This window comes from Coenobita brevimanus, chromosome 21 (genome assembly GCF_032717465.1).
Source record: "Coenobita brevimanus isolate Jiangsu-jjx chromosome 21, ASM3271746v2, whole genome shotgun sequence".
In the NCBI taxonomy this organism is placed as follows: Eukaryota; Metazoa; Arthropoda; class Malacostraca; order Decapoda; family Coenobitidae; genus Coenobita; species Coenobita brevimanus.
The window spans coordinates 485,966-552,516 of NC_136974.1; the positions used below are offsets into that span (position 1 = coordinate 485,966).

Consider the following 66,551-nt stretch of genomic DNA (forward strand, 5'->3'; position numbering starts at 1 on the left):
TCCATGTTGCCCATCAGCCAAAATGATACAGATCTTTGCCACTGGCAGCTAGTACAAAAACATTATACTGTACACTGAATATGTACCTAAAATACAAAGCTTATATAAAACTACATACAGTATAGTTACATGTGAACAACAAATACAAAACAAAATGAACACAACTGAGTCATCCCTCTAACACAGATGCTAAGTTGCTCCAATTAAAATACACTGCATCACCATCAGACGGACTGATTAATTACAGCAGGGTATATCAGCATCATGGTACAGTACTGAAATATGCAATTACTATAATCATGTATAAAAACCAATTCATACCACTGCAGCTGACATTTTTAACTACTACTGATCTACACTGCGTACTAATTTTTATATACTACATACACGCGCGCGCGCGCGTGCACACACACACACACACACACACACACACACACACACACACACACAAAGCTGTGCATCTTGTACATGCTCAATTTAACCTTTTCTGATTCATTATGAAACTGCCAACTTCACAGTAAATGCATTCACTTTCCTTCTTACAGCAATACACTAACCAAGACAACCAGTGGCACACTTAAATGCTCAGTCCATGCAGTTCCAATATCTACAGTATCTATATTCACCTCATCTGCACCCACAACCTTCTGCAACAGCAATGAAGTTAACTTTGTTGTGTGTAAGGTAGAGAGTGTAATTTCCAGTGTCATTTTATAAAAAATTATTCCAAATCTGTAAATAAACATAATTTCAGAGAACTCAAAACTTATTAGGGTAAATGCAACAGGCCAATAAAACCAATGCAACAAGCAAAGTTTTAGATCAATACATAATGTGCACTTGTATCAAACACTACGCTGAACCAGGATATGTGACTCGATCTCACAAACACTTCTGTACAGTATATAGCCAATGGGTAAATATCAACTCTGCCAGTTCCAAACCTGCCTATACAGTCCAATGTCACTCATCAGAGAGCTTAAAAAAGCAGCAGTACCCTTTCCTCTAGTAGTCTGTTGAGGTAACTGTGGTATGGGAGGTTTTGGGTGTATGTAAAGTATTCAGTACAGTAGTTGAGGAGTGCAGTAGGAACAAAAATATACAGTACAGAAAAATAACAGTACTGAGTGGCATAGTTTGCACGTCAACTGGGAAGGACGATTCAGAAGTATTGTGAAGATCACACATTGTAGTCAGCTAAAAATCTTAATTCTGCTGTTTATCCCTCAGTGCTGACAGTAAGCTTAAACACAGGCTGTGTCAAGAAAAATACTGATTATTTCTTAACTAAACTACACAAATGTCCTTTAATGCTACAAATTTATAGGTATCATGTAAAGCAGTAGCTGCATTATTATTTGTCATCCTTCCAAGTTAAGGTTGCATTTTCACTCCTCTCATATCTATACATCATCAAAACAAATTAAAAATGATTATGAATATGGGAAGCTGAATGATAAGAATGAGATGGATGTTTATATAATGAGAGAGATGGTTGGTTGTTTCTTCCACAAACCTGCAAAGAGCTATAGGAAAGTAAACCTCTTGTGCTACGAATAACAGCTTAGAAAATTAAACTGCTTAGCATCCATAGCAATATATTCTGTGTGTAATATATATATATATATATATATATATATATATATATATACATACATATATATACATACATGTATATACATGTGTATATATATATATATATATATATATATATACAGCTACCGCAAACTGACTTAGGACTTCCCCCCACAAGGTATTAAAAAACACAGAAATCATAGTATATCACAATGTTTGTTCACATTCATTAATATGAAATCATGTTTCCCTTGTTTTTCAGGACCAGTTGGATGTGTTCTGGCATGGAATCACTTAGATCTCTAAAAGTAATCTAAGGACATTTCTTTGCACCAAACATCTGTCAGTTCAGTCTTGAGGTTGTCCAGATTGGGTGTCTTCTTCTCTGCCATGACTTTCTTCATCTTTGCCCAGGAGTTTTCTATCAGATTTAGATCTGGACTGTTGCCAGGCCAGTTGAGGGCCTCAATCCGTTTATCCTGAAGCCATTTTGTCACCTTTCTTGACTTGTGACATGGAGCTGAATTGTGCATGAAAAAGTTGCACCCATGAATAGCACAAAGTTTAACAAATGATCATTCAGAACTTGAATGTACCGGCCACTATTCATCATCAAGTTCTTAGGAAGAAAGTAGAGGCCTCCCCTTCCCATTTCACCTGAGAAACTCCCCCATACCATTACTGACTGTGGATGCTTAACAGTAAGCAGGATCATATTGACTACGGGAGGCAGGGCGATGAACCTTGGCAGAATGCACCTGGAACACTTGAAATGTGCTTTCATCGGAAAACATAACTTTCCTCCACTCATCCAATGTTCAGTGTGCATACTTCTTGGCAAACTGAATGCACTGCTTCTTCATGTGGTCATTGAGAAGCAGTTTCTTGGCTGTGGTGTGGCTTGCCAAACCCAGCTCCTCCTGCAAGCGGTGTTGGATAGTTCGAATTGAGACGTCTTGTAACAGATGGGGACGCATTTTCTTCAATTCTGCCGCTATCAGTCGAGGATTCTTGATTACTTCCCCCTCCAAAAGAGTATCTGTACCTATGGAAGTCGTCCTCTTCTTTCCACCACCATGCTTGTGCTCTGGTACGGCATCGGGTGGCAGGCTGCGTGCTGCAGCAAGATTCTTCATGACGGTCGACTTTGTGCGTCCAGTGCGTTCATAAATCGTGTCGATAGGGACATTATCTTGCCTCCGTGCAATGATACAGACTCTCTCATCCCATGAGCAGTACTTTCCAGGCATGACAACTCGACTCCAAGAAAGTAACAGGGCAAACAGTAATGCACACGAAAAAAAAGGGAGGTGCAAGTTCAGAGCAACGGGAACATATACTCCCACTCTCGCTTCTGGGCAAGCACTGACATGCTGAGTGTGTTTCACCACCTCCAACACCAGGGGAGTTGCCAGTTACTTCTTGCCCAAAAAATTCACTTGGTAGAGGTGGAAACACAAAGCAAAGACTAACACTCTCCCATAGCAATTCTGTGTGTAGGTAGGTAAGTCAATTTGCGGTGGGTGTATATATATATATATGTATATGTGTGGACATTGATACTCCTCACCCTGCCCTAGGGTGGGAAAGGAGGTCCAGATGATGATTATGTGTGTGTGTGTATATATATATATATATATATATATATATATATATATATATATATATATATATATATTATACATATATATAATATACATATTTTTTATATATATATATATTATATATATTTAGACATATATATATTAGATATCTGTATTATATATATATTATATATATATATAGATATATATATATTATATATATATATAGATATATATATTATATATATATAGATATATATATATATTATATATATATAGATATATATATATTATATATATAGATAGATATATATATATAGATATATATATACTAATTATATATACTCAAGTGTCTACTATTCACATATATATATATATAACCCGCATTCAGAAATACGCGGGAGGGTGTACTTAATGAGACGGGCACAGTCTTCCAGGCCAAATATCGCTTCAACCCCTGAGCATCCTCACTTCTCCGTTGCTCTGTAAACATAGCATCATGGAAAAGTTGTACTACATATTTTCCTCCATAATTTTGTTTACATTTATTATTTATTTATTTATTATTATTATTTTTTTGGTTATTTGGGTCACACATGAGCTACAAACATGGAGAAGGAAAAAGGGAAGTTAACTGAGGGAGAAGAGAGCTAGGACGAACAGGGGTAATGAAAGATGGGTAAAAAGGCAATCTGAATTATGCGCAGGGATGTGTTCCACAATACAATGTTTTCATACTATTTACCCCTTTAATCCAGTGACTTTATTGTACTATACCCCTGCTACAAGATGGCAGTATGCATCATTTTTTTTTTTTTTTTTAACTGGGAAATTAGAATACTTTAGCCTTATTTATCCCAATCATCATAACAGATTCTCCTCAAGTTGAATAACCTCATCTGGCAGCAGCAAAAATAAAATAAAAGTAAGGTTCCCAGCAAAAAAAAATAAATAAATAAATAACCTGGAAAAACAGCTTTATAGGAAAGCACTACATTAACATGAATTACGTTATAATTTAGTACTTATGAATTGCTTTATAATTTAATACCAACATAAATTAGGGGTAGTTAATAGGGGTTATTGTAATGTAAAAAGTGGAAGAAAAAATAGTTGGGAAATAAAAGGAGTCAACAATCATTTCTCCATGTTCTAATGCTCAATATTACGACAAATCCGCCTGTACCTGTGGCTATGAATTGTGTTTAGCCTGAGAGGTCATTGTGGTTGTACATATTCTGGTCATACAGTTCTGCTTTCACTAGACGACCTCCAAAATATCGACCATTTAGTGCTTCTTGAGCAGCCATGCTCTCTGCAAAGAAAAAGATTGCAATGTCAGTATTTTACTGAAATATTAAATGCATATTTGGCAAAACTGATAAATAATCCTGAACTCCCCCCTCCCCCCTAATGATGGGTGAAATCCTGAAAAATAAGTGGAAAATTCACACCCACTACCTCAATGTAGTGCTGCTCTCGGGTGTCTGCCCTGTCCTTTCCTCCATCCTTCTTTCCTTCCATCTTCTTCTATCTTTCCTTCATTTTTTTCTCATTCTTCTGCCTACGGGTGACTTTTCACTCCCTCTTCTGTCTTTCATTCCTTCATTCTTTCCTCTTCCTTCTGCCTATGGGTAACTCTACATTGAGTGACAAGCCAAATGGTTTCCTGTACACGAGGAAACTATTTACTATGCTGGGTGGTAACCATATAACCAAATTTTGGCACCTGGTGGTTTAGTGGGTAATTTTTGTGCTCCAATTGGATTGAGCCGGTGAAGGCTTATATCCAAGGAATGGTTGGGGTTTACTGCTCACGTAATGCCACTCAGGGATGAGTGAGGTTGGTCACTCTCATCTTAAATGTCAGGACCAACTGCCTAGCCCTGAGCTCCTACGCTCCTCATGGGGCAACGTAGGATTGGATGATGGATGGAAAATTCACAAAAAGAACTATCAACAAAATGGACCAGACACTCATCAGTGGCAGCACACAAAACAAGGAAAGCAAATATAAGAGAGAGAGACAACAAGTGACATTATGCCCATGGAAATGGAGCATACATTTATTCACTCACCATTCTTGGAATCACGACTTTAACTCACAGGAATGACCAAGCATGACATATTTTCTGGCTATCATACTTTACAGATGCACTTCACATTACCTACCTGAGAGTCAATCCACTGGTTACTTAGAAAAAGGGATGCCAAGCCCTTATGTTCTCCTCTTTACATGGTTCATCCAACCAAGTGAGTCCCCTGTTGGCTCCTCAGCCTCAGTAACCTCCACATTTTGTTTTCTAACGTATTCATTTACCATGTCAATTCAACTTCTTGGCCTATCATGGTTCCTCCCACTTTCAAACTCAAGCACATACACCCTTTCCACCACCCCATTTACATCCATTCTCTCCATGTGACCATACCATCTAAGCAAACACTCTCCAGTCCAGTGGACAGACTTTCTTATTCCACATCTTTCACATATCATCTCTTATCTTATCCAATCTATGTGATCCACATACTGTATGAAATTCAATAACCCCTTTTCCATTGCTCTTACAACTGAATTTTCATCCCCACATTAAACCATGGTCTCACACCCATGCATTAATGTGGCCACTAAAGCATCTTCAAGCAACCCTCTTTTCCACTAAATTTGCACATTACCTTCCTGCTCTATTACTAAATCTAGGTACCCAAACTACCTCACCAATATAACTTTCTCCATCCACCAGCACATCACAGCAAGAGTCACCTGCCCTCAGAACAGTTGCTTTCGAGGAAAGATACTGACAGGCACAAAACTCAGTAGCTTTCCAAATAGCTTTTGTTTACTACTCGCCAGCAACACAGCATCATCTGCATAAACCATACTTAGGATAATCCGGTTTTGAACATGTGTACAAATTAAATGGTATAAATTACTGACCACAACTGACTAACAGGATGGGTTCAATTATGTCATGAGGGGGTGATAACAGGTGCAGTGAGACTCTCAATTTTCAAACTATGGAAAAAGGTGCAGCATATATTAAAAGTAGCATACAAAGCATGTATGCTGACTACTTGGTTTTGATTGCAGAAAATGAAAGGGAGGTGGAGGAAAGATTCAGGAAATGAGAGAGAGAGAGACTGGGACAAAAGGGTTTGGGGGGGGGGGGGAAAGAGTGATGATATCTGAAGCAGGTGCCAGTACAGTCAAACCTCGCTATAACGGACTAATTGGGCCCAAGCCATTCCAAAAAAAGCCAAATTCCAATAAAAGCAACATCCGGACTTCCCCCTGCTAACCTGGACTTTTTCCACTACATCAGACATTAGTCCGGATCAAACCAACAGTTTTTAAACTGTTTTCACTACCACTGCAGAACTCTACTGTATTATATGTTCACTACAATAATCAAATGGTATAATAGATATAATTCTACTGTCCTGTACACTGATAAACATGTCTTTTATTTACCTTATTGTGGTGAACATAGCTGAAGTGATCAGGCAGTCTGGACTGCTTCTGGCTTTACTGGACTATTTCCGATATATAAGATTTTAGTCCGGTAGCTCCTTGATTCCAATAAAAGCGAATTCTGGCCTATTGAAGTGCGTTATATTGAGGTTTTACTGTACTGTCAAAGCAGAAAGAGCGTGGCCATGTGCAGTTTGCCACAACTATGTGGAAAGTAATTCCATCTTGTGCTGCCTTTTCTATATGTGGGTGCATAAGAGATGTAAAACAGCAGAATTTGAGTTATACTGCAAAATAATGCTAGTTTTGTATGTGCAGTGTGTTGGAGAGCATGTAGAAATTGCCAGATGTGAAAGGACTGATCTTGTTGGAGAGTCTAGAGTGTGTGGAGGAGTTTTCTTATTTGGGGACATGTTGTGGGGCTGGAGTCTAGCTCTGTGGCTAGGGTAAGGAGTGGTTGGGGGAAGTTCGGGGAACAGTTGCCTCTCCTAACACTGAGAGGGCTCTCCCTGCGTGCCAAGAGATCTTTGCATGCAGCATGTGTTACGAGTGTAATGCTTTATGGCAGTGAGACTGAGCAGTAACGGTGGAGTATATTTGTAAGATCAAATGTACACACACGACAATGATTACATGGATGTATAGTGCATCCTTGAATGCAAGACCTGGAGGGGCTAAAACTGAAACTGAAGAGCTGAAAGGAAGGATGGGACTGGAATGTACTGGTATTGTGATGAGGATGGTTTGGTCATGCTGAAAAAATGGATGACAATTGCGTGCAGAGGGTGAGAAGTGTGAACGCTGGGGATAGGGTTCCGAAAGGCTGACCAAAAAAGACCTGAGATGGGGTCATAGGATGTGACTGCAAGGATAAGGGATTGGACGGGGAGGCTGCTAGAGATTGAGCAACGTGGAGAGCTGTCATTAGGTGACCTGGGTGACACGTGCAAGCATGTTGGAACATTTATAAACTATATGAAAACACACAAATATATAGAATGTTCTTCATTTTTAAACAAGCTAGAAAATATCAGCCTTCAACAGATATTTACTTACCAGACGGGGACGCAAACTCAACAAAGATCTTAACAAGAACCTCGGCATCATCCTCATCACTCTGCTTCTCTTGGTATATAATGACATGCCGCACTGTGCCAAACCGACCACACTCCTCCGTGATCTCCTCCTGTAGTAGCTCATCAACCTCCTCAGCTCCCACCATATTGCGCAGAATGACCACTGTGCTCTGAAAGGAATATAATGACATTTACCTATCTTAATTTTTTCAGTAAAACTGCAAATAGGAAGGAAAAACCTTATTCATGTAAATAAAACATACCAAATGGCACAAGGACAAAATGCCCATCTCATTTTCTCTAACAATGAGAAAAATGCAGGAAATTCAAGTCTACAAGACACCAAGCCAAAAAATTTACACAATATAACCCCAAAGGCACTTAACTGGAAAAATGGTTCTATACAACATTGCTGCACTCAGATGAAGTGGTGATAACTCACAGAAGACTAGTGTACGAACAAGAAACCCAAATTTGTCATGTTTAATAGTTATCAGTCACATAGCAGAGGAGAGAGAGAAAAAGCAAGATGAATTGCACAAAACAGAAGGGCAGTCAGATATGAAGCAAAATCCTGAGGTTTAAAGCTGTAGATATCTGGGAGTTCATCCATCCATCCATCATCCAATCGTATGTTGCCCCACGAGAAGCACAGAAGCCCAGAGCTAGGCAAGTTGGTCCTGGTATTTAAGATGAGAGTGACCAGCCTCACTCATCCCTGAGTGGCATTACGTGAGCAATAAACCCCAACCATCCCTTGGATATAAACCTTCACCGGCTCAATCCGATTGAAGCGCCATAATTACCCACTAAACCACCAGGGACCAAAATTTGGTTATATGGTTACCACTCAGCATAGTACATGGTTTCCTGGTGTACAGGAAACCATTTGGCTTGTCACTCAGTGTAGAGTCACCCACAGGCAGAAGGAAGAGGAAAGAATGAAGGAAAGAAAGAAGAAGAGGATGGAAGGAAAGAAGGATGGAGGAGAGGAAAGGGCAGACACCTAAGACTAGCACAATATCAAGTGAGTGGATGGTGAGCGCCCCCACCTACCATTATTTTGTGCTGTAAATATGGCACAGAGGGAGTGTACGAAGACAGATCACCTCAGGAGAGAACATTAACCAAAAACACGGCAATGCTTTCCTGTTTTCTTAAGAGCAGGATAGTCAGTTTGGCAATGAAACAACAATGTATGACTGCGCACCATCTCACACAATCAGACTGGAGTGAAACCCAAGAGTGAATGATACCAAAACCTCTTAAGTTACAGGTCATAGAAATTATTTTATTCAAAACAAATAAAAGCATGACAGCTGGGATAGCAGGGAAACTGATGAGAACTTAGAAAATAAAGAAAGGGTTATATGGATGTGATATGGCACTGACGAATGGCTGAATGAAGTTAATGAAACAGTACACACACATTATCAAAATGAACATATAGGTGGGGCACCAAAAAGGTGTGAGACTGACAACACTACTGGAAGAGGAAAACTGCATGTGGTTTGGAAGAACAGTATGGAACAGTAAACTGGGATGAATGGGGGGAAGAGGAAGTGACTATGAAGAAAGTAGCCTGCAAATGATTCATTATGGTCATGCCATCACAGGGCCCACTGACAGGAGCAAGCCATTGAAGACAGTAGTGAAATATTACTAGCCATACATCTGAAACCACCAATGGATAGTTTGCAAAATCCACATTTTTTTCTGCTATACTGCCAGAAAAAAGCTTCCCTTCTGCGTGATAAACTACTGAAACCTTTAGTGGAATATCTGAAATAATGAAATCACCACCCTGAAATCTTTTTCCTGCTCAAGGATGGGGTTATGAAATGTGTAAATAAATAAACAAATAAATAAATCTGCACTGCTTTTTCAGTTTTAATTAGCTGACTGGCAAGAATGACAAGAAAAACTAATGACAGTGGAGTTAGCTGCAAACTGAAATTTTTTTTGGTGCAACATTAGAAATTTTGAAAAGTCAGTACCAGTAGTTAATGTACAGCTAGCTAACCTAATACACAGCAATGCATCTTGTGAGGGCAAGACCAAGGTAGCTACTTAAAAATTTATATCTTTCAAGAACAGTCTTTAAGAAAAATGCAAAGGCCTGAATTTCTGATGGGCTGAAATCCAAGAATGTTTATAGGTCATCAATTCACTTGAGGAATACTGGGAAAGGAAAACAAGAGCCACAAGAAAGTTTTGAGACAATCAAAGTTATAACCAACCATGTAAGTTTTACATTTTTGGTCTCAACAGTATTCAAATGTGGGATACCGAGATAAACTGAAAATGGCCATGATAATCTCTCATACATCCCCATTATAACAGAAGGCTTACCTACTCATTTCACTTAAGATATGATGAAGCCTAACATTTAAAGGATCCTCTACACAAGCAGCACAGTACACTGATTCTTCAAAGTACCTCTGATTTCCTCATAAGTTTCTGCATGACGAGGTGCCGTGCAGACTGGCCCTTTATGGACATAGTTTCTTGCTGTTGTAAGGTCTGAGGCTCGTTGTCCTCCATTAGCTTCTTTGCTAACTCCTCTTGGTGGGTGGGTTTTCTTTCATCACCTGATGTTGCCACTGCAGCTGCTGCCGCTGCCGCCGCCGCTGCTGCTGCCATTGGCGTGCTACTTACTGAAGAACCTCCGGCTGAACTGGTACTAGGAACTGGTAGAGCAGTGATGACTTTAGGTGGAGGTATAGCTGCCCCAGGGGTAGGTAAACTGGTTACAACACCCACTGGAGGCACAGTGCTCCCTCCCCCACCAAGTACACCCACTCCCGGTGTACCCACAGATGAAGAGAGTCCCCCAACAGTACCCACAGGAGGAACAGCACCTACTACACCCACAGGAGGCAATTGAGACACTGAGCCTGGAGAAGAGCTCAGACCCTGAACTAGCCCCATGGCATTAGTAGCAAGGGCATCCATTGCTTGAATCTTTGCAGTTGCTGCTGCTGCTGCCACAGCTGCTGCTGTGGGCATTTGCGTTGGTGCTGAGAGAGGGCCCTGCAATGAGAAGATCTGCATCCCAAAGAATACAGTCAGCAAATTAATTACAGGCACAATGATAATGTAACTAAAAAATTACAAATGCAATAGAAAAGGATAAGATTCACCTTTCATATTTAACATCATTAACTTGCAACACAACCTAAAGCTATGTAAGGGTGCTGTACTAAAAAATATAAAATAGTAAAGCAATATGTTTGGACTACTGTCTTTTGTAAACCAACCTCAATCTTGATTTCTGTCTTCCTATCTCAGATGCTAGTATCAAATTTTTTCCTATAATTTCCTTAGCTTACACAGTATACCCAAAACCACAATAAACTTCTAAAGAACATGTATAAGTGAATAATGTGCTTACATAGAATGATCCAGGGGGTGTAATTGCTTTGCCGACTCTAAGGTACTGTCCACCAAGATCAAAGAGGTTCATGGAAGCAATAGCTTCCTGTGCTGATTGGGAATTCTCATACTCTATGAAACCATAGCCTTTGTGCTTCCCTGGGGTTGATCCTGGAGTCAGCATACATTGCTGTTGAAAAGAACATAATGTGAAACTGGCAAGCCAAAAATATAGATCTAAAATAAATTGGTATATTTAAGTACCATAAAATGACTGCATGAAAATTTCTGTTAATGTGAAAGAAAGTAAAACACATGGGGTACCAAGCAAAATACCAAGAAATAATATTGAGAATGAAGTAAATGACTCAAAGTGTGACATGTATACAACGTCTGGTGTTGGCACTGAGAGACATGGTAAATAAAGAGTGGGGCAGTTAATGAATGAATGAATGAATGAAATGTTTCTCATTTTATTTATTTCTCTTTCTTATGAGAGAGAGAGAGAGAGAGAGAGAGATTTAGCATGACTCCAAGCAAAATATAAACAAGTTATTCAGATGTAGCTGTTGTTGTCTTCTGAAAGCCACCACCTTACTGTGAACCACATTTGAGCAAGAATTATGAAGTCAGGTCTTTTTGCCATTATTCAGCAAGCAAGAAGAAAAAGTACTACAAGATTCCATGCCCGAGGGAATAACCCCCATAATACACACAGCATACACAGATGACCTTCAGCAATGGGGAAAATAATCACTTCTGGGAAAATGGGAATATTAATTGTCTAAGGACGTCCCATTTCACTAAGCCACAGCCACTTCACAAGAGGGTCAACACACCCCTACTGGGGCAACAGGACAGGTAAACAGGATATGGCTGTGCTGTGACTGGAGGATATCAATGCAGGGGAAAAGAAAGAAAGAAAGAAAAAAAAAAAGGAAGTACAAAAATTACGTCAAATATGTAAGACCTTTCTCAATGGAAGTCAGCGATACATAGGTAGGGTACTATAAAACGTTGTTCTAAATCATTTGGAACAGAAAAGAGATAGACGTGATCACCATGTGGATCAGTACATGATGATGAAAACCAAAGGTGGTGCTGAACAATGAGGTCTGCTAAAACAGAGATGGCCTCACTACAGTCTGGCTATGTTAACTGTCCCTGTGAGGTGCAGCTTCTGTGGGATATTTGGTGTGGCTTCATAGAAGATGCTGTATGCCTTACAGCTTTAGATTACTGTGGAGGCGATGTGTCTGAGTAATACAGTACTGGGGGATGAGAGAGGCATGTTTTAAGACATTTCTAGAAAAAGTTCATTTTTGGTTACTTTGCCATGGGGCTGCATAAATTATAACAGCAAGGTTGAGATGGATCTACTGCTGAAGCAATGTATGCCTTTCATGTGATCCTTGACTGGAATGACTTTGATCCTAGGTAAAAGTGATCTACAATTGTGGTCTCTGCACATCCTGTTAATATTCTTATGGCTATGTTTCTACCACGACAACGTCCACCCACCTTAATCTTCCCGAAAGCCTCAAAAACACTCTTGATGTCACTCTCAGACAGATCCTGATGCACAGAGGCAATGTAGATACGATTGTAGTAGTTGGCTTCCTCTGTAATTTCATCTATTACTGTCTGGGCCTGTGGAATGGAAAGGAACAAGTAAGCACAGAGTTAAGTACAACAGGCTATTCAGCCTTGGTTATGGGACGACACATTTCATGAGGTTCAATGTGCAGAAGCAGGAGGGACTGTGCCTTGAGGTTTCAGATATACATCAGGTGCTGGTATAATATTATGTCTGAGGAAGCCTGATCAACTTGTAGCCTGTGGGTTTCAAAATTGCTTAGATGTTATACGGTACTGCTACTGACTGGACAAGTATTTGAGCTGAATGGAAATATCAGAGCTGAATGTGGCTGGTGTGAGGACTACACAGAATTGGGCAACTCAAGTGCATCTGAACAGAGAAACCAGGTGCTCTTCTACAGCTTTAAATGGACAGGCCAAAATAAAAAGCAAATTTTGTGAGCATGGATAATTTGGGGGATACGGAGAGTAAGATGTGGTAGTCTTCCATTATTCTGGAAGAACATACTTGATAGAACTGGTATAAACAAAACAGTTGTGTAATACATTAATAAAATGCTCAAGTTATATATATGGACATAAGCTTATGAAAGCAATGATTATAAAAGCACAGACTAAACACAAGTTACTGTACATATAAGGACATTAGTATAAGCACATGAAAGCACGAGATAAGAATGCATTGTTTAACAAAAGTTTTGTACAAATAATTCACCAAGCATAATTGAAATTCTGAGCTGGTCAGGTATTCAAATCGAAACTAAGTTTACTATGAAAAAGAACAAGAAAAAAATGTACTCGTTCCAGTAGTGATATTTTATGACTGATATGCCTGATATGAAGATTATTCACTCTATCTCTAACTATCTATTGCCAGACGCCTCAATCCCGTTTGGGGTGGCCACAAACAAATCGCCTCCAAGTCGCCCTGTCCCCCGCCATTTCACTGCCCTGCTCCCAACTCACACCCCCCTCTCTCATATACCTCTCCACCCCATCCCGCCATCTCATCCTCGGCCTCCCCCTCCCTCTTCCCCCCTCCACCTCACTCACATACACTCTCTTCGTCAGTCTTTCACCCTCCATCCTCTCCACATGGCCAAACCACCTCAGTGTGTTCCTCATAACGCTTCCTATCACATCCACATCCACACCACAACGCTCCTTTATATCCTCATTCGTCAGCCTGTCTCTCCACGTGACTCCACAGGCTCCTCTTAAATAACTCATTTCCACTGCTCTCACTCTTGACTTGCGTCCTTCCAACAATGTCCAAGCTTCACTTCCGTACGTTAGAGTTGGTATCACATACTGTCATGTAGTAACTTTTTCACTTCCATGCTCACTTCCCTGTTTCTTATCACTGCTTTCAAGGAACCAGCAACCTTTCTTCCCTGCTGTACCCTTTCAAGCACTTCACCCTCCAAACCTCCATCCTTACTCATCACACTACCCAAATACTTAAACGTACTCACATTTTCCAATTCCTCACCATCCAACCTCGCTGTACATTCACTAACTTCACCTCTCTCAAAGACCATCACTTTACTCTTCCCTACATTCACCTTTAGGTTAGTCACATGAAGTGAAAATAAAGCTAACAAGCCAATTTACTAACAAACATTTAAAGCACCTAATACTGTACTTCCTGATCAGCCATAACATCAGTAACAGACAAGAACACTGAAGATTTTGATTCTATAAAAATTTTACTTGAAACAAGTGATTTGCAGTCTAGCCCCATGTAAAGACTTAAGATCAGCTGCTTAAAGACCCAAAGAAACAATGTTAATAACAAAGTGAAGAAGACAGTAATTCAAAATCTAAACTATAAATAATGCCTCTGGTAAAGAGTAAAACAGGAACTGTGACGAGAGAACCATTATTCATTCATCATCTAATCTAGTATTGCCCCATGAGAAGCATAAATAAGAGAACCTGCAAAACTAAATATCTCTGGCTAACATCAAATGCTCCAACAATAATTCCCCAGATCCTGATTATGCACTAACAGGATCAACTTCAGTCTTCGTTAGCTCAATTCATGCTAACACAATTCCCACAATTCGGTCACCAACAATTCAAAGATTTTTAACACTACCAACACCTGGTTGTTACAATTCAATACGAATGACTCTACGCACTGAGGAAACGACTAAACTATTTGTTTGTTCATTCATTTATATAGACTCAAACATGCTTGCACAGGAAGGCCTTCATCGCCCAATGAAGCTGGTCAATCTCTGGCAGTCTTTCTATTTAGACACTTATCCCTGAGGTCACACTGTATGACTTCATTTCAGGTTGTCTTCGGTCTGCCTCTCACAGTTCTACCCTCAACATTCACATCTCTAACCCTCTGCACCCAGCTGTAATCCTCCATCATTTCCATATGCCCAAACCATCTCCTCCTATCCCTTCTCAGCACAAGCTATACTGTAAAGTACTTAAGCTTCATAAAGAACCGAATTTTCTAATACTATATATTGGATACGTTTATGTGAAGCTACAGAATGTGGTGCAAGTTTTTTGGTGTATCAGATAGAGCCAGGATTCCGGGAGCTTGAATGATGAGTGAATGGAAGCATGGCCAATTGGACTGGGCAAACTTGGGCTGTCTGGGCATTGCTACTCCTCATCCTGCCCTAGGGTGGGAAAGGAGGTCCGGATGATGAGGATGAGGATGATGTTTTTCTTTAATCCAAAATGGAGTTTTACAGCTAAAATTAAACAGTAATGCTCTACTAACAGTATATTCCTGTACTGTACAGTATTTCTTTTGCCATATGTTTTGTAACAAATTTTCATGTCAAATCTATTGGTATTCTACAGAATTTATCTATAAGGTACTTCCGTAACCAATGTTTTGTGGCCATTTTTCCCAAAACATTTTCTTTTTAATCATGAAATACATGGAGGAAGGGAATTAATATATACTGATTAGAGTATACAATATACAATGGATAATGTTTTTGTTATAGGCTATACAACTGTTAGCATTAACACTGAAATCTTTCAAAACTGTGCTGTGTTTAAAAGGAAAATAAAAAGTTGGGTAATGGGCTGAAGGGTGCTATGACTGAGACTGTACATACCACAATAATTAAATGGCTCAAATTTACACTGAAACCAAAAGACAAGGCAGGCACAAGGATCAGATGAAAGCAAAGAGAGACAAACTGAAGTCTCTCTCTCTCTCTTTGTGTGTGTGTGTGTGTGTGTGTGTGTGTGTGTGTGTGTGTGTGTGTGTGTGTGTGTGTTTATAACCAGATACTTGTCTTATACAATGCCAATAAACCCTGAAATCAAGAGTGGTCATGGAAGATCATAAGAATCTCCCACCCAAACCAAGCTGACAACTCTAAATCAAAGGTCTAACAGATAGGCATAGTCCAGTCTAGTCCTTCACCATGCAGCCTACAAACTGTTTAGTATATCATAGTAAAGTGTAGTAATACCAGTTCAAAGAAAAGATGCTAAGCATTGCACACATCATTTACAACGCATACAAATGACTTTAATATGAATATACTGCAGTAAAACTTTTGCTAATTTCAACCACAAGTATGACCATCACACTGATAAAACATATACTATACTACTGGAAGGGTAAGAAATTTTACTGTGTGATTTCCTCTTATGTTCAGCTGTTACTCTGAACATCTTCTGTATGACAAAGCTATTAATACAGCAATGAGGCACACGCCATGTACTTGAAAAGTTCAACACAAAATGTATATTTCACAAGCAACAGAGCAATTATGCTCTCATCACCACTTTGATTAGGTTAAAAAAAAAAAAAAAATCAATATCCACTCTTTGATGGTTAAGCTATACCCTTCAACATGAAACTTCAATCAAATATGAACATTTAATCAGCTTATAACTTTTTACTTATAGCATATCCTTGATAATATATCTCAAAATCTTTCTACAAAGCAACTATTTCTTGATCCTTTTTATTATCAAATATCCAATTCCTGATTCACAAGGCTTCCAGGAGTCACACTGAACGGTACTTTGTGTACGAATGAGAGCCTGACAATGCTTGTAAACAAGGCGTTGGTAATACTTGCAGTGTGGTCGGGACGAGTCATGGAATGGTGCTTCAGAAGTGCGACATCACAGGCACTCAGGCCCTGTGCTGTCGACCATTTCTGTCAAATGGCAAGCAAGCGATCTGTCAATCCTTCTGCCCTCTAATGGCCTTCCCCCATACCCCAGTGTGCAAGCGTTGTGCCAAGGTAAAAGGAAAACAGCTTGAAGGTTTACAAGTGCAATACGAGTCATACTTGAGCTTACTCGTAACTGGTATCTTGCAAAGAAAAAACCACATATTAAAGGCCACAAAGTGCTTTGGTGGTAAAAAGGCATCTATATGACAGCATAAAACACACACTACAAATGACGCAAGAGAACTTCCCAATATATATTTTTTTTATTTATTTATTTATTTTTTAAAGTGGCTGTTCTCTAAGGTACCAGCTCGACATGTCACAGTATTCCACGTGAAAACAGAGGATCACTGGGACTAAGCAATATAATTTCGTGCTTTGCTTTGCATCAGAAAAAGAATAAAGAAAGCATAAGAATGGCATCCTTTCGACTATAGCATGACCATCCTGAGTAACACAGGCAAACTAAAATTTCACTTATTGTGTCAAGTACTTTCAAAGTTCAGTCACAGTACCATTATCAACTTCAAGCTGGGTAAGTCCTGCATCGGCTACCGATAATACGATCTCTAATATGACATGAACTTTCCCCAATTATGAAAACAATGTATAACTGTGTAGCCAAGCCTAGTTCGTTCTCATGTTTCAGGCTTCCCAGTGGTTCTCTGAGTCTTGGCTTACATATCAGGGTCATATGCTGTGTTTGGGAGTCACCATGGGTAATCTAGGGACCACTTATCACAGGGATATATGTATCATAACTTCAATGGGTGGGGCTGGTGATTTGTTTTCTGGAGTCTACATGCAGGAAATAAATATTATAAAAGGGCATTTTTATAACAAATACTGTACATGACTGAATCAAAAAATCAATTAACTTCTTCAAAGAGCAAGTGGTACAATATCTTCAACTCAAAAGACATTTATGCAAAATTTAGCAATGGAATAGAAGCATCCTAAAAACTTATTGTAGTTCATGATCACTGTAAATTATAAATAGGAACAGACTGTGTACTAGCATATGCAAAAGGGCAGTGCAAAGATAAACACAAAAGGCTGCTAAACACTTGAAATGGTACATAGACAATGTATTCCATTTACACAACCTCAGAGGTACTGTTACATATATTAACACAGTTATTGGACTCAGCACTCAAAACTAGAATCCTAACATGAACACAACACTGTACTAGATCAAATACGTATGTCACATGGGATGGCTACACAACAAGAACTGGGGAAAACTAAAGGACTGAGCGAAAACCTACCATCGAACACGAACACTCATAAACTGTATCCTTAACCTACGCACAAGACATTTCCTACGCCATGGCAATATCCAACCTTGGTATCCAATCTTAAACTTCCCATATCAAATAACTGTTATAACATTCATCATAACACTTATCTATACAAAAGCACGTCTCAATGCCAAATTCAACGCCACCCCTTACAGGATTAAGGTATCTGGCAACAGAGATAGATACAATAAAAAAAATAAATCTGTGATGATGGAACGGCAAGGCATCTATACTAACCATAAACACAAGCTCTGAGAAGAAAAGCTGTTGAAATTACTGTACCTAATTCATATGAACAAACAATGGATATAGCCTAAGCAAAGAAAAACAGTCCAAACTGCCCTGCACACTGTAAAAGATATTTAAAACACAAGGTAAATTTTAAAATTAAATGAAGAAGCTACTATACAAGGTGGTAAATAACACCCAGACAATGTAAACTAAAAGGGAGGGGGAAAAAGAAAAAAGGGGGATAGTGATGTCCAACATATCATTTCTAAATCACAGTTCAACATGTACCAGAAATGATATTTTCTTTACTGGGAAATACATCCTAGTCGATTTGTCCATCATGGCCAAAATGGATACAGATGCAGCCTGGAAAGTGTTCATTCCTCTATTATTAAAGATCATTATCACCCTCCTAATTCAATTTCCTACATTTACATGGCATGGGTAGGTCCACAGCTAGACAATCTGATCTCAAAGGAATGTGAATTTGAAGAAAACGGATATTTTCACTTCAAGCCACCTTCCCCTGTGGGGGAAAAAAAAAAAAAAAAAAGTGATGGGGTTATCACATCCCTACACTTAACCTAATAGAAATTTCCAGTTTCCCTTCTTGCCTCTAAACCTTCTCAAATGGCATTTAAGCCTTAGATACCAGTACTCAGATTGCCTTATCAACTAGAAAGCACTTGAGAGCACATACCTCTGCCAATGCCAATAAAATTTGGAATTTACTGTTGTAATTCCACTATCCTACCCAACGAATACCTTTACAGTCTCTCATAGTCAATTCTGTGGTCTCAGTCTGGCCGGCTACCCAATCTCACAGACCACAGGCTTCTGCCAAAGCCAATAAAATTTGTTATTTGATTCGTGCATCCAGGTCCGGATCCATCTCAAAATCTAATAAACTCTTCCTTGACCCACTGCCCACCTATCCACACGATTTCGGTGTCCAAAAAATTTCCCTGTCCGATAACAACTTTTTGAGATACTTTGTACACAGGCTTCATTAGCAGGATAATAATAATAATAATAATAACAGCAAGTACTACCTTCCCTGTACAGGACTGTACTGAATATATCTTATAATGAAGCTTCGTGACGAGCATCATCCACTCACTTGATACAGTGCTGCCTACTTCTTTCTTAGCCTTTATCATTCTTTTTCTGTGCCTTCCCTCCTCTCTTCCTATTTCTCCCATCTTTCCTGTCACTTCTTATTGCTTTTCTTTCCTTTACAGGTGGCTTTACATTGAGTGACAAGCCAAACGGTTTCCTGTAACCCATGAAACCATTTACAACGCTGGGTGGTAACCATATAACCAAACCATACGTGCTCCTTACATGTCAACAAGTGGGTTGGTGGACGGTTGGTGCCCCTCCCCGTAAAACAAATAACTCAAAGTCAAATGGCCACCCCTTATGGGATTATGGCATCTGGCAACAAACAGATAGATAGATGAAGCTGCAGAACGAGATGAAATTTTTTTGGCCTATGAGATGGAGCCAGGATTTCGAGGGCTTGAATGATGAGTGAATGGATGCTTGGCCCAATGAACTGGGCAAACTCTGGCTGTCTGGATGTTGCTACTCCTCACCCTGCCCCAGGGTGGGAAAGGTCTGGATGATGATGATGATATCCTCATGATATATTTAGAGAATAGTGTCAATACTCTCCACTTACTTCTGAGAGCTGTGCAGACTGCAAAACATTACTTTCAACTAGATACAGAAGAAGCCCGATATAACGGACTAATTCAGCCAACCCCCATCCTGTTATCTCGAATTTTCTGCTAAATCGAGTTCCATAATCAAGGCTCAATATAAGGGAAATTTTTCCAGTATAGGTAGTTGGAGATACTTGCTGCTAAATCCTTGAAGGCAACTGTCAAGCCAAGTTCCAGACAATGTGTACATGCACAGAGCAGATGTTGATAGGTTTGGGATTACATGAAGACTAAGGTCAGGTGAACAGCGTGACTCAGGCAACACAGCTGAACATGTTGCACCACCATATAGGAATGATCACACGTGCTGGTGAGGGAAGTGTTTCCGGTATTGGCTCTTGGACATGCTCGCTTTACTAGACTTTTTCCAGTATGTTGATGGTTTTGGGGATGGAATTTCCTTAACAGAATCATACTGGTGATAATGGAAAATTTCCCTGAATCAGGGCAAATAAATAACAGAAAAAAATGCTTCTGCTTTTTAGGGCTTTCCGTTATATCAAGTTCTGTTACATCGGGCTTCTACTGTAATTACATTACTGAGGGGGGATTCAAGGTTCATTTACTTCAGTCCTATGAAAACTACATCATGCCAACCTAGGGAAAACAATAAATTTTTCTATCTATCTATCTTCATGACTTAATCCCATAACGAGTGGCCACAAACAAATCGCTTCCATGTCGTCCTGTCCCCTGCCATTTCACTGCCCTTCCTCCAACTTACATCCCCCTCTCTTATATACCTCTCAACTCCATCCTTCCATCTCAACCTAGAAGACTAAAAATTCTGAACAAATATCATACGTTCACAAGTTAATGAGGAAATTATTTTTAATGAAAACTAATCCAAACCATAAGTTAACAGGGATACATGGTATTGCCAGAGACCTTGGTGACAAAAAAAATAAATAAATAAATAAAAAATTAAATTAATTCTGAATGAGAAGAGACAATACAGAGAAAAATCACCAAGGAAATCTTATAAATGTTTAAAAATACACAAAACATACCCACACACTCAAACATAAACAAAGTACCAACCTGAGGCATGTTGGAGGGTCGTCCAACCTTGATATTACGGCCACCAATCATAACACCATTCATCTGTTCCAGGGCCAGCTGTGCTGCCTCTGGCATCTCATATTCTACAAAAGCAAACCTGCAAAAAAATGATACTGTACATAATGAGCTATTCCAGTAAATTAATGTAACCTCTCCAAATGTGATTATGAACCATGCACCTGCATCAAGCCTCACTGAAATACTGTCAGCTAGTTTGAAATTATGACTCATATACTGCAGATTCATTTCTGTTACATGAAACTACATTATGGATTTCTACAAACCGATTTCCATTTTCCTCACATAACGTAGTAAAATACACAGTGAAGCTGCAATCTCCAATGCATGAAACTAACAGAAAACTAAAATATGATCTACACTGTGATAAATAATATACAGTTCAGCAATGGTACTCCTCAGATATATGTTCATCATCAGTCATTATAATCATCACCCAGGTCTCTCTTCCCACCTCAGGACAAGGTGGGGTAGGACCCTGGAGAAAAAAAAAAAAAAAAAAAATTGAAAGGAGAAACTAACCAAAAGCCTACCCAACTGAATGGGCCACACACTCATGCACTCACCAACCAAACCCCCAGAATACTGACTCCACCTCACACATGTAAACATCCTCACTTACCCACTTATCGTCTACCAGCTAGAGCCAATCTGTCAACTAGTACTTCACTAGGAAAGAACAGTGGTATCAAAGCCTTGTCATACACTCCTCTAAGCAAAATTCTTCCAATCAACTTGATTCACTGTCAGTTCCCTAGCCTCAATACTCTCCACACCTCACTGTCTCACACACTTGTTTACAACATTATTTATCCACCTTCTTTGCTTCCAATGCCTCCTACTACCTTCGAACTCACTCACATTTATACTTTTCACTACTACTCACATCTACTCTCTCCAGATATCCATATCATCTACGCACACACTCTTTGTCTCTGGTGTCCACGGAATTCCTTACTCCACATCTTTCACAGATAGCTAACTTTTATTTATTCTGTCCATTCTCCATACTCCACACACATTCCTCAACAATCCCATTTCTACTGCTGTTACTCTGAACTTCTTACATCCATGTCACACCAGTTTCACACCCATCCGTCAATGCAGGCACTAAAACTTCTTGCAAGCCTCCCACAGCCATCACACTCAGACCTCTGCTTCTTATCAAGATCTTCAAGGAATCAGCCACATTACTTCCCTGTACCAATCTACCGGTACTTCCCACTCCCTTTGCATATTTACCTCTTTCATCAGTCACTTCACCTCGGTATTTAATAATTCTTACCCATTCAAGTTTCTTTCCATCGACCCTAACATCATACTGGATGTCGCCTTCTCTCTTTACAACCATCACTTTGCACTTATCTACGATTACTTTCAAGCATGATACACACAGACATCCCTACAACTCTGTACCAATCTACCAAGCCTATGTCCACTATTTGCAAGCACCACTACATCATCTTATATAGTACATTTGAGATACCTGAACCTTCACCAATCACTACCAACACCATCCCTCTCTTCATAACGAGCTTTAACCCAAGCCTATGTCCACTATTTGCAAGCACCACTGCATCATCTTATACATTAGATTTGACATACTTCAACCTTCACCAATCACTACCAACACCATCCCTCTCTTCATAACTTTAGCTTCAACTTCTCTCATACATAAACACTCAGTTTACACTTTATTACAATAAGGAACTGCTCACCTGACCTATCAAGATGATGAATCATTTGTTCGTTAATTTATAAAGGCTCCAACATGCCTGCATGCATCAGCTCTGGTCTCCTAATGCTGCTCGATAACTGGCTGCCTCCCTTTTCAGTCCCATAACCCTGAAGTCATACTCTATGACTTTGTTCCAGGTCTTATTTTGGTCTGCCTCCTGCAACCCTACCCTTGATGTTCACACTCCTCACCTTCTGCACCCAACTGTCACCCTCCATCCTCTCAACATACCCAAACCATTCCAATCTACCCCTCCTCATAAATACACCAATACATTCAAGTCCCATCCTTCCTCTCAACTATTCAATCACAATCCAAATTTAAATAAGAACTTAGTGCTGACACATTATGAACTAACTTGTCTGCTGAGCTTATACAAACACTTTCACAGACAGACGACTATGTGGAAGTACAGCGGTTAACAACTAAGCGGTGGTTAGTGTGTGCTCTCTTCCACTGAGTTACTGTAATTATCGCTATGTTGCAAGCTACCTGCTACTTGTCTGACATATCCTCATAATTCAGCCTTGTTGATCCCCTTGCTTACTCTCTTATTCACACTCTCTACTCTCTTCTATCTCTATACCTCAATACTTTTGCTCTCATTCTCTAGATGTTTTCTTTACTTCCAATGCTACTCTCACCATCTCAGTCCATAAAACCTTTCAAAGTCATACCCCTTGTGTTTCTGGGTGACAGGATCCCAAGACATGTTGATGGACTTGATGGGGCCAAAGGGAACAAAGGCTTGTCTGATGGTATCTTCCTTAAGCTCAAAGCTGATACTGCCCACATACACTCGACACATCAGTACTAGAGCCTGGTGACGCTGAAGGGACTTGGCTTGCTGTAGGGGAAGAAAAAAATCATGACTAAGAAAAAGAAATGGCCTGAATGACGAAAGAAATGACTGGAAATAAGAGGACCTGCAGGTTGAAAATTATGCTGGAAAAGTTGGAAAATGTATGAAGGGGATACTGGGGAAGAAAGGCAATATGGTAAGCATCAATCAGTAACAGTACAGTACTATGGTAAGGAAAGTACATCAGGCAATGGAGATACACAATAACTAAACATTAGTCAAATTCAGAATAGGAACTTCATGATGCTCTCACATACTGAACATGCACTACAGTATTATGGGAAAAAAAAAAAAATCTTAGTGGAACACACTCATAATACACAAAAATTTTCCAATCTTAGTAAAACTGCTACAAGTGTTCATATGCCTGACCTGTTGTTGGTGTGCCAGTGTCTGCTTCATGAGTACAAGTCGTATGGACTGCTCCATAGCATACTTCTTCGCTCGGGCCACCATGTCCTTTTGATCCGAGGAGAGACGTGGCAATGACTGGCCCAGGAGATGAACCAGGTCATCCTTCTTCCCACCTGGACCTACAGTAGTACAATAATGCAGAAAGCATGTCAAAATCACAAGTCATCTAGTGTACAGGTATGCTCATATACTGGGCCCCATTTGCCTCCTAGCAAGAAATTCTCTCGCTGAGGGGACACATCAATTACCACCAACAATGTCTACTGTATGCATCATCATTTTCCACTTCACATAACCCTTTTCATGCTTTATGGACTGCCTTTCTTTTTTTCTCCCCCACTCCCTGACAACACTGTTTATTAAAAAGATCATGAAGCGCCAAAATGTATGCACTCTCCACATCGGCAAACCAAGCCATCCCCACAACAAAAGATATACATCCAGACGGGAATAATAATCCAAAAAGCAATGCAGACATAAAAAAATATGGTACAAGTGAAGAAATGGATGAATGGATGATCAAATTTGCAGTAAGGCAGAGGCATCTGAAAGGACTTACAACATTTATGGCATTACTTTTACTTACTTATTTAATTTTTACATCATCACACTTTCATTGCCCCTATCAGGAGCAGCAACCCAAGACTAGACCATTCAGTCCAGGCATTCAAGGCAAAAATGACCAATTTTTTACCCCTCATTGGCAGTACATGACCAATAAACCCCAAATATACCTCAGAGTTAAACCCTTTATGGGGCTTCCTGGGTTACAGGAAACCATCTGACTTGTCACTTTGTGTCAAATGGAGGTAGCATTACATCGAGTGGATGGTTGGTGTCCCTACAGACCAAAAATTGGCATTATGACTGGAAAAACATATGCCAATGTGAACAGGGAGGGAATATGGAAAAGATTTTGTGTATGGTCTATACAGAAACAAGCTGAATACTGTAAAGGTTTTCTGTAAAAGTAACACGCCATAAGGACACATTCCAATTCAAGTATCTCTGAATGAAAGTTGAGAAGGGTAATTGTTACTTCACTTTGATGCACCTTTTTCAACTGACAATGCCCATATTAATAATTTATCTTAACAAGAGTGAAGTGTGGTAATCTGATTTTCATAGGCCAGATGCAGATTTCAATCCTCAGCTGTCTGTATAAATGGCTATCTAACACAAACAACAATATTTTTCACCTCCATGGTGCACATGCATTGCAAAACTGATATTCTTATTCTGAGAATTTTTACGGCTCTACTTAACATTCACCAGTAACTGTAAATATATACATCACTCAACTCTTCCAACTAAAGACCGTGCCCTAATTCATGTGTAGTGACAAGCTAAAGACACCCTGTTTTTATCCATCAGAACCTGTGCCTGATGACAAGTTCCCAAGCAGGGAAGAAATAGCCACCCCACCATTCCAAGAGACAAAGCTGGCATAGCTCCTAGTCTAGCCAAACATACCATCAAAGTGTGCCACAATTATGCAACATATGGTCTGTACATTACAGTTCTGAATGACAATATCTTCTCAGATCTAGTCACAAAAAGTGAACTATATGTATAAACATTTCAATGTTATGGCATGTTACTGACTAGCCAGCCATCCCTCGCCATTACTGCCATTTTGTACACACGTCTTTGGACTGTGATGGGGAGTGTTGAATGAATGCATGGCCACCATGTAATAGCTAACCCTCAGCCTTGGGGACAATATTATGATGATCTGGCCTGTTACCTGGACATGAGTAGTGATGACAATACAGTATTATGGTTTCAGCATATTTTTAACTTAATACTGTAATTTATCTATGGTGGTTTCTACTAGCAATGTGTGAGGTTTTAGGTGGTCATGAGCTGAATTCAGTTGGCTTTGAACTTGAGACAGGTTCAAGTACCCTCCAAAGGCCAAGCTTAAGGCCTCTTGCAATGTAACTCCACTGAATCAAAGTTATCTATCTATTGCCAGACGCCGTAATCCCGTAAGGGATGGCCATTTGACTCTGAGTTATTTGCTTTACGGGGAGGGGCACTAACCCTCCACCAACCCACTTATTGACATGTAGGGAGCACGTATGATTTGGTTATGTGGTTACCACCAAGCATTGTAAACCGTTTCTTGGCTTACAGGAAACCATTTGGCTTGTCACTCAATGTAAAGCCACCTGTAAAGGAAAGAAAAACAATAAGAAGTGACATGAAAGGTGGGAGAAATAGGAAGAGAGCAGGGCAGGCACAGAAAAAGAATGATAAAGGCTAAGGCAGAAGTAGGCAGCGCTACATCAAGTGAGTGGATGACGGTCGCCACCATCTACCACTAATGAGTGTGTGTGTGTGTGTGTGTGTGCGTGTTTTTCATGTATGTCCATGTATGTGTGTAAGCATGCCTGTGTGTGTGTTTTACGCTATTTCATGTTTGTGACTGCCAAGGTTGGGAGCTGAAGAGGGACACCTTCACACGTGTGATGTCACTATAACCGTATACAACACCCATCCTATCCCCCAAAAGAAGATGGTGGACTCCACAAGGGGAACTTCAGTCTGCAGACAACTGTGTTTACGCCTAGGTGAGTCTGGAGCACGGTAGGAGGTCCAGTTTGGACTTTCATAATTTACCATACAGTACATGTTATTCAACCCCAGTCCATCTGACTGAACAGACTCATCAACTGCAGGTAAGCAACTGCACCTGGAAGGTTGTCTCATTGGTTCCACACACTGCTGATGTGTCTGGATCTTAGTGTGGCATGTTCTGTGCAGTGCTCCATTGTGTGGGCCAATTCTACAAGCCTGGCAAGTGTCATCTGTTATTCTACCCAACTCCAATCTAAGGTGGGCTGAGGAAGGCTGGGTGATGTCCTGCTCCTTGCCTAGCTTGGTGAACTTGGATCATCCCTACTTAACAATGCCTCTGATGCGTTGATGTAAGGTGGGGGGTTGGGGGTTAGCATGGTGCTATGATCAAGGTGTACTGCCTTACATGACAAATGAGTATGCAGGTGTTTCTTCACTGCTAGTGTTAGAATGTCTGGAGGTGGGATATTGTTGTTAAAGGTTTTATGGTGATTGCTTTGTGCTTGTTTGTGTTGTATGTCTGTCATGTGATGATGTATGTTGTGTAGTGGCACAGGCAGTTGCACAGAATTTTGTGCCCCTCATACTGAGGTAGTCTCTGACAGGGAGGACAATAGTTTCAGAGTGTAAGTGGACTGTGGGACTGGTTTTGGTGCAGCCAATGGTGATGTGTAGGGCATTGTTTTAATAATTTGCTAGGTGTTGTGGTAAGTAACAGACAGGGTATGAGCCCATGCTAAGAGAAAAGGGACATCACATATCTAACGTATTGTTTGCAGAGTAAGGAGTGTTTCTTTTTGTTGCCAAAAGTCTGGCCCCATAGTTTCCCAGAGTACACTGGGTCTGTGGGTACAATGCCTCTTGATGTCTTGTATTCACCTTCAAGGACCATGTGCAAGACATAATGTTGGTACAGTATATAGTAAATTTTGGCTTAATTTCAATAAATACATGAAAATATTCAGTGAAGTTGCTCACAGAACTTAGCTGATTATTATACAATTATTAACACTCACAATGACTATATGAGAAAATTACTACACCTTGCTTGAATAACAAATCTCAGCTAACTATGCAGGAAAGGCTAAACGTGTTCTAAACGCCTGGTAAACATCCGTACAAAGTAAGTGCGTTTCCTTATTCACTGTGGTGCATTGTACCATTTTACACAGCTAAAGATGGCCCCACTTAGAAAACATATAATGACCGGTGACACAGTATCCCGCCATGGAGGAGTTCTGACGTTCAGTAGTCCCAGTTGTCCTAATATAAGAATCCCTCAACTGCTCTGTGTATTATCTAATTGTACGAGGTATTCAATTTTTAGGGCACTGGCTATTACTAGCCCAGTGACATTCTAGAGTGGGTTGAGGAATGGGGTATACCCAAGGGAGTAAAATGTGGGTGGTGCATGGTAGTACCTGTATTAGGTTTTATGAATGAGCAACTAATGATGCCACCATGTAAGGGTTTCCCTATTGAGCACCTTCAGAACCGGGGATTTCTTTGCACATTTTTTTTTTTTTCTGCACATCCACACAATTTTAATAAACTCAAAGGACATCCTGTAGCAAAGAGACTCTCACTGCCAATATTCTGCTCCCTTCTGGGAGCCCCTGGACAGGGGATGGTCATAACACTACCACCTCCAGGCTACTTGATCCTCCCATACTTTATTCATTCCTTCAGACACTCCTCTTCCTCTTCCTTCTCTCTCATCAAGATCTGCTCCACTCTCTTCTTGCATAACACATAGGGTCAGCTTCCACTAACATTAACCTTGATCTCACAAAGATCTTCTTTGGCACCCTCTCTACTGGTATAAACATTCGTTGTTTATATCCATACAATCTCTGTGTACTCCTTTTAACCCATTAAGTAATGCCACATCTCAATTATACTACCCTTTCTTCCATTCCATGATACAGTACACCAACCCCTTGGTTATAGTGATTTTCATTATCACTGCAATATGAAAATCTGCACTCCTGCCATTATAGCACATTTTTCGGCTCAAAAATATAATTATCATTCACCTGAGCTGGTTTCTACCAACAATGATGATGCCATTGTCTGTGGTTTCTGATGACTTTGAGGGATTCAAATATGAGGCCCTACTTGCAAAGTTAATCCCAGGTGGTGGAGACCACTTACTTTCCACCCCTAGCCTCAAAACTCCTCACCTCAAGCCCAGCTCAAGTCTATGGTACATGTCACTTCCTTACTATGCTCTTTTCATTAATTCCTATTTACTTAACCATGCCACCATGTGCTTCTGATACTTACCATAAAGGTACGTATGTATTCAGTGAGAGTAAATTGTTGTATAAGGCAAAATCTGGGCTTGCACTTGGGATGCCTGATACTAATTAGAACAGATCCCTTTGGTTCTGTGTATTTGTTATCACATGCCATGTTTGGTATCAATTATGTGTGACAGCCAAGGGATCAGTGTACTCATAAATTCTCAATAACTTTGAGCATCATTCACCCTGCTGCCCTAAGTGAGGCTGTTTCTGCTGCTTTGTCAATCACTGCCCAGGTCTCCCTCCCAATACTGTTTAGCCAAGTTCTCCACTTACTCTTCTAGCTAGAAGTGATCCCTGATTAAATCCTAATTTTGTCATATACTTTTTTCCCCCTTTAATAACAAAAGAGGAAGGAAAGACAACAACAAAAAATCCATACACCAGATTACTGGCATCCTCCACTCATAAAATATCTGTAACAGTTGGACTTGAACAGCTGTAGAGTGATGTTCGGGGGGAAACAACTCCGGGGAAGTGAGTTCCAGTGATGCAGTTTTTTTTTTTTTTTTTTTTTAACAGAACGGAGGAAGGAAAAACAAATGGGTAAAAAAAAAAAATAATAATCCATACACCAGATTACTGGTGTCCTCTGTTCATAAAATATCTGTAACAGTTAGACTTGAACAGTTGTGGGTTGAAATTTGGAGGAAAACAACTCTGGGGAAGCGAGTTCCAGAGAGATGCAGTTCCGGGAATAAAAGAATTTTGATAGGCAGAAGCTCCGAGATATGGTCGTGTGACATTCCAGTCATGAGTGCTACCAGATGCCCATGTAGCATGAGGGAAGGCATGGAGAGGTGGCACAATGGACGTAACTTCGTCTAAGCATCTGCCATAAAAGTATCTGTAAAATAACGAACGGGAGGCAACATTCCTTCTTACTTGTCGGGGAGGTAGTTTATTTATAACGGCAGGGTTATTTATAACTCCAACAGCTTTATTCTGAATTTTGTCTACTTGTTTTAGTGCAACCTCTCCACATCCATTCCACAAGGATGAGCAATATTCATGCTGAAAGCAGGCATGACTCTTACAAATTACAGCTAACTGTTCATCAATGAGGAAGCTACAAACTCTGTCCAACAATCCAAGTTTCTTTGAGACGGTTTTAGCAAGTGATCTCACATGTATATTATAAAGGTAAAGGTGGGGGTAAATGTCACTGGGCACTTGGCTGTGGTGCTACCTTCAGCAACATAAGCTTTGACCCTAGGGCAAATAATTTACGCAGTGACCTGAGAAACAAGGACACTGCTTTACCCAGGTTACCTCATTTCTCTCCCCTAGGTGTGACCCTAGGTACTCATTTTACCAACCAACCCAAAATGGTAGATGGACACTAAAGTATAGTGAAGCTACGGTATCAATCGCTTTTTCTTATTTTGTGCTAAGCAACAAATTTCTTCGTTAACTGTTGCAGGTATTACAAAACATCACAATTACCTATCTATCTACAGCAATATGATTTTAATCCCATAAGGGATGGCCACAAACAAACTGCCTCCAAGTCACCCTGTCCCCTGTCATTTTGTTGCCCTCTCCTCAACTTCCCCCCCCCCCCCCCTTATACCTCTCAATGCCATCCCTCCATCTTATCCTTGGTCTTTCCCTCCCCCACCCCCTCACAATATTTACATATAAATAGCAGTGTTAATAGGGGAATGCAGAATATAAACTTCAAAGGTAGCAATGGAACTTTGACATCTAATTCTTCTGCAAATTATTATGGACTTCAACTGGGGGGGGGGGGGGGAAAGCATGTAATGAGGACTTTCTGTACTTCTAGTAAGACAAACAAGTGAGGTGTCTGCTAACCCCTCCATGCATTTAGTTGCTTTTAGCATTAATCTTCATAATGTATTAATAATACGGCTTGGGGGAGGTGGTGGCTGAATTGGTAGAGAGATGGCCTGTAGTCCTAATGGACACAGGTTCAAATCCTGGCTGGGGTAGGGAACTGTTTATTGATCTATCTATCTATCTATTGCCAGATGCCATAATCCCATAAGGGGTGGCCTTTTGACTTTGAGTTATTTGTTTTACAGGGAGGGGCACTAACCCTCCACCAACCCACTTGCTGACACGTAGGGAACACGTATGGTTTGGTTAAATGGTTTGAATTTCATAAAAAAGCAAACTTTACTGATCTACCAGAAGACCCGCCGACATGTCATAAATAAACCCCCGCTCATACCAGTACACCAGTCCTGCATGAGACAGCCCTAGCATGTATTCAATATGGACGGTGAATATTTGCGCCGAAGTGGTGACATGTGGAGGTGTACGAGGACTACTGGGCCCCAAGAAGGGCTACTGGGACTTGGGGATAGACCCTGAAGCCTTTGCCCAGAGTTGACTTACCAGATATGGCCAGTGTGGGTATAATTCCAAGGGCTAGTTGGGGTTTACTGACCACACTATGCTGCTCAGAGAAGAGCAACTGGGCACATCCCATCAATTATTAGATAAGGTAAAACTGGTTAGATATGGTAATACTGGTTTAACTCTTCCCTTCAATGACTGCACAGTGCAATACTGGTTTAACTCTTCCCTTCAATGACTGGCTAGGGTGATACTGGTTTAGTTAATGGATGGATTAAGATATGTTCGGTGTATATCTTAAATCTATCTCTATCTATCTATTGCCAGACGCCTCAATCCTGTTTGGGGTGGCCACAAACAAATCGCCTCCAAGTCGCCCTGTCCTCCGCCATTTCACTGCCCTGCTCCCAACTCACACCCCCCTCTCTCATATACCTCTCCATCCCATCCCTCCATCTCATCCTCGGCCTCCCCCTCCCTCTTCCCCCCTCCACCTCACTCACATACACTCTCTTCGTCAGTCTTTCACCCTCCATCCTCTCCACATGGCCAAACCACCTCAGTGTGTTCCTCATAATGCTTCCTATCTTAAATGCAAGTTAATATAGGATGCAAAAACTAAGGTTGGATGGAGGAGAGTTTAATGGATGGATTACAGTATGTTCTGTGTATATCATAAATGTCAGCTCACAAAGGATGCAAAAACTGAGGTTGGAAGGAGGAGATGAACAATCACATTAGAGTAAGTTCACATAAGCCAAAGTGAATTTTCTCCACAAGATACCATTTCCAATGAACATAGGTTTAGCCTACATGCAATTTTTCGATGTCCCAAAAATAATTTAAACCGCAGTGTGCCAGTGCCGTTTTAAAACAGTCTGACATAATTCCGCAGCCAGTGCCAGTGTCATTTTAAAACGGTTTAAAATAAAAAATTCACTGTGACTGCATTTTTCAAGAGTTGCAGGTAAAAATTAGCAGGCATGTATGGTAACTAGTCCTCCACCATCCTCCAGGCTGTCAAGGCCATACACTCACTCACTCCCCCCCTCACGCTCACTCTGCCTGTGTGTCACCCAGTGTTGTACATAGTGAAGGCATTTCATAAATATTTTCAAGTTAAGAGTAAGTTGTAAATATTTTCTTGTAAGTGTAAGGACTATATAGTGAAGTCAAGTATTTTGACTTTTTCATATGGTACTACGGTAAACCCTCAATATAAAGAATCCCGGTATTACGAATTTCGGATATAACAAACAGCCAAAGTAAACCCTCGATTTAACGAACCCCGGTATTGCGAATTTCAGATACAACGAACGGCCAAATCGCAACCGAACTTCCCCCGGGTTTTGTGAACAAAGGTCGCTAAACGAGGGGGAAGTTCAGGAATCAGCCCACATGACAACAGCATCTCTTCCTGGCACAGTAAGTGTACTGTAACAGTACTACATTATACTGTATTCTTATTATAGGTATTGTATTTATATGTACAACTTCATACAGTATTATATTTACAGGTACAATTTCATAAACCATTGAATTCACCAGGTAAAACTTCAGAGTTAATTTAAGTCATGTTTGAGCACATAGGACCAAACGACTCCCCTCATCTAAAGGACTGAGTCTGGTAATCCCTCGGAAATACTAACCCCTTGTATATAGGGAACTTTCTGATATAGTGACCTACCCCTCCCCCCAATTAGTTCGTTTTATCGAGGGTTTACTGTAAATTCTAAAATCACTAATTTATAATGTAAATGAAATTTAGGGGTTGCTTGCTGAAGCTAAGTGAACTGGGATCAATTTTTCATTCCTGATATTTTCAAATTTTTCTGAGCTGTGATTTACAACAATAGACAAGATTAACTGAATTTTCCTCTGCTGTCCATTCGATATATAATAAGAAGCTATGTGTCACTAATGTTTATCCCCCTACCAAAGTATGCTAGCTGCTTTCATTTGTAAAATATAATTATTTTAGACTAATGGGACAGTTTGACTCGGCCCCCTGGGGCAATTTGACCTGGCAATCTGGGGCAACTTATATGCTGTAACTAAATCACGTACTAGCTGGACAGTTGTAGACACTACATTGCAGATTTCAAGGATAATCTCCCAGGCACAGATTGGGTACATGGCTTCCTGAACAGATATAAAGTCCAACTGTCCTCCAGGACGTGCCAAAATATTTCGAGGAAGCGGGCTGTCTGATGAGGTCGTAGTGGCTTACTTAAAAAAGCTTGAAGACTGCCTTAGGGGAGTACCTCCTGCATATCATTAATTATGACAAAACCAACATCACGGATGATCTTACGGGAAAGCTTCAGGTATTCCAGTGTGGTATAAAACATGCAGAGCGGATCATCCATCATGTTCTCCATCACTGCCACTAGAAAGCACCATAGTCCACATATTGCTTACAAGGCTGAACGCTTGCAGAAGTCATGGATTGAAGCAGGACCAATCAATGTATATAACCAAACCTTGTCTGGCTGGTTCAAGTTGAAATGAAGTAGGGGAAGCGGAAAGGTGGGTCTCCTGAAGACACGCAACCAAAGGACAATACTGTATTGGACACTAAGGCATCGAAGGTTGAAGCAATGAGAATGAAAGCTTTCAGTGTTTCACACAAGGAAAGCCCACCAAATCCAATTGCCCCACATCAGATGCTGAGGATTATTTTTATTTTTAAATACACTATGTCTTTTCTGTGATTTTCTATGTTGAAATCTATTTTCACATATGAAGTTGGATCGTTTGTGTTTCATTACCCATACAGTAAAACATTTTAAGTGTCACTACAAACCTTCGTACAATGAAAAATAGCCAGAAGTGAGTCGAACAGCCCCGTCTTATGGTATATACAGTACTGTATATATATATATATATATATATACTGTAAACCCAACACACAAATAAAATGAGGACTTACTGTACCAAAAAGGCAAGTAAAAAGGGGATACTCACCGAGAATAAGGGCGCCACTCTGGTCGACCTCTCGACATGGCGTTCTGGGGCGGACAGGCAGAAGGGGTCCCTCTGTTGAGACAGAAAGAGTTAGTAAAATGTTGAAGGGAAACGCACAACTCACACACGTAGCCAAAAGTTTGGGTTAAAGTACAGACCGAGAGAGTAGGGCAGGTAGGACTGAATTATGGGACTGCTGTTCCTATTGTAGTACCTGGAACTGAGGACAAGGGAAAAGGCAAGAGGCAAATCTAGTGTCAGTGTCGATTCTGTTTTGTACTTTCATCAGACTAAAGGACTGCATTATGCAGCCAACTGCAACACTCACTCCAATGCAATTTGTGACAAATGGTACGTGCTTGCTGTGAAAATTGGAAGTAATGCAATATTGTACATAAGAAACAGGCAAGAAACATGCTTTACCATGAACAAAATGGAAATTTATGTCAAGAAACTGTTTACATCCATTTAAAATATTCAGCATGTTGGATATCAAGTCAATAAGCATATGTTTAGGCACTTGAGTGACGAGTTTTATGTTTGTGGGGGGGGGGGGATGTGGTTAGGGTGGTGTAGAAGAGATGCAAAAGTGTGGGTCAGGTGTGGATGAGGGTTTGGTTCAGAACTGGTGGAATGTATGAAAAAAGGTAAGAGCAACCACAACAAACATCCAGTCCCATACAGGAAGTAGTAGTAAATCACTCTGTACTTACTTCACTTCCTCCTAAATTTTCATTAATCTTGTAATCGCCAATAATTTATTATTACAGTATAAACATAGGTAGCTGAATGGTTCAACTTCTCCAGTCCAGCTATTCAACCAGTGGTATGTGTACATACTTTTGAACCACGACGCATAAAAAGCTGTAAAAACGAGTTTCACAAACCTAACGTTCTATTTAAAAAAAAATAAAAAATAAAAAAGTCACACTAATCAAAAGGCACCCAGCTGGATGAATGACGAGTCTCCTGTTGCCTATCTGTTACGGTACAATGTTTGGGGGACATACCGTACATATAAAATCTGCAGATACAAGTACAATCCTGATCTTGTTTGTTCATCGGGCATCAATTCACCCTTATAATAAAGTGATTTAGTTCTATATAAGATTAAGCCTCAACCGTCAGTTCAATATGCACTCACTCAGGCCAGGCATACATAAGATGGCTACGTATGCCAGATTGTGCGCTGGTGGGCAGGAAAAGGATTATATTGAGCACAATAGAGAAAGGAAAGACAGAGAATAACAAGAAATACATGTAATAATAAAAACAACATTAGGAACATCAGTAAACATTCTTCTACAGGAGTAATGAAGCAACTCCACACCTATTCCAATATTCCAGCAAACTAGGGTGTCTTTTGGTACAGTTGTTACAGTAGCTTCAAAATTTTTATTTCATTTTAGAATGCAAGAACAGCAGTAGTCACTTATAAATTTTTTCGTCTGGCAATGGCTTTACTGAACACAAGTTCTGAACTGAAGTGGGAAAAAATACTTATCTTTAAAAAAAAAGCCAAAAGACAAACCCTAGCATAAAGCTGGCCTACTTGTGCATCACAGCTTTAGAACCATTACCACTGCTCTTGGGGGAAGGCTACATTGCGACAAAAAGCAGAGCCCCCAGTTAACAGTCGGTCGAACCAGCCGGTGGTCTCTACCTCCTTGCTGCTGTGGCCTTACTGTCCCACCTTACACCATGAAACGACAAAGAAAAAAAACAGGCATATCACATATTCACAAAAAAAAAGAGAACGTGGAGGAAGGGTTAACGAGGCTGGCAGTCTGGCACCCCTGGGTGGTTGTTTGTGGGAAAGTATGACTGAAGCATGAATCATGGACTAATGGATACATGAAGTAAGTGATGACTGAGTCAGGTTTGGAACAAGGTGTTGACGATCTGATTCACTGAATGATTTGACTATAGCAAGCGACCAAGTACAGTACAGGAAACCTAACTAACTGACAGACGCACACAGTTTATTAAAATCACTACAAGAAAACTATTGTCAGTGGTATACTCTGGGGTCAGACGAGGGGGATATCTAAAATTTTAACCATCTCACTTACAAAACTGGAACAAAATTACATAAGACTTACCCTGTTCATATACACCACGAGCTTAATGCGATAATCTCCTTGCAACTGAATACATGAACTCATAAAAATGTTTATAGCTATCCTGATACTTAATAACTGTCAATGGGTTCAAGATTAATATTTTGTCCATGAAAGCATTGACAAATAAGAATGAATGATCCGACCGGAAACAGAGTTAATCCAAAAATGGAAGAAAGAACTACTGCGTGTTGCTGTATTCAACAGATTGTAATGTCATCATCATCACCTAATCCCGTGTTGCCCTATGAGGAGCGTAGGAGCCCGGGGCTAGGCAAGCTGGTCCTGACATTTAAGATGAGAGTGTAATGTACAATCCGAAAACAACAATTAGGAACCATTTCACATCAATCTGTTTTGCTAATATAATTTTACACTCCCCCACCACCATCACAGTATACCAATGACTATATCAGAAGGAAAAGATGGAGTAAGCAAAAGGTTGAAGGTTACTGAAAAATGAATAAACGGCAAAGTTATGCATCTGACTAATGAATGAATATAAGCAGAGAGAAACAGAATGAATAATTTCTAACATATTTTAAGGATGTCTCATCTGAAATGCTTTGCTCATGTGGCAACCACCATTTTCATTTGTAAATTAAAATAAAATAAATAACTGAAGAACAATAAACATCCAGACGGAAATACACAGTCATGATGTTTTGATTCGTATAAAAAAAAATCAGTTCAAACTAAGATCATCACAAGAAAAGAAGACAAGAGATGATAATGGACAGAGGTAATGGATGAATCTGGAACATGGTATCAAATGTTTATGTTCACCCCTACAGTCCAATGGCATACTTTTATTCTTGCTACGTCCATGCATTATATTCAAGCTATGAAAGACTTTCCATACTGAAGAACTAATGAAGGTTACAACTAACTTCTCCAGTTCATAAAGTCCATCATTTGCTGAACATAACTGTCTGGTAAGGGTTTACATCTACGGGGCAATTGGGAATTACTGCTCACATGCTGCCACTCAGTGGGAAGAAACTGGTGACTCTCCCCTTAAATGACCAGTCTTCAGCAACTGGGCAGCTCACAAGACAATAAAAGGCTGGATGATGTGGATACTGTATGTACTGTAACCAGCAAGAATAAAACGAAGATTACATCCTCTGGGTGAAGGGGCCAGAGACAGACAACATCCGATGAATGAAGTGGGTGAGGTGAGATATGATGACAATGAGAGGGGACACCTTGGCCTCTCTGTGCGGATGATGTGTCTTGTCAAGGAACACACTTGGGTGGGGGTTGCCAGGAGCAGTAGAGTGGTAGTAGGTCTGCGATCTGTTGCCTGCAAAGAGGAGAAGATAAAAACCCTCTTCACATTCCCTTGACTCAGCAGGTGGCCAAACACGCAAGAGACACTTAGGTCGAAGTGATGACTAGAGATCGTACCCCAAGGTTCGCAAAGATTAGTCCACTGAACCTAGGTATTTCTTTTTCATTTTATTTTTGCCATTTCCTGGTAATTTTATTCAGCTCAGGACAGGCTCTTCAAACTGGAGAGGTTTGGTAAAGCCTAATAAACCCCTCGAAATACAAGAGACCTTTCCTTAGTCGAACAAAATCATCTGGAAGCAGCAAGAACGAAGTAAAAAGACCATCACCCAGATTCAAAGAGTAAATTTCAAATATCTATGGCATATTTCAGCTGTGGAGTTTCACAGGATTTTATAAAAGTTTAAAGCAATACTCAAAAGGGAGGTACGGAAATGCCAAGATTCTTATCACTAACTACGTCGAGGTGTCATATTTTGTACGCTTTTTCCCTAATCCTGTCTGACACTCTGTGGGTGACATCGCGCGCCACTGAACCCAAGCACCGCTACCTGCAAAGATAACAAAACAAACAGGAGGCAAAAGATTACCACCACAAAGCAAAACACAGGGCAAACAATATATAACTTTGCTTTGTGAGGTACTGTACATCAGCTCAAACTTTTTTTTTTTTTTTTTTCAAACTTATCAGTTTATTTCTCTCAAATTATTAACTGTACAATAATCAACATCAGAAAAAGTCTTATATGGAATATGATCATGACTAAAACTGTCCTAACCGACGAACATAGTGGATAAAAATAATTATGACGAATAACATATGGATATATTTTTGTTTTGGTGGACAGGTGGGCGGCAATGGATGGACGGCACCGGTCAAAAGGATGGAACGATTCTTACAGAGTCAGGCCAACCTGTGAAAACGACAAGAAGAGAGAAGAAGACACAACATTAGTTACGGCAACCGTGTGAGGGTGGCCACTACATTACAGCACAAGGCCCTCTTAATCAAACCTAAATTCACTTCACACTAGCCACCAATTCCTCCTCAATCTGGATTACTCAGTTTTTTCCTTTTTCATTAATCTTAATTGCTCTGGACAACAATGAACAAAACAGGTTCGCATTTTGTACAATAGCTGAAAACTGTGCATGAATATGGTCAGAACCTCATCATGCTTAATATAAAACAGTAATTGTGTGGTCATACACCCCTATCTACAACAGTATTTATAAAACCAAAACCTTTGCAATGACATGCACTTTAACACAATTCTTTCTATATGACAAACATCAATCAAATGATGTTTCTTGTAAATTAAAAAATATGCTAAGCCTGGAATATCAACATTACTAATGATTCAAGCCATCATAACCCATACAACAGCAGGTATAGAATAGTGTATATAAACTGTACAGTGAAATTCCATTGTTATAAAGTGAGTGTGTGCCATTCCTTTCTTTACAAATTATATATATACTGTATATATATATATAAAACCTTAAAGATTCCCCATCTTTTTATATTAAGAGCAAACACAAGGTACAGTTTTATAATGGCAAGAACTCCTACCACTGGACATAAATAATACCGGCAATGAAAATTTCTCATACCTACTGATGAATCATTGCAGTAGCAACTAAAGTGACCCTCCAGTATGCAATTGCATTCTAAATATTCAGTACAGTCAGGTCTCGCAATACATTTGTTCACTATAAAACAAGAGAACAATGAACTAAAAGGTAAACCCAGTTTTGCAATACTGATGGTGAAATTCATAACTGTGGTGGTCACATATGACAATCCTGTGCATAAATGGTACCATATCTCCTGCACAAGCTGACAGTCAGATGTTGGAGCCAAGGTGGCCACCCAGTGTTTACATTCACTTTGATCATCCCCCTATCATTCCACTATGTGCACACAAGGCCACTGAAACACCACTGCTATCACCAAACAACAATCCAAGTGTGTAACAAATAGTGCAGTGTGCAATATTAAGTGACAACGTTTTGTGTGTGATATACTGAAACGTGTGTGAAATAATGAAACTTGTGACTTGGAAATCATGTCTGGCAAAGATACAACCTCTAGTGGATAGCATGGTACTGCTAAGGGCAGTTACGTGGTCATAGGGCTCCCTCCCTATCCCCACTGAACCCACATTATATTGACCATGCAATTGGATAAATCACTATGCAATGGGTTATCACTTGACGTATTACCGGGTACCACCGTATAACGAGACATGGTTGTACTGTACCTGAAAAATTCCTGAGCAGCTACTAAGAATAACATTAGTTTTAGAAAAGCTGCTGGATATTTAAATTCTTGTTGGTCACTTTTATTTTACATTTAATGCTTATTTCAAAAACATGGATTTACGGTACGTGGACAACAAATTTCAACCTGCTTAAGGTTTCACTCTGTCAAGGCAGGTAACAGTTAATATCTGTTTTGAGTGTACACAAAGCAACAAATTATATGCACACACAAGGCACTCCACTGTTTCCAGGAAGAATATTTTAAAATCGGAACAACACCAAAGAAAAAAATTATTGGACACAAAATACGGTAATAAAATGTTATCCAAAAATGAAGGCTTGAAACATTACCCTACTAACTGTAATTCCAATACCATTCTCAATCCTACCCACTGATTACAGACACAATTCTAACTAAATTGGGCAGAGTACAAATTTAGGCCTAATCCCTAACAAAATAGCAGCTAATACATCATTAGTTCTTAGTATGAAACTAGACAATCATTAACTCAAATAACTGCTAATACAATAGCAAATGGTTTCTCGACACTTCCCTGCTGTCTGTGGCGATGGAAGGTATTGTGAAATATTTCTGTCATTACAATATGAAGTACAGTACACAAGAGAATATATTAAAAAATACTCTCTGATGTTAAAGCAGGACACGATGTTGGCAGGGAATTGTCAGCAAATTTCTGTTTGTGACAGTACATTAAAAAACCACTAGGCAGAGAAATAACTACCTGTACAAACTTTCTTGTATTCGCCACTAAATACATATTCACGACCATTTATTGCATACACTGTACCTAACATTTTATTTAGATCAAATTCCATATAAAGAAAATTAATGTTGTAAAATGACTAAGGCACCAGTACACTAAAGAATAATAAAAATTGAATTTCATTACAACCCATATTACATTAATGTGTGTGTGTGTGTGTGTGTGTGTGTATGAAGATATAAATAGTATACTGTATATACTGTACCTGTATACATATATATATATATATATATATATATATATATATATATATATATATATATATATATATTAAATATATATATACATACACAGTAAAACCTCGATATAACAGACTTCATTAGACCGGAATTAGCTTTTATCGGACTCGAGGAGCTACCGGACTAAATTCCTATATATCGGAAAAAGTCTGATAAAGCCAGAAGCAGTCCAGACTGCCTGACCACTTCAAGAGTGTTCACCACAATAAGGTAAATAAAAGACATGTTTATCAGTGTACAGTGCAGCATTATTATATAAATTATATCATCTGATTAATGTGGTGAAGTTATAACACAGTTCAGTACTGCAATGGTATTCAAAACAGTTTAAAAACTGTTCAAGTAATCTGGACTAATGTCTGATATATTGGAAAAGTCCGGGTTAGCAAGGGGAAGTCTGGATGTCGCTTTTATCGGAATTTCACGTTTTTTGGACTGGCTTGGGCCCCGATTAGTCCGAATAGTGAGGTCTTGCTGTATGTGTGTGTGTATACATATATATAATATATATATATATATATATATATATATATATATATATATATATACATATATAATAAATATATACATATATATATATATATATATATATATATATAATAAATAAATATATATATATAAATATATATATAATAAATATATATATATATATATATATATATATATATATATATATATATATATATATATAATAAATAAATAAATATATATATATATATATATATATGTGGCACCCAGGACCAGACAGGCATTACCCACAAGACCCTTGTTTTGAGTAATTAATCATTAAAGTTAGGGTTTAATTACATACATCATTTCGATAGTTAAGGCATTATATTATGTATCAATGGAAATGTCTCGTCAAGACGTGCTGCCATGTTTTTTAAGGTGTTTTTGTGTGTGTGTTTTTTTTTACACTCCCAAAATAAACCTATACATAAAACTTTCCTGCATGAAAGTAATGTTACTTTGTAATATATATATAATGGTATTAGTAACATGTTAGAGTTTTATTATCCTAGGCCCAATAGTTTTTTTTTTTTTTTTTTTTTTTTTTAAAGACCTGACAAAAACATACGAAGGACATTATGCCAGTAGTTCTTAAATATTGTCTGGACGTTGTCCCACCCCACAGCATCAAAACATCGTGCAGAACACTTGCAAGGCTCACCCACTGCCTGGGCATTCATGTGTTTACTTGTTGTGTGGCTTAAGTAAGCTTCACCACTATCTCTCTTCCTCTTCATTTCCCTCTTCTTCCAAGCCTCTGGCCGCCTTGCTCTCTTCCTGGTTAACTTCCTGGCCTCACCATCACTTACTGAATCACTATCACCCATGACTGTCTATTTAATCCACGAAAAAAGGGCGAAATAGAGGAGGATAATCCACGCAGATCCCAGCCATACATCACCAAGTGTAGCACTGAGTGAAGAGGCAGTCAGCTGTTCATGGGAAGTGCCACGTGATTGGCTGAGACCGGGTGTGTGGTCACCAGGCACACGCTCGTTGGCTGATGCCTATGCCCCTATGGACCTATGCCTTCAAGTACCTCTGTATAAATCCACGCACAAAAACATGCTACTTTCGACCTTCACTCGTGACCCGTAGGGGTTCTTTTTCCGTGAAGTGTTTGTTGTAAGATACTTTGGCACCTCTGAGCTAATTTTTCCCACTTTTAACTCCAAAAGTTGGGAAGTGTGCCTTACACCCCTATGGTCCTGGGTGCCTCATATATTAAACTCTTAATTATCCATCGCCACAATAACCGGCCCAACGCAATATCTGGTGCTTTTAGCTTGGCTCTATTAAAGCAACATCTAGCGCCAAAAATGGAAGCAACTAGCAGCCCTATGCAATATCCAGCAGAGGCATATCATCCGGCTCAGACACAGGACCCAGGCAGCACCTGGGAAAACCTCGCAACGTGCCAGCCAATCTCAATGCACTGCCGAGGGAGCAGCCCACCCGGCACGCCAAGCCAACCATCGCTCTCTCAGCCTCTCCCGTGGACACCATACAGTGAGGACGCATCTGTACGCTCTGCTCTTGTGACTCATGTGGTGATTAAACCCTACTGCTGTCACTTAGTCTGTGGCCTCCAATGCATCACTCGTTGCTGTAGTGCTGTGACTAACCTCGTCGCCCCACAGTGCTCTGACTACTGTATAGTGGGGACGTATCTGTGCGTATCTACCTTCTATCTATGCCAAGACTAGGTAAGTAAAGTATGATTATGAGTGTACAACACTGTATCATGTACTATATTACCATACTATATGTATTGTATCAATACTGTATTGTATTTTAAGTTTAATTTTACAATAGAGTCGAGATGGATAATAACACATTATCCAGTTCAACACTGAATGTTGAGCCAATCGGAGGGTACTAGACAATATTTGGTGTGGGAGTTGGCTGAATTATCCCAGATAACTGACAGTTTACTGTAAACATAAATATATAATTATATACCCTGTATATATATATTGTATACACACACACACACACACACATAAATGAAAGTTCTACTGCTACCTATAAAGCTGTTTACCAATTCACAAATAATGGTCCTGGTTGTAAGAAGAAAGTTGATACTGTATTTTGGAACACATTCCCAACATACAGTATAAGGATGACAACTGTAAGGAGCACATCCACGCTTCCTTTTAAGTGACTTCAGGGACTGGGAAAAACTACACACAGGAAGATTTACTTTAGGTAAATTATATTATATTATATAATATATATATATATATATATATATATATATATATATATATATATATATATATATATGTAGTATATTAGTACAAACTTTAAAATTCAAAATGTTTGGGTTCAAAGATGATGGGAAATGGAACAAAATACCTGTATATTGGAAGTACAATCATAATGATAATTATGATAAAATAATGTAAAAATAGCTACAGTAACATAAACAAAATGCAATAGTCTCCATGAAAGACCTGGGATGAGGTCATAGTGTGTGACCTAGGGGATAAGGGACTGAATAGGAAAGATGCCAAAGATCGAGCAGCATGCACTGCCACCATTAGGTGACAAAGGCCAACGCATGAAAGAATGTTGCAGCCTTGCTAAACTAAATGAAACTTAACGAGTGTATTGGCAACACCAATTTTCCAGCACCGTTGGTTCCACACCCTTGCCAGATGAATTGTTCTGGCAGACTGACAGTGGTCACGTCACAAAGTAACAGTTCAACGGGACCAAGAAAGGTCATGTATAATAATTCAACAATACACCTCTGACTATCTATCCTTCAAAGTAACCATACTCATGTTCTAAGTTAACTTCTTTATGGAACAGCTGACCCCAGTTCGTTATCAAGCTACAGTACCTGAAAAGTCCACTTCATCACTCTGACTGTCGAAGCCTTTCCATCAACACGTGATTGTACTCAGTACTCTCATCATCTTTTATACTTTTTCTAATGTTCATTTGCTTCTTTGAATCACTGTCTGCGTAATTTTTTTTTTAACCCCCCTTTCCTTATCATAAGCAGAAACCTGTACCACAATTCTGGGTCACAAATTTCTGCACAGGAATACCAAGGTCCAGTTTCTTCAAGAGTTTCACCTCAACTTGCTTTGCTGCTTGTTTTTAGCAAAATAAAAATATTTTACTGCATTAAATCCCCCCAGATAGCTGTTAATACACCACTGTGACCAGACTGGTGATTGAAAATACCGTTATACATGAAGATATGAGTGAGCCAGTGTGATAGGTCACTGGGTAGCTACACATCAATTACTATGGTAATGATATGTCTTGTGATGACTGGCTTTCACACACAAACAACCCCGCAACGTAATAACATTTTATGCTTTCCACACTCAAGTCATAAAGTTCTCAGCACATACCAACCAAGGAAATAACCTTTTGGTCTGACTGGTTATAACAAAGATTAAACTTAAACAGTGATATAGCTTAATAAAAAAAAACAAGAAATGTGATACAGCGTCATATTCACAAGAACAGAAACTCATGATTTGGAATGATTAATCGTATGAATCTTGTATTCACAGACAAAACGTACTGATAACAGTGCAAGCTCACATACTTAGGCAAAATTTTGAGAAAAGGATCGTCTGGTTCACAACGGAGTAGCAGAATTGGAGTAATTACTGCTGACCCTGTCCCTCCAGTCTTTTGGGGGGTCGAATGAATGGATGAATGAATAGTAAGAAAGAACTGGCACTAAGCCTGGAGAGGCTATGTGGTACTAATGCAGCAGAGAACAAAAGGACAAATTAAATACAGAACACGCAAAGCAGAAAGAAAAGCAATATGGTAATATTTGATACAGAAAAAGTAGGGGAATTCATTCATTCATCATCCAATCCTACACTGCTCCATGATGATCATCAAGGAAATCAGCAAGCAACGAAAGGCGGGGTGATACTTTATATAGGCTATTATTTGGGTATTTGGAAAAATGTAGTTGTAAACTTAAGGACCCTGAACCAATTAACATCTCTTCCCATTTAATGCTTTATTTGATTATTCAGTGGTTTCATCATTGCGGTAGTTTGGTAGATCAATTATATAACCACAATCAAGGAGGTCTGTACTGAAAGAGACTGGTGTTTACAGTTGACACCACCACTGACACTTACATCTTTCTCAAAATCCATAGCTAGGGTTAGATGTGAGTAATATAAGCTAACAATCTGACAAAATACAGGGATCACCACCAAGACATGCAGTGTAAGCAATCCACGAGAACGCACACTACACTGAACACTATCTAAGGCTGCCCAGTAAACCAGTCTGGCAGGTACGGGAATTTCAAGTGCCTTCTTGTAATTTTGTCCACATCATGAGCTGCCAGACCATCCAACGTTGGAAATATGGTGGTGTAATCGTATATTACCAGGTATCTGTCATACTTATCCACAAATAAACTTTCTCTTCAAATATATATACACTGTGTAAGGACAGCTGATGATAACACCCTCATATTGCATTTTTAATATGCTGAAAAGTGGTGGTCTTTGGAAATCGGATGTTTGCATTTGTGAGGTTGTATTGCATTTGAGAGTTGTGTGTACTGTATTGTCCCGAGAATGATATCGTGATAAGCTAAAACATATAACGTTTTATCTGATGGCCATGTTCTGGTGATGGTGCACTGATTGTTTTAATTTTTCAATTAACACTTTACAACAACGACCATAATACAGGAAAGCAACTCACTCACTGAGTGATGTAGAACAAAAGGTCAACTTTCAACTTTCTGATCAACCCAATTTCCTTTGATAATTCCTTACATGACAGTTTTGAAAAAAATATATAAATAAATACAAAAATAATAATAATGATAATTTGCCATAAAAGCCTCACTTGCTGTCTCTGATTTACAGTAGTAAATATAAGGGTTTGAAGCCACCCCTCAAGCTATTTTCTAAATGTGAGGTGAATAAGGATAGCTCATATGCTGCGTGAAAGGAAGTAACAATTAGGTAACCACATAAGGTCACAAGTTGAGGAATTCACATACAAAGGGGTGGGGTAAACCCTCTATAAAACCACACACACAGTGGGAAGTGGGTCATTAACTCCAACCCAAGTTTGAAAAATGCTAACCCTACCATTAACTAGTTCATCAGACATACCAAAATGTTCACATATTGCCTTAATCTTAGGGTGCAGCCACACTTGCCTGAAACAAGTGATTGACAAGCTAAAACTATACACTGGGTTAGAGCTGCTGCAACATCAGAGTCTGAATACTGGAAGGACCTGAGCCTAGCTTCCTCTTGCTGATCACATGTTTGGAGAAAGCATGGCTGCACTGTTAAACACAGCTACCTAACTGAACACTGTAAATCAATAAGAACTTTATTAACAATCAAGCATGGTTCAGTATCTTAAAATTATTTTTTCAAAACAGTTTCCAGGAACTATAGGGAAGCAATCTGCAGACTTTGGCACTTGTTTAGCATCCACTCCATAGAAAACAACAGCCATATCATGACCTGCCACAATATTGGAACTCCTTACTAGGAAGCATGAAGTCATTTTTATAAATGTATAAAACTGAGGAACCATACAACAAATACCGAACCTGTGAGTACCATTATGAACTAAATTAGATGCATCATTTCTACCCCCAGGTCCTCCCTCCCCATTCCTTCCCTTCACTACCCTTTTCTTATGGCTTACATGTGTCCAACTATAGTACCCCCCCGTCCAACACGCGTTTGTCCAGCATGATTCACGTCCAGCACAGAGAGCAAAAAATTAGAACAGTACGATTTAATTACTATAACACGGGTGCATTAGCATTACACGGATAGAGCTCCGAGAAGTCGGCAAAATCCGCAGAGTTCGCCTCTAGCACGATCACCCCCAGTCCAACACGGTCATACTGGATGTTCCTGTGATGCTGACAGCCAATCAAAACTTCCGATCAAGTAGCCTCCCCCGACCGCTATCATGATGTCGCCAAAATAAAAACGCTTCTGCTCTCATGCGACGTTTTGTTTAAATTTCTCCCGCCACAGCGCCACTCAGTCGCATAATTCGCATTGGACAGTGCTTTTTTCTCGCTGCATTTCCTGCCCTTGCTACTGCATTTTACCCAGCTCACGATGCCTAGGAAGCCTTCTGAGTACCCCAAGAAGCAGCAGCACCTCCCTCAGGCCACCAAGCTAGAAATCATCGAGATGAAGAAGAAAGGGGAGAGGAATGTGGACATCGCCAAGGCCTACAATGTGAATGAAGCCAGTGTGAGGACCATAATAAAAAACCAGGACAAGATCCTGACGGCAGTGAAGGCTTATGGGGGCGGGCCACTTGACTCCAGGTGCAGGCCTACTGACCCAGCAATCATCACAATGGAGCGGTACCTCAGAATGTACGTACGGAGGAAGGAGGCAGAGGGTGTTCCGGTACATTCTTTGAACATCAGGAAGATGGTGAAGAAGTTCTAAAGTGTGGCTGTGAGGAGGATTGAGTCACAGCCTGACTCATTCCGTGCCTCTACAGGGTGGTTTGCTTCATAATTTAAGAGGAAGGAGATACGGCGGGCCAAGTTGCACGGAGAAACTGCTTCAGCAGACCACATCACTGCCTCAGAATTCCTAGCTGTACTGAAGGACAGTAGTACCAATATATGTATAGGTATATGGTAGGTATTTAGGGTGACTTTTCCTAGGGTTGCTGACATAATTCATTTTTCCCCATAGGCTCTGTTGTTTGTCCAACACGTTTTTGGTCCAACACGGGACCCGTGCATGACAATATTACTGTGTTGGATGCGAGGGTGCAGTACTAACTTATTTTATCTAACGGTACCTTCCTATACGACTTAATGAAAAATCATTAAATACAAAATTTAACATACTTAATTCTCCCTTTCAATAAATGACAAATCCATGTAATGATATATATATATATATATATATATATATATATATATATATATATATAGTTATGACCTGAAAAATCAGCTAGTTTTTGTTAACCAAAAACCCTTTGGAGTACAAGAGACTCTCTGAACTAACAGGGCTAAATTACAGTACCGTAATGTTAAAGTATATTCCTATACTTTAAGCATTGTACAACAAAACATTAGATCACTTATCCAGGCAATGGGATAGCCATGAGTACAAACATTATTCCAAATTAAATGGAAACTGCACCCTCCTAGGCAAACTGACCACTTCCCCCTCTCCTTGCTTTAAAAAGTGATACCTTAGTTACACTGTTTTTGTTATCACGGCACATTTTCGTCTCAAAAACATCATTATCGCACTGCTGTTCTGAGCTAACAATCAAGACTGACAAACACTGGCCCAGCACATCAGCTCATGACATCATTACACAAGTGAGCTGTTTTCATCGGCCTGGACTTTTTAGCTGTGAATACTGTATACAACCAACGTTGGTCTGACCAGCTATTGTTTACAACTAAGTCAGCCACACACAGTCACAGACTTTGCCAAGTTAATTTAAGCAGCAGAAATACCTTACCAATTAACTTCTTCTTCCTGGCTGTTTTCTACATTACTTTAATCATATTTACGGTGATAAATAATTGTTTACTGATTTCTTTTCCATCCATCCACCCATCATCCAATCCTACGTTGCCCCATGAGGAGCACAGGAGCCCGGGGTTAAGCAAGTGGGTCCTGACATTTAAAATGAGAGTGACCAGCCTCATCCCTGAGTGGCAATCCATCCATCCACCCATCCATCATCCAATTCTACATTGCCCCATGAGAAGCGTAGAAGCCCGGGCTAGGCAATCTGGTCCTGACATTTAAGATGAGAGTGACCAGCCTCTCATCCCTGAGTGGCATTACATGAGCAATAACCCCAACCACCCCTTGGATATACACCTTCACCGGCTCAATCCGATTGGAATGCTGTAATTACCCACTAAACCACCAGGTGCCATAATTTGGTTATATGGTTGCCTCCCAGCATATTAAATGGATTCCTGGTGTACAGGAAACCATTAGGCTTGTCACTCAGTGTAGAGTCACCCATAGGCAGAAGGAAGAGGAAAGAATGAAAGAAAGAAGGACAAAAGAGGGAGTGTAAAGTCACCCGTAGGCAGAAGGATGAGGAAAGAATGAAGTAAAGAAAGACAGAAGAGGAAGGAAGGAATGGAGAGAGGAGAGGAAAGGGCAGACACCTGACAGCAGCCCTACATCGAGTAAGTGGACGGTGAGCGCCCCCACCCACCACAACACGTGAGCAATAAACCCCAACCACCCCTAGGATATAAACCTTCAACGGCTCAATCTGATTGGAGTGCCGTAATTACCCACTAAACCACCAAGTGCCATAACTTGACTATATGGTTACGACCCAGCATACTAAATGGTTTCCTGGTGTACAGGAAACCCTGTTCTATATATCAAGAACATCCCAATTCACTTATGCTTGTTTATCAAGCGTAATGGCAAAATTTCTAAAACCTACTCAACTCTACTGAAAATTACTATTACAAGCCTAACTGTACATATTCATACATCAGTCTTACTGGTACCTAACCTAAGCTGTCTAGCACATAAAAAAACAATATAACCTAACCCAACCAAAAATTAACTAGCCTAACCACTCAACCAAACCACACCTAACCTAACTTAACCAAGCCAAACCTAACCCAGTCTCAACTAATTTTATTTAACCATAACCTAGCCCAATCTATCCATCCATCATCCAATCCTACGTTGCCCCATGAGGTGCATAGGAGCCCGGGGCTAGGCAGTTGGTCCTGACATTTAAGATGAGAGTGAAACCTAACCTAATCCAAGGTAACCAAATACCAAAATAGCATAAAATATATTAGGTTGAGCTAGGATAGTTTTGCATTAAATTATTTATTTAAAGTGGAAATACATGACCATACAAATCTTTCACCGCTGCCTTAGTTCACTACCAGGCGATCAACTGACTGTTTACAATTTACTGATGCACTTGGCGTTGTGCAATCACTAGATTCTCCATGTGTGTGCATATCTAACCCAAAGAATGCTCGGTTTACTCTTTATTTATGATGTACTTATGATCATACACACTCATCTAAGTCTGCATTACTGAAGTTTTAATCATTAATAGGATCATCAAGTGATTTGTTTCTGCCTGATGGTGGCCTTTGTACCAGTCACCTCATCCTGCAGGTCTATCCCAAACCATGACCTTTGTGTCTGTGTTTTTTTAAAGCAAATTTTGGGGCAAAAAAGTACACATTATGCAGCTGGAAATACAGTATGCTGGGTAAAGTTTGGAAAATTTAGGTTTGGTTCGGATAAATCAGTGCTGCTAAGGGTAATTTCATGCCAAAAAAATGGCATTTGAAGATGGTGTTCATCTGTCCTCCACACACAAGATGGCCTCCGTCTCTTCGGCATCATTGGGGATTGTAACCACTATTTAATCATTGTGGCAATCATTTACCACCAAAAAAATAATAATAAAAATATGGAAAACAAACTTTCAATTGAGGAATATAGGCGACGCAAGGGTCTACTCATGGGTTCACCTTTTTCTGCCGTCATGGCCTGCCTATATGGAAGCCACAGAGGCTGTGTACAATAGAAGAATTATAGGTAGGGGTGCAACTTGGTACAGATATGTGGATGTCTTAGTAACTGTACCTAAGGACACCAATATTTTAAATAAACTGAGAATGTTAAACAACGTCAATGATGACATTCAGTTTACAACAGAAGAAGAAGAGAAAAAAGCTCTCATTATCAGATACTTTACTGTAATATGGAAATATAATGAGGGAACTAAATACTATGTGTACCAAAAACCAATCAACAAAGATGACTTAACCATTATTTCTCTGCACACAACAAAGGGACCAAGTCAGAAGTGGTTACAGGACTTTTTCCTAGGGCATACAGAATTTGTAGTAATGAGTTCATGAAGGATGAGATTAGATAAATGACAGAAGCCTTTAAGAAGCTATGCTACCCGGTAAGCATGTTCTTAAAACTAAATGGGAAGGCAACTGGTATCATTAAAAGAAAGGTTATAAAGCCAATGTTCAATTAAATGATGACAATACAAGATACAGCGTATGTATCTTTCCCCAAATCATCTAAAGCTTCAGCTATCATCACGTGCTCACAGAAAGCAGGCCTCAGGGTTTCAGTATTCTTAGGATGCAAAATAGGAGAAACAGTCAAAATAAAGGTGAAAGGATGTAAAAACCGTGTAATATACAGCATCCTGTGCAGTGGATGCTCGAAAACATACAAGGGGCAAACAGCAAGAAGAATGGATACAAGGATAGCAGAACAAAGCAGATGTACAGTGCCACAGAGTCTAATTCCCTCGTGTTGCTGCATACAGATCAGCACAATCATTTCCCGAAGTGGGAAGAAGTTACAGTGACTGAAAAAGAGCTGAGTAAACACATGTGAGAAATGTTGGGTGCAGTTCACATCTGTATAAAAATATGTCACTAACCATAGGGAGGGATTTTTCTGCCCAGGTAGGAATACAGCAAGGACAGCACTAATGTCACAATCATGGGTGGGGCTGGAAGACAATTTTCACTGAGGCAGCCAATCAGGCTGCAACAGAAGGGGGAAGGAATTTCCACGGGCATAAATGTCTTGGCACTGTCACTTTTGTTCAAACTCTCTTATGATAGGCTCTGTGTAGCTCCAAACATTGGAGAAAATAAAGAATTCAAGCTCTAACCTCTCTCTCCCTCCCACCCACCACTTCCATTACGTACTGTAATTAGTGGGTCTAAATTGATGTAAAAGGGAAAATTGGGATTTGAGCTAGGAGTGCCTCGGACCAATTAGAATAAATTCCATAGGTTGTGTGTGTATTCCGTTATCATGTGCCATGTTTGGTACCAATTACATGTGACAACTAAGGGATTATTGTGCCACAAGCATGAAATCTGGTGGTATATTGGTTTAAAGAACAAACCAGATTAATGATTCTGTCCCTTGCAGCTATAGGTATGAATCCTCAGATGATGGTTCTCCTATCAAGTAATGTTACCAGCAGAACACGAGGACTATTTTTCCTTGAATGTTATGTACCTGCTATGACAGCCTCACCTATGGCTGCTGCCACATCTCAAAGGTTACATGAGACAGTTACCTCTAGTTCTCACAGCAAAAAAAAGGATGTTTTTTATATAAATTCTGAAGAAGTTTAGAGGCCAGCAGTAAATTTATCTCCTCAGGGAACACAAAAGGGTTAAGCACACTAATGTTGAACTGACATCTTTAAGTCTGCATATTAGCTGATATATTACAGGACATTCAACACTGCAATTTCAAACAGAACTTGTGAGATTTACCTACGAAAATTACAGTACAACTGACTTTCCCATGCAAAAAAGAAGCAGCTGTTCTGAAACCAAAGCAATATCTTAACTCCTTCAATCCAATGACACTTTTTTCTTTTTGCTGCCACCAACTGATTTTATACAGCTTAAGTCAAACCTCTAACTGTGAAGGGGCAAACCCATTAACCAGAACAATTGCAATGATCACTAATCCCTAAGAATAGCCATTTCTGCAAGAATGAAGGCCTCAGAAATCAACTGCTTTTTCATATAAAGTCCTTAGAAACAATAAACAATGAAAAGACAGTAACATCCTGTGACTGACATGAGTGTCTGAAGGTAATGTAAAGCTTGGGAAGTATGGGGAAGGGCCCTTTTTTTTACAAACAGTATTAGCTACTACACTATGAAAAGGAAAACTTCTATCTATATCTACATTTCCCCAATAAAATGAGTCAAACATAACAATAAGTAGTAATCAATACAGTAAAAGCATTCATCAATTCCAGTAAACAGTGTTGGCGACATTTCCACTTCCCCAAACCTCACTCCTCACACACTCCAACATGGGATGGGACCAGCAGCCATAGGGCCTACAAAACATGTATGTTACAAATTTCTTCCACGTACATATTTTTACAAACAAAATGCCTGAAACATCACAATGCAGGTAATAATGAATATACATAACCTTTACTTATTCAACTTCCCTGCCATTCAACACATCCAGGGACAAACTGCAGCAATAGGGTTCATGAAGGCTACATCTAACTCCTCCAGTTTTAAAAGTTACCTCAAAGCTGAACATAATCGTCTGGCGCAACATGGGAATATCAAATATGTCACTGGAGTGGTGTTACTATTATAAAGCACATCAAAAACTGTCAAACAAAAGGAGTAGTTTTTTTTTCTGCTCCAGAGATGCATAACGCAACTTTCTGCACTACAAACACTCACATTTCATGACACACAAACATAATTTTACTTTGTACCAATGAATTATAAACACAACAACAGTTAGGTGTACAAAATAATGACACCGGTGCAGAATGTACACCAAGGGGGAAAAAAAAAAATACTGTATTACAGTAGGAATGTAGCTGCTTAGATTTGCATACCAGGTGCCATATTTGGTACAATGATGAACTGACACATGACAGGCATGAAGACGATGAAAATGTATGCAAGAAATGCTCAAAACCAGTCAAGCTACCAATATCTCACAAAGTTCCTATGGCATTGTTCTACTGTACACAAATAATCTACCCATGCACAATACTTTTTTTTTTTTTTTATCAATGTTTAATCAGACTAGCACTACAACAACTAGTTGTTTGACTATTTAGATGTTTGTTTTGAATACCAATATATACTGTAAACTTTCTGTTGTAAGCCATTTGTTTTGAATCGGAGCTATTGCAATATACTGAAGTTGTCTGAGGCAAAATGGACTAGAGCACCAGTGTGTCACTTGTAAGGTACTTCAATGAGTAAATGTATAGCCTATTACAACTTTTTCATATTTCTAGATCCATCGCATCCTACTAGTTCGTGAGAAATGGGGTTAGGATGAAAACTAACATGAAGCATAGTCTTTTCCGACATACTGTATCTACCTCCTCCAATACTAAAACCCTTTAAAACAGATACTAATACGTGTACAGGGCTACTTATTGTCCTAGGTAATTGCCAATACACACTATTGGTGGCATGACACTGGGCACTCTCCTCCCAACTGTTGGCAATTACTGCTGGCTGCTAGTCTGTCAGTCAGGCAAGCTGCAGAATTTTGCCTGCTGAGAAGAAGCGACAGTGATTGGAAGGCAATCTTTGGAGACTAAGTGAGTTGTCAAATGAGATTCACAGTTTCGAAAAATTAAAATACATAATAATGTAATAAAATACCTCTAATGCATAAAAAGATAAAACACTCGCATTTGTATCACTCTGAAGTTTCTACAACAATACAAACTCACTGTTCAGCTCTTCACAGACCAGGCCATTCTCTCTCTCACACACACACACACGTACGCACATTGTTCTTTCCTTGCAACATTCTTAGATACATGGAGTATCTAAGCACAACACAATTTAAAAGAATTGTTGCAAAAGCAGATAAAGTATTCATAGTGGTGGCAGAAGCCATGGTACTGAAACTAATCTGCTTTATGCTTTATACAAAATACAGTATTGTGGCATATCAGGTTGATGGGCCAACAAGACACCCTAGCATGACAAAAATTGCCCTCTTCCTGTGTTGCCCAGTCCATGTTAGCCAGCACAGCTGGGAGGAATGTACCTGTGTAGTGCCACCTTTAGCAACGGGATTCACAGTGGTACTACATCACTTCCAGTACTGTATTTTAATTTTCAAGGCTTCAAATCTTAGCAACTGTGGTGCCAGAGAGGGACAACTTCCTGTGGTGACACTGATGCACCTGGACAAAGGAGCTGCTGGATGGATGAACGTCCCCCAACTCCCTCTCCTCCTTTTCAAATGGAAGATAGTGGGCTGCAGTGCTATATTTGTGACACACGACCCTGTGGTTGTCATTATCGTACCCTGGCAAATTACCTGTAAACAGTGCATCCGATTTCATATATTATACATGAATTATATTATCATACATGAATCACATGCGTATCATATTATAAACAACATCGGATACACTAGTGACTGACAGGTTGCCAGGGCACGATAATGACAACCTCAGAATCACGCGCTGTGCCTGTAGTTTCCTGCAATCCACTGGGTGCACGTCCAGACAAGTCTGGGGTTATAACTACTACTGCAGTACTGTATTTGTAAAACAATAAATGACATTGTTAACGACTGTATCTCAAGCCTGGATAATCTGTTTGGGTATGTCATCTGTACCATTCACATTTTCAACTATTTATTCTCCTGCCAGTCAATACGCGTTAAAAATGAGCTTGGCAGTCTTAGCATAGTATCCCTTAACTCATTCTCTCTGTTTCTCTTTCCTCATTTGCATGTCATACAAGCATCACTGCATTACAGGTTTTGTACGAAATCATACTCTGGTCACCCTTATGTAAATATACCGTATTTTTTTCAACGAAGGAAGGACGTCAAGTGGTGAGGCAATCAGTACCAATTAACCTTCCCAACATATTGCTTCCTTACTTTTGCAACTAAGAAAATTTTATGCAAGTTAGGAAAGGCATAATCATACTGATGAGCTTAACTGCAAAAGTCCTAACAATGTACTGAATTTCAAATCATGAGAGGATTTTTCTTTTATGTACTTCTTGAATTACAGAGGGGCAACTCAATAACCTAGTTCCAATCAGAATCATTACACAATAGTCTCATAGGTAAGGAAAAGTTACATTATATAATTAATTTCTCATTACCATCCTTGAAATAATATCAATGCAAACCTTTCTCATGCTGACATACTGAGAAAAATTTGCACTTCTTTATACCATACGTATCATTCATATGGGAGATATACAGTACTTCGAATGCACACACAACAAAAGTATCAATCATTATTATTAGTGGTACTGAGATCCTAAGTTTCCTTCCATGCAAATTCCAGCAATATCCCAAAGACTTGAGACTCCTGTTTCCAACACTGTATAGTACTTATACAGATGTTTTTTAGCACATCCATTAACTTAGGTACAAAGCTTCTGTGTTGCATGTGCACAACCAAAGGGCAGTTAAGCACATACCTTAGAGACCACCCTTTCTGTGTACTTATGACATCTACTGTACATATGCAAGCTCAGAAGACAAATTATTACATGCATTACAATTGAGATAAAACAAAGAAAATTTTACGTTAACTGCAAAATACACTTACACTGTTGTCAACTAAAACTTTTTCTTATTAACTTTTATGAGCCTGTACTGCTGCACAAAATTATTGATGATAATTTGTTGCAGAGCCACAGCAACTCTCATTTTTTTTTTTCAATTTGAAGCCAAAATACTGCAATTATAATATGGGTCGCAATTGATTAAATATTGTTAAACTGTACTGTAATATGATACACAGATCAGCAAGTGTACAGTGTCTGTCAATAAAACATCATCAGCATTTCCCACTGTTTGATACCTGGAAGAATCTGCTTGGTAGCAAAGAAGTCCAGACAAGAAACACATTTCCACTCCCTTGTGACACTCCTCATGTGACTAACGAACATCTAAGCAAGCCTAAATGCATAAAATTTTGTATTATAGTAAAGAAAGAAAAAGGGTGTTGGACAATGTAATACCATATGATAAATTTACATGTCTGTACATACACATTCACTGTCCTGCACTAACTTGTACACAGACAAATTTATGCAATCTGCCATGACCTCTCTGAGCCACTTTAAGTCTAACACACAATTCACAACATGCTCATTCACCATAACTTACCAATTTCTATTTTCATCTTCTTCTCAGGAGGCTCTTCTGTTGTTTCACCATTCTGCAAGGGAAAAATAGCATTGTATAAACCTTTGTGGTACAATACAGTAGCACTCCTACATTAAAAGACACCCCTGATATAATAAGGCTAAGACTGCAGTTTTTGGTACTTTCCAGTTTATCACATTTCCAAAAAGATGACACCACTTTGGAAAGAGGCACAGAAATGTAGAAATGAATGTGCAGTAGAAGAATGATGACAAACAGAACATGAGGATTAAACGAAGAATTGTTTAAAAACTAATCAATGGGAATGGCAAGCGCAACACTGTGATAAAGAAGCTTGAACCAAATGATGAACACGAGATGGTTCTGGTGCCGGAGAACATCAAAACAGATGTACGAAATGCTGCAAAAAGGTTAAGGAAATGGATGGCTGCAAGTAATGGTGTGATACATGGTAAACAGAAATGCTCTCATGCAGTGGAGAATGGAATGAACGGAATTGTTTGAGGGATATAATCATGTCAGAATAGCTGAGATGAGTGGACCTGTACCAGCTGGATAGAAGGCAATAACTGTACCTCTGGGGGCAAGGGAAAAATAATAATAATAATAATAATAATAATGTTGCAACATACAAGTCAGTGCTAAAACTGTCACGAACTTAAGTCTGCCAAGTGCTATTGGTGAAATTTAGCATAAAATAGGTTAGGGTCGGTTAGGATGAATATGGCTGGGTTGTTGGAAAAAAGAAAAAAAAAAGAGTAAGTTTGGATAAATAGGCATTGTTCAGGTACTTAAAACAGAAAACAGCATTCTAAGATGGCATATGTCTGTCTTCGTCTCAGTTGGGGATTGTAAACAAACACTGCTTTTTAAACATTTTCCACCACTTTCAAATAAAAACATCAAAACTTGAAATGCAATCACAAAATACTCAAAGAATCACATGAACACCTAAGGAGAAAAAAAAAAAAAAAAGCAAAATAAGGTGCTTCTGCCTCCTCAAGTATTCTACAGAATCTGGGTTTTAAATTAATTTACAAGTATGAGAGGTAATCTTAGTCATTGAGTTTTCATATCTGTTAATGGGAGCACTATTGTAGTTTGTCCTACAGTATAATCAATATTTTCATATTAAAATCTATATATTACTTTGATAATCGAACTGTATCTTGGTAGGGGGATAAAATACTGCCTCATGCGGGTGGGTGCACCAAATGATGGGTGTTCACTCATCTCCGCTGGACCGTCTAATATTGAACTTAACTGCACGCTTTACATGCAGACTTATCCACAAAAACATTGAATTCCTCGAACCACATCCTCGTCAAAGCATATATCAACCATGTGAGCTAATAAAGCCAAGATAAGCATGTAGGGTGGCCCCACTCACACACAAACACACGCACATCAGCGGAGGCGACTAATCAATGTTAACGGGCTTATTCCCTACTCCAAAAGTACTCACAGGCAAACAATTCATTCCCACAGGCCTCAGCAACAAGTGCATCCTGAAAACCGAGTATACGAGCCGGTACAGTGACAACGAAATAGGAATCGCGAGTAAGATGCACGATACACTGCAAGTTACACCTATCCACGGTGGCAGTCAAGCAAGGCGTGGTCGCAAACATCGCTTTTTTACCTTGAACCAAACACAAAAATGTACCAAACTCAGTTTTTACCAATCCTCTATATGCTGCTTCTCACAATCTAACAAGAAAAATAGCCTAAATATTAGCTTACCATCAAAGTATGACCATTACTGATGACTGCTGGCGCTGGCACAAACTCTTCGGAAGCCATTTTGATTACGACACGTCGAATCGTCGATGGGTAAAGTAAAATTACAGAAGTTTTTGTGGCTGAGCTTTTTGCACACTTTTTATGATTCGTAAATTCACAATAAATGTGACGGCCAAGAAACTGCTGGATAATATTTTGTACAACTAAATATAGAGCAGCTATTGGACGAGCAACAAATAACAGAAAATGGAATATATTCCGTTATAAGGAGAACTAAAGGAAAATAAAAGTACCCTTCCCTGTATGCACTCTATCATTGCACTCCTGTGTTAGTGATAATTCTCTGTCCCTGTAGGCTACTTATGAGTTTATTCTTGGTGATATATTTTATTCCTTCCTGCCTGAATTTTATTGAAAAAGTTCCCAGAGTGGTGAAGGATATTGTACTGAATGGTAAATAAATACTTTAAAGAAAAAATACTATAAGCCGATCAAGGCAAGAGATCTACAATAGTTCTCAAATATAATAACAGGGAGCAAGTAGAAAAAGATAAAAGATGCAGGTCGTAAGTACACCTTGTAATTTCACAGCTATACGGTTACTGCTGGTAACATAATCCTCGAGAAGACGGAGCACTTGAAGCATACAACACCCACGCCCTACCAATGGTATAAAAATCGTATATTTGACACTGCTCTGTGACTTTAACTTCGACTTTTTATTCTCACAATCGAATTTCTTCATCCTTAGCTCTTCCACCAAGTTTTCTCCAAAATCAGCTGCTTGAGTTGTTTTGTTCACACACACACACACACACACACAGTAAATATTACCCTGCTCTGGCTGTCGTGAGAGCAAGTTTTTTAGAATATGTATGGAAATAATTATGCAAGCTTATATCGAAAAATCTGAGGCGGGGTGCCTTGCCCCTGGCCAAAGCAATGAAAGCTAGCGAACCTGTGCGGGCCTTGCAGTAGCTGGAGCTCCCATGATGCATGCTTATTCTCATGGCCTGACACCCTTCTGGGGCTCAACAAAACCCAGAACCTTCTTGACGTCAGCACAGGGCATGCGTATAGCTCCACAAATGCGTTTGCAGGGGTGCCTATTTCTGCTGCCTAGCTTCTGTGCTGCACGCACCCTCAAGACTGGACACCATCACACCACCACTACCTTAACCAATCATTGAACAGCCCCATCACGTTTCGTTTTCGTTTCGTTTTTTGAAGGCTCCAACATGCTTGCATGCGTTGGCCTCGGTCACCTAATGGCTCTCCATGCTGCACAATCTATGGCAGCCTCCCTGTTCAGTCCCTTAACCCTGAGGTCACACTTAATGACCTTGTTCCACGTTTTTCTCGATCTAACCCTCGAGACTCCACCCCCAGAATTAACACTTCCCACCTTCCTCATCCAGTTATCATCCCCCATCCTCTCCATATGCCCAAACCATCTCAATCTGCCTCTCCTGATCACAACACCAACACACTCCAGTCCCATCCTACCTCTCAACTCTTCCATCGTAAACCCAGCCCCCCCAGGCCTTGCACGCAGGGACACACTACACATCCACCTAATCATTGTCATTTCTGTACGTTTGAGCCTGCGAATATCCTCTTCCTTTACTGCCCAGGTCTCATTACCATACAGCATCACACTCCTAACACATGCTGCACACAAAGACCCCTTAGCACGTACAGGGAGAGCCCTCTCATTGTCAGGAGAGGCAACAGTTCCCTGAACTTCTTCCAATTACTTCTCACCCTAGCCACAGAGCTAGCTCCAGTCCCACCTCCAGCACATAACATGTCTCCCAAATAACAAAACTCTTTCACACACTCAAGAGATTCACCAGCAAATTCAATCCTTTCACGCCTAACAATCTCCACCTGCTCACCCCGACACGCCGTACACATAAAATCAGCATTATCTCACAGTCTACCTCTGATACCACTACATCTCTTATGCACCCATTTATCACAAATACTGCACAAGGTGGAATTACTTCCCACGCCCTTGAGGCAAACTGCACATGGCCACTCTCCCTCGTCTTTGGCAGTACCACCACCAACCCTAGATATCATCACTTTTGTTTTATCTGCATTTACCCTCAAGCCCTTGTGTCCCATACCATCTCTCCACTTCATCTTTCCTCCGCCTCCCTTTCGTTTGCAATCAACACCAAATCATCAGTATACATCTCCCACGGAAGTCCGCTTCTGAAGTCACGTGAGAGGGCTTCAAGTACCATGACAAACAACATGGGACTCAAGACTGACCACTGATGCACACCAACATTCACGGAAAACTCATCACTCAAATCTCCATTCACTCTTACTTGGGTGCGAGCACCCACATACATGGCTATAACCACCCTAACCAGCCACCCCTCCAAGCCAAGCTTTCTCATTGCCCACTTCACCACCTCTCTATAGGGACTCTGTCAAAGGCCTTTTCCATATCAACGGAAACAAAATATAGATCCCTTTTCTTACCAATATATCTGACCTGAAGCTGTCGAACAATGAATATGGCATCAGTGGTCCCCCTGCCTGGCATAAACCCAAATTGCAGCTCATCAATATTCACTTTTGCCCTAAACTTTCTATATAGCCCTTTAATACCCACAGTAACATATAATCCCCTTATCTCCCTCAGAAAATGAATAGATAAAAGTAAGTAAGTAAAAATATTCAGGGGCTCACGTCTGACACTGCCCAAGTGCAGGAAGGGCTGTCACGAGCCTGCACCCTCCCCCTCCCCCCAAAAAAATAAATGAATAAATAAATAAAACAATCTATGGCGGAATTATGTTCACATTTGAAAAAGGAAAGAGGATGAAAGTCGAGGCGAAACTGTTCATCTCCCCAGTCACTGATATTCCCAAATTTGAAAGCGATTCTTCCATTTGTGCAGGTGACGTCACAGTGATGTCAAGGCACAAGGAAATCTGTACAATATTCATCAAGGACAAACACATCCACACCGCATGGCTATATTTCTACGCATTTCAAGTGTGAGGTAGGCTACTATTTTCGCTTTGTTTACATCTTGACGGAATTGGACATCACAGTTTGAATATCAGGCCGTGGTTGCATAAAATTTAATTGGCCTACCTTTAGTTATGAGGTAGGAATGAGTCCCCTCGATCACTTTACACCTTTTCTTCTTACGTGATCTAAAATTAACATCCCTGTGTCTTGGATGCTGGGCTGTAGCAGTAGATTAACAGTGAAATACGATGCTAGTCACGAAGAAATACCGTGGAAAGGATGCACCGCCATAACATTGCCATTTTCTCCTCCTGAAATGAGTAAATTAAGCCTCCAAAATGACGAAAATTTGGACCAAGTTAAAATGGAAGGACAATAGTCAAATCGCCCCCGTTGAACCCTCCAGTCTGACTACACATGACCATCAACTGAGCAGAAGGGAGCTGGGGATCTTTATGAGATAAAAAAGTAGGGACACGCACTGAGGGCAACACGACGTCATGAGCCCGCCCCCAACCACGACAACCAAACCATACAAAGCCATCACCACTTGTACGGCACTGTATTACCATCACCACACACACCACATCACCGCCACCAGTGAAACAGTGTGGAAACTTTTGAGCTTAGCTGTACAATATTCCCACCTCGCCAGCAACGACAAAAACAACACAGAAAGTTCCCGCCAACACATACTGTACAAATTCGGATATCTTACAGTAAAACTAGCTCCCTATCTTGCGTCAAATTTGTTAATGTAGGAAGAACAAAAGACATGGGAGGATTTTGTACTCTCTTAAAAACAAATAACAGTTACGATACGAAACTGATTGGAAGTGTGTTTGTGAATAACATGTACGTAGCCTATGCCACACACTCACCACTACGAAAGTCTACGATCCTTGGAGTGATATATGACACCAGATTCACTTTCAAGGATCATGTACAAGAGATCAAGAGGCGGTGTACCCCCAGACTCACTGTACTCAGGGCAGCTACAGGGCCAGACTCTTGGCAACAAAAAGAAACACTCTCCTTACTCTGTAAACAACTGGCTACATTTGATAAGCGATGTCCATTTTCTCCCAGCATGGACTCCCTTCCTGTCTAATACCCACTACAACACCTTGCAAATCATATAGAACAATGTCCTACACATCACCATTGGCTGCACCAAAACCAGTCCCACAGTCCACTTACACTCTGAAACTATTGTCCTCCCTGTCAGAGACTGCCTCAATATGAGGGGCACAAAATTTTGTGCAACTGCCTGTGCCACTACACAACATACATCATCACATGACAGACATACAATACACACAGGCACAAAGCAATCACCATAAAACCTTTAACAACAATATCCCACCTCCAGACATTCCAGCACTAGCAGTGAAGAAACACCTGCATACTCACTTGTCATGTAAGGCAGTACACCTTGATCATAGCACCATGCTAACCCCCAACCCCCCACCTTACATCAACGCATCAGAGGCATTGTTAAGTAGGGATGATCCAAGTTCACCAAGCTAGGCATGGAATAGGACATCACCCAGCCTTCCTCAGCCCAGCTTAGCTTGGAGTTGGGTAGAATAACAGATGACACTTGCCAGGCTTGTAGAATTGGCCCACACAATGAAGCACTGCACAGAACATGCCACAGTAAGATCCAGACACATCAACAGTGTGTGGAACCAATGAGACAACCCTATAGGTGGTTACTTACCTGCAGTTGACGGGTGTGCTCAATCAGACGAACCTGGACTGAGTATCAACATCAGCATCATCAACACCAACATCAACAACATGCTCAAATACATACATTACGTTTAAACACTTCTGTGATGGTGTGAACGACTGAGTTGTGTCTGTGTGGGGAGTTACATGTGTACACAGTTGTACTTGGGTCTACAGTACGTGCTTGTACACCCACAAACCAAAAAAAAATATTCGTTACCCTTGCGGTGTGATACAATATGACATAAGGACCAAGGGTTCTGAACTACCAGTACCAAATGAACACAGTTTCACATTCACAAATCATTTCAGAGTTCATCACACACAGAGGAAGTAGGAGGAGGAGGAGGAAGAGAAGGAGGAGGAGGAGCAGAAGAAAAAGGAATAGGAGGAAGAAACAACAACAACAACAACAACATGAAAGAAGAGGAAAAAGAAATTGATGATGATAATGATGACGGCCGCGTGGATGGGAGCGAAATACTGTGTTGAAATCAGGTGCAAATTTTACCCACATCTGTTACTTTCTATTTAAACACACACACACACACACACACACACACACACACTTCCATCCTCTTAAACTGTCCCACAAACAAGTTATATTTGGTATTTGTACTTTCTTGTTTCATTCTTGTAATCTCGGACGCAATTTTATAAACAGGATGTCCTTAACTGTTCATCAATGCGTTTGGCTACCTATTCTTATTTTATCAATACACAATAAAAGGGGAATTTTATACATCATACAAGGTTCCTTCAGAAGTATTTGTTCTAAGGGAAAATGCTTACACCAACAGCGCTCATTTCAAAACTTTCGATCACCCGGTTTGGATGCAGTGTGGCGCTAGGGTATACGTATGCCGTTTGGAATTCCCGCCCTCACTCAGTGTTTACCTACAAGGATTCTCTCTCTCTCTCTCTCTCCGGATGCTTTGAGATAATAAACACAAAAATACCCATTGTAACTTAATTCTCTTCTAAATCCAATAAAAGTACACGAAATCCCTCTTAGACAAACAAATGCTATTAAAATGTGTAAAATATGGGTTCTATTCTCAGTTGGTACGGAGCTAAGATTGTTAATGACCTTTTTGATGAATTAATAGGGTGACCATTTTTCTAATTCATATAGTTAGAAATTCTACGATAGCATAGTTATTATTCACTTCAATATTCGTGTGATTTGAATGTGTTAATTATACACCATAGACACTAAATTGTACGAATAAACAAATTTGATAGCATATTTTTTTCTCACTTCAATATTCGTGACATTTCAATATCTTTGCTAATTATACACCATACACACTAAAACGTAAATACGAAAAAAAATCTGAAACACGAATAAAAGAATAACTGAAGAGAAAAACTAAATTAAGCACCTAGGTAAACACAGCTTCGGTTAACGGGAGAATGGTGGCTAAGACAGGTGAATATTATGTTACAAGTACACCTGTTTCTCTAAGATTATTAACCCCATCAGCTCGAGTACCTTCTTTGTATTTCTTTTTTTCTTTTGGCAAGGAGAAAGGGACCGAATTGAAGCTAGATCCAGCCTTTATTAGCCTCTTCAGTACGAAAGGCCTTTCCTGAATTGAATGAAAGATGTAACTGAACAGAACTTGAATTTGGCTTAGCTTTTTTTTAACTTTTCTTAGAGTGAACAATCTTGTGGGCTTCTGGCCTTAGGTTCCTTCTTCCTTGCATAAAAAAAAAATAATACAGTAAAGAGTACGTCATATTCCTTGCATAAATAAAAATAGTAATACTGCAAAAAATATGTTAGGATCGGAGGGCTTAATTAGGATGAGATGGGAGTAGGCTTGGCTAAACAATGGCAGTCATGGCTGATCTCAACCTGTCTGGCTCTCAATGCCGTGAACTGCCCAGATGGAAGAAAAATAAGATCCACACAAATGGAAATGTTGTTTATTAGAACGATGACAAACATGGGTATAATTCAGGCATCTGATGTCAACATAATCCTTACCCTCCCCGCGGCCCACCACATTGAATTTCCCGCCACGCACTCTTCTCCATCTTCTTTAATGAGTTTGGTTTGAATTTCAGGCCTAAGCTTCGTAACCGCACAATCTCTCTCTCTCTCTCTCTCTCTCTCTCTCTCTCTCCAAGTATACACGTTTTATTTATCTGGACGTGTAAGGTATGTTTGGGAAGAATACAGTCTTGTTCAAAAGTAAGGCTATACACATCTCGTATTATCCACAGTGGTGTTCAGTGTTGGTGAGAAATTTACCTGTTTCCCTTACCACCTGGTGTAGTGGCAAGGAAAATGGAGACAGTAAGGAAAATGGTCGAGGGTTTGGTAAGCGGGAAGGTGGGGGGGGGGGAGCCATCTTGTTTTCCTATTCGTATCTCTTAGAAGTAGATATCATAGTCAGTCTTCTCAATAACGAAGTCCCGAGAGAACCATCAAGCGTATTTGCTGTCGTTTGTGCTCCTAGGTAAACATCACCAGCAGCGGATACAACAGAAAACGGGACGACGCGTATCTTTTGAATTTTGACATGCACGCGACTGTACATTTGACTCGTATTCAGACGCATGAGGCTGTCAGATTTCTTTCTATCAAGCAGGAGACAGGATTTTACAGCATATTTTCTTCTCCCAAGCACGACAGACAGCCATTCGATATGCGCCAGTCCACTTTCGTCCGACGGGTGGGTTGGGGAGTGGCTTTGCGCAATAGGTGCCGCAACAGACTGAGGTGGCGCAGCATTTCTTTGGCCCCAGGCACTCCGAGTCACTGCGGCAGGTTACCCGTGGATGAGT

General features: G+C 39.9%; 1 protein-coding gene across 1 annotated transcript; it reads right to left on the reverse strand.

Annotated features, from left to right (window-relative positions):
• Positions 1–3,523: 3,523 nt before the first annotated feature.
• Positions 3,524–59,092, reverse strand: hfp (Poly(U)-binding-splicing factor hfp). Its single transcript, XM_080266685.1, has 14 exons — positions 59,028–59,092; positions 57,285–57,336; positions 38,257–38,713; positions 37,715–37,812; positions 35,967–36,079; positions 34,387–34,458; positions 24,164–24,324; positions 23,607–23,776; positions 21,153–21,270; positions 12,600–12,728; positions 11,098–11,268; positions 10,143–10,751; positions 7,684–7,873; positions 3,524–4,473 (listed from the first exon to the last, which is right to left on the reverse strand). Exons 7-14 carry the CDS (start codon positions 24,245–24,247, stop codon positions 4,364–4,366), a joined length of 1,581 nt encoding a protein of 526 aa, XP_080122811.1. The 5' UTR covers positions 24,248–24,324; positions 34,387–34,458; positions 35,967–36,079; positions 37,715–37,812; positions 38,257–38,713; positions 57,285–57,336; positions 59,028–59,092; the 3' UTR covers positions 3,524–4,363.
• Between the last annotated feature and the right edge of the window lie 7,459 nt (positions 59,093–66,551).

Bases quoted from the DNA above. Each gene is read 5' to 3' on its own strand.
- hfp (XM_080266685.1), bottom strand. From the start codon at position 24,247: ATGGTGGCCCGAGCGAAGAAGTATGCTATGGAGCAGTCCATACGACTT. The intron at 10,752-11,097 runs GTAAGCACATTA...TTTGGGATGCAG, and splicing joins CACCCCCTGGATCATTCTAT to ATCTTCTCATTGCAGGGCCC. The intron at 7,874-10,142 runs GTACTTTGAAGA...TATTCCTTTCAG, and splicing joins AACTTATGAGGAAATCAGAG to AGCACAGTGGTCATTCTGCG.